The sequence below is a fragment of the Epinephelus lanceolatus genome, chromosome 17 (assembly GCF_041903045.1).
Source record: "Epinephelus lanceolatus isolate andai-2023 chromosome 17, ASM4190304v1, whole genome shotgun sequence".
NCBI lineage: Eukaryota > Metazoa > Chordata > Actinopteri > Perciformes > Serranidae > Epinephelus > Epinephelus lanceolatus.
In genome coordinates, this window is record NC_135750.1 from 40,346,938 (window position 1) to 40,419,026 (window position 72,089).

The following is a 72,089-nucleotide window of genomic DNA, read 5'->3' on the forward strand; positions in this document are numbered from 1 at the left end:
AAACGACACAGCACTTTCTACTCCGGCTCTGTGACCCCTCTCTGTCTAACCCCGCGCACAGTGCACACGTACTAAAACTGCTGGACGTTGCTACGGTTACTGGCGCCCCCCCCCCCCCCCCCCCCCCCCCCGCCTTGCCGTGCGCATCCAGACACACATGACAGGCACACACACACACACACACACACACACAGACACTCGCTTCTGCTCCTCCATGAAATGCAATTATAAAAAAAAAAGAAAGAAAAAGGGGGAGAGGGGTGGATTTGTAAGTCGCGCTGGTGCTCCTAGTTAAAAAACTATGTCGCACGGCCTCCAAAAAAGGTCGCAAAATGCGACCAGTTAGGCGCAGTCTGGAGCCCTGTAGTGACCAGACAGGGTTTATAAAGTCTAGACTGGCTACTGATAATGTTAGAAGACTACTACACGTTATAGATGGTGCTCAGAGCTTAAGTTCCCCTGCTGCTGTCCTTTCATTAGACGCAATGAAGGCCTTTGACCGCATGGAGTGGCCCTTTCTGTGGTCAATGCTTGAGTTTATGGGGTTCGGCATGCCATTCATTAATATGATTAAGGTGCTGTATAATCACCCAACAGCTATAGTGCTTACAGGCAAAACTAGCTCTCCTCCCTTTGCTATCTAGAGAGGATCAAGACAAGGCTGTCCTCTCAGCCCTCTGTTATTCGTCCTTTCTCTTGAACCACTGGCACAAGCCATCCGCAGCTCACACACAATCTCTCCAATTTCCATTAGAGGAACACACCATCACATCTCACCGTATGCTGATGACGTTTTATTGTATATAAACAACCCAGTGCAACGTATCCCACATGTTTTGTCAACCTTTGAACATTACGGCAAGCTTTCCGGTTTCAGAATAAATTGGCAGAAATCAGCTTTGCTACCTTTAAATCAGGCCATGTGTAATACTCCCATCCCTGCATCTATTCCAGTCACTAAAAACTTTATCTGCGGATAGATATCTCTTCAACCATACAGACAATAATTAAAAACAATTTTTGTAACACACTTAACAAAGTCATGGTGGATCTGGACAGGTGGTCTAACCTGCCAAATTCACGTCGTGGTGGGTAGCCATAATTAAATGAATATTCTGCCCAGAATCAATTTTGTTAGCTCGATGCTCCCCCTTCCCCCGCCCACTCAATATTGGAGCAAATTACAGTCAGCAATAACTAAATTTCTTTGGCATGGCAAATGACCTCGCATTAAGCTCACCACAATGCAGCGAGAAAGGCAGGCTGGCGGCCTGTCTCTCCCGAACTTCAAGTTTTATAAGTGGGCCTTCACACTTAGACCTCTCCTAACGTCAATCTGATGCTCAAGTGTCATGGTGAGTTTTGGAGGAGCGGATGATAGCTCCATACTCTTTTACTAACATTCTGCATTCTAATATCTCACTCCATCACTGCCGTTTGAGATTTGGTCCTATGATTTCCCATTTAGGGCCCGAGCGACAACGAAGTCGTCCGTGAGGACCCTATTGTAATCGCGCTGTTTATTATTATTAGGGCCCGAGCGACGACGAAGTCGTCTGAGGACCCTATTGAAATCATACTGTTTATTAGGGCCCGAGTGACGACGAAGTCGTCCGAGGACCCTATTAAAATCGGGCTGTTTATTATTATTATTATTATTATTATTATTATTATTCTTGCGACATTTCATGCCCCAATTTCCCCTCTTTCCCAAATTTCAAAATGCTTCTAAGTTTCCACATTCGTCCGGCCGCATCCGAAATTCGATATTTTTGGGCGGTTGCACATAGTCGACGTGAAATGCCGAAATAGCGCCCCATACAAATATTCAAAAACCCCTCCCCATTGGGGTTAGTTTGTTGCAGGCCAACGAAATTTGGTACACACATGTATCATACTGAGACGCACAAAAAAGTCTCTTGACGTCATGGTAAAATCCCAACAGGAAGTCAGCCATTTTGTTTTGAATTTTTTCATTACGGCGATTTCCACAACTTACATTTGAACGAACTCCTCCTAGGGATTTCGTCCGATCAACTTCAAATTGGCTACAGATCATCCTGAGAACATGCTGATCAAAAGTTATTAAAAGCTTTTCTCTATGTCAAAGGGCGTGGCCGCTAGGGCGTGACAAATTTTGGCGACTTTTCGTTTTCTTGCCATCGAATTTCGAACGGCTCTCCCACCCACATACTTGATCTCAGCAGCTTCAAACTTGCTGGACATAATGATGGCTCTGCCCCGAACGCCCCGATATGTTAATATCCCACCTTACTCATAGCGCCCCCTGGTGGTAATAGGAAGTTACCAGTTTTTACTTTAACATGTACTAATGCCACAAACTTGACCACATCAACTTCATTCCACTTCTAATGCATGCAGAACAAGTTGGTGAAGCTACCTTATGAACACTGTGAAGCTTTGTCTAATGGTGTCCATGTGGCGGCGTGGTGACTATCGATGCCTCGCCACTAAATACGTTTGGCTTTTTGATGGCTTCAACAACCTTGTTTCCTCATGAAAATTGATACACAGGTCAAGAATGGCGAGCTCTTGCATCTGATAGGGGCGTTGCCCATGAGGGGGACAAAATGCCTCCATAGCGCCCCCTCGAAATTTTCAAAAAACCCTCCCCATAGGTTTTTTTTTTTTTTTTTGGAGTAGGAACATGAAAATTGGTACACATGTATGTTGTCCAGACGCACATAAAAGTCTCTGGCACCAATGGTCTACTCCAAACAGGAAGTCGGCCATTTTGATTTTGACTTGTCATTTTGGCATGATTTCCAAATCATAACGAACTAGTCCTAGGGATTTCATCCAATCAACTTCAAATTTTTTACAGGTCATCCAGAGACCATGCTGATCAAAAGTTGTGCTCTGCATGTCTGTAGGTCAAAGGGCGTGGCTGCTATGATGCTGCCATTTTTGATCCATCGCCATGCATATTCAAGTAGCTCTCTCTCCCACATAATTCATCCAAACTGCTTCAAAATTTCTGTACATGATAAGAGCCCCGCCCTCAACGCCTCTATATGCTCGAAGGCAATCTTGCTCATGGCGCCCCCTTGTAGAAACAGGAAATGCCATCTTTTACACTGACAAATGCCAACCTCAAGCTCCTGACCTGATCAACTCTATTTTGTGGCCACATGACGATCAAGTTGATCAATCTCCACAGTGACACACGTGTCCTGTCATGTTGCAGGCCGCGGCAGTGGCAACTTTTCATCCTTCGCCACGGAACATCAACTTGATATAAATCCTTCATGTGTTGTTCGAAATTTCACATGTGTGATGAGGGTCCACCCCTGAATGCACCTGCCCACATCTGGTTACGCTCATGCCGCCCCCTTGTGGAAACAGGAAATGCCCTATTATACATTGACATTGTCAGATTTGCTCGAAACATCACATGCGTGATGACGGTCCACCCCTGAACGCACCTGCCCACATCTGGTTACGCTCGTAGCGCCACCTGGTGGATGAACGTAACATTGCGTTTTTTTGCTCCTGCCAGGTTTTTTCTCCCTTCTCGCTTCGCGCCACAGCCCCCACGTGCCTCAGGCCCCCGCGGTTACATGGGGGAGCGAGGGCCCGATCACAGCTGCTTGCAGCTTTAATTAGGGCCTGAGCACCTAGCGGTGCGAGGACCCTACTGAAATGCAAGGATTTTTTATTATTAGGGCCCGAGCACCTAGCGGTGCGAGGACCCTATTGAAATGCAAGGATTTATTATTATTATTATTATTATTATTGTTCCTCCAAATGAATTGCCTTTTTGGGAGGCTTAACATACCCAAAAACTCATGAAACTTTGCACACATCTCAGAACTGGTAAAACATTTGATATTTTAAGGGTCTCGTGTGCGGGTTCCAAAAAATGGCTCAGTAGCGCCCCCTACAAAAGTTTGAGGAAACAGCCCCTGAAGCTAGTTTAACCTACATGTATGTAACTCGGTAGGCTTATGTAACACTCCAGGACCTACAAAAAAGCCTCTTGGAGACATGCTGTAAACCCAACAGGAAGTCGGCCATTTTGAATTTACTGTGCAATTTTGGTGCATTTTTGGCCATTTCCAGAGGTCATAAATGAATGAACTAGTCCTAGAGATTTCATCCGATTGACTTCAAACCTTGGTCTGTCCCATCCCAAGACCTTGAAGATGAAAAGTTATCAAAAGCTTGAGTTTTCGTCAATGCATGTGACCGTGGGATGGCGTCAAATTTAGGGGTCTCACCACTAAACAGGAAGTAGTTTATAACTCCAGCATACATGGTCCAATTTTGGCCAAACTTCACAGGATTGATGACAGTCCCACCCTGAACACATCTACATGTCAATAATTAGAGATAAACATAGCGCCCCCTACTGGCAACAGGAAAGGTCATGTTTTAGACTTCAATGTACATCTCCTACAGAATTGACCAGATCCATCTCAAACTTGGTGAAAAAAGTCATACGACGTTGATGACGCTTTATTGTGGAAACTGTGAGTTTTCATTGAAGGGCGTGGCCACGGCCTGGCGGCGAACTTTGATGTTTCGCCGTGACGATAAACGTTGCTGTAACTTGACTCCACGTGGGAATATCTTGCCAAAACTTCACACATATGATGACAGTCCAGCCCTGAACACATCTACAGAGGAATTTTGAATCACCGCCATAGCACCACCTACTGGCAACAGAAAGTTACGTTATACATTCTTTGATGTCCCTCTTCTAGCAGGTTAATCAGACCCACCTCAAATTTGCTGGTCTAAGTCCTTAGACCTTGATGATGCTTAAAAATGAAGCTTTTGAGTTTTCATCAAACGCTGTCACCGTGGCGCTGCCTTCTTCGCCATCAAACATGATGTTGTTTTGAAGGGACAAGGGATGCTTGAAAACTCACCAAACGTGGCATACACATCACAGGTCACAAGTCCTGTTGTCTGATGTGATTTTTGTGCTTTGATGCATCAAGATGGCTCAACAGCGCCCCCTAAAATATTTCAATTAAGCAGCCCCCAAAAGCTGGTTTGACCTGCATGTATGAAACTTGGTAGTCACCTGTAACACTCTATTACGTACAAAAAAAGCCTCTTGGAGCCATGCTCCAAACCCAACAGGAAGTCCGCCATTTTGAATTTACTTGTGCCACTTTTGTGCATTTTTGCCCATTTCCAAGGCTTGTGAATTAAAGAACTTGTCCTACAGATTTAATCTGATTGGCTCCAAACTTGGTGTATGTAAGCGTGACTATATTGTGACCAAAAGTTATCACAGGATTTGCCCAATGTTGAATGGCGCGCCCGCTGCTGAGCGTTGAATCTTGAGGTCTCGCCACGAAAAACGAAATTGCTGTAGCTTTGGCATAAATGGTCCAATCTCCACCAAACTTCACATGATTCATATTAGTTCTGCCCTCAACACATTTTCATTACCATATTTCCTGATAATAATAGCGCCACCTAGTGTCGAAAGGAAGTACTTCTTATCAGACACTTATCTTTGGATTAACCTGAAATTTCAATGCTGTGGTCTATATTTGATGTTCACAAACATGACACATCATTAGTGTCTACATGTGCTGCAGAGGGTTTAATTTTGATGTCTCGCCATGAAACAGGAAATTGCTATAAATTTGGAGTAAATGGTCCGTTGTCCACCAAACTTGACATGATTCATATTTGTCCCACTCTGAACACATTTATATGACAATATTCCGTGATAGTCATAGCGCCACCTAATGGTGAAAGGAAGTACTTCTTTCCTGACACTTATCTTTGGATTAACCTGAAATTTCAGTGCTGTGGTGTGTATTTGATGTACACGAACGTGACATATCATTAGTGTGTACGCGCGCTGCAGAGGGTTTACTTTTGATGTCTCGCCATGAAACAGGAAATTGCTATAGATTTGGAGTAAATGGTCCGTTGTCCACCAAACTTGACATGATTCATATTTGTCCCACTCTGAACACATTTATATGACAATATTCCATGATAGTCATAGCGCCACCTAGTGGTGAAAGGAAGTATTTCTTACCAGACACTTATCTTTGGATTCAGTTGAAATTTCAGTGCTGTGGTCTATATTTGATGTACACAAATGTGACATATCATTAGTGTCTACGCGCGCTGCAGAGGGTTTACTTTTGATGTCTCGCCATGAAACAGGAAATTGCTATAAATTTGGAGTAAATGGTCCGTTGTCCACCAAACTTGACATGATTCATATTTGTCCCACCCTGAACACATTTATATGACAATATTCCGTGATAGTCATAGTGCCACCTAGTGGTTAAAGGAAGTACTTCTTACCAGACACTTACCTTTGGATTAACCTGAAATTTCAGTGCTGTGGTGTGTATTTGATGTACACAAACATGACATATCATTAGTGTCAATATGTGCTGCAGAGGGTTTAATTTTGAGGTCTCGCCATGAAACAGGAAATTGCTATATTGTTGCCGTAAATGTTCTGATCTCCATCAAACTTCAGATGATTCATATTAGTTCTGCCCTGAAAACATTTACATGACCATATTTCCTGATATTCATAGTGTTAGTTAGTGGTGACAGGAAGTAGGTCTCAAACACTTATCTTTTGATTTATCTTAAAGTTAAATGCTGTGGTGTATATTTGATGTACAAAAACATGATGTATAATTACTGCGCTCTCCAACTCCCTCTAGTGGAAAGAGGAAGTGATACAAAATGTGAAATATGTCATTCCAGCACTGTATCAAAGATATGCAAAGTCACTCCTGCATGCGATGTCTAACTTTGACAGAAATGAACTGACACGTCAGAAGACGTCCTGCCAGGCCCCCCAAGTTGCGTGAAGGTGCGAGGGCCCGTTCATCGCTGCTTGCAGCTTTAATTATTATTATTATTATTCTTGCGACATTTCGTGCCCCAATTTCGCCCCTTTCCCAAATTTCAAAATGCTTCTAACTTTCCACATTCGTCCGGCCACATCCGAAATTCGACATTTTTGGGCGGTTGCACATGGTCGACGCGAAATGCCGAAATAGCGCCCCCTACAAATATTCAAAACCCCCTCCCCATTGGGGTTAGTTTGACGTAGGCAAATGAAATTTAGTACACACATGTATCATACCGAGACGCACAAAAAAGTCTCTTACATGTGATAGGGGCGTTGCCCATGGGGGGACAAAACGCCTCTAAAGTGCCCCCTTGAAATTTTCAAAAACCCTTCCCCATAGGGTTTTTTTTGGAGTAGGAACATGAAAATTGGTACACATGTGTAAGTTGTCCAGATGTACATAAAAGTCTCTGGCACCAATGGTCTACTCCAAACAGGAAGTCGGCCATTTTGATTTTGACTTGTCATCTTGGCGTGATTTCCACATGTTGTATTTTAAAGAACTAGTCCTAGGGATTTCATCCAATCGACTTCAAGTTTTTTTACAGCTCATCCAGAGACCATGCTAATTAAAAGTTGTGCTCTGCTCATCTGTAGGTCAAAGGGTGTGGCTGCTATGGCGCTGCCAATGTTGATGCATCGCCATGCATATTCAAGCAGCTCTCTCTTCCACATACTTCATCCAAACTGCTTCAAAATTTTTGTACATGATGAGAGCCCCGCCCTCAACGCCTCCATATGCTCATAGGCAATCTTGCTCATGCCGCCCTCTTGTGGAAACAGGAAATGCCCTATTATACATTGACATTGTCCGATTTGCTCGAAACTTCACGTGTGTGATGAGGGTCCACCCCTGAATGCACCTGCCCACACCTAGTTACATTCATAGCGCCACCTGGTGGATGAACAAAACATTGCGTTTTTTCGCTCCTGCGAGATTTTTTCCCCCTTCTTGCTTCACGCCACAGCCCCCGCATGCCTCAGGCCCCCGCGGTTGCATGGGGGAGCGAGGGCCCGATCACAGCTGCTTGCAGCTTTAATTTAGGGCCTGAGCAGGTGACCTGCGAGGTCCCTATTGTTTTTCTCCCGATTATTTATTTATTTATTTATTTTTTGTCTTCCGCCCATATGATCGCATTTTTCACTGCCTGAACATACCCCAAAACTCACCAAACTTGGAATATAAGTCACACCTGGCGAAAAATTTTATAATCTATTGTCGTCCTCAATTTCCACCACTAGGATGCACTATTATTAAGGAAAGTGCCTTTTGGCTCATAACTCCCATATACTTTGTCGCACATTCAAAAACCATATATCCACACGTTCAGTGAATTGAGCTGAATCTTGTGGTATAGGCCACGCCCATTTCTGCCTACCGTTTTTTTAAAGCAAATTCGCAAAATGTCGCAAACCTACTTTTTCAAACTCCACCCAGGCAATTTCAAATTGGCACGAAAGTAACAACTTCCTGCAGATTTCGTTCTAAATAGGAAGTGCTGCATTTCTCCATATTGGTGTATCCGAATGACATGAAACTCAGGTTACCACTTCCCCATGAGCCCCTGAGGCTCTGTGCAAAGTTTCGGGTTATGACCACAAGATGGCGCTCTTTAAATTGAAGTATTTTATATCTCAACATCGGTTGGGCGGATTAACACGAAACTTGATATAATTATTGTCAATGACCTCCTGAGGATATCTGACGAAGGACTTACCGATCCACCAATAGGTGGCGCTCTGGTGGCCGTCTAATTTAATATTTGGCACTGTGCCAACACCATAACACTCATGGAAATAAAATTGATAGGGGTGGTATAGACTGGCCCCTGTAACTCACACACCAAAAATGACCAGCAGGTAGCGCTATTTTCAATGCAAAAGTGGCTTATAACTCCCACATAATATGTCGCACATTGTTAAACCTTCTATTTACGTGTTCTCTGAATTCAGCTGAATTGTTTGGTGTAAGCCACGCCCACTTTCGCAGTAACTTTCCATTCGCTAAATCACCACAAATGAAAAACGTACTTTTTCAAACTCCTCCTAGGCGATTTGACTGATTTGCACCAAACTTTGCATGAAGCCTTTGTGGACCCTCCTGACAAAAAGTCATCAAAAGAATTTTGATCGTCCATAAAACGCCCAAAATATAAAACAACAAATTCCCCCACATGGTGTTGAAAACAGACAGTCTTTCATATCTTGACTAAATACAGTCTGATTACTACAACACTTTTGCTGATTGTGTTCCATGGCCCGATGAGGGATTGTGCAAAATTCAGTGCAAATCGGCCAATAGGTGGCGCTCTGGTGGCTGTCTAATTAGTCTGAATGGAAGTAAATTGGAAAATCTTCAAATCCTCTTCAAAACTCATCGACTTTCAACCTCTTCTTGTCCCTCATACTTTGAGCTAGAGACACCATGTCAACTTTTAAAGAGTCAGAAGACCTTGAACTATTGGGCATGTATTCTGCTTCTACTTTTTGGAAAAATACATACGTGGGTGGGGTGCCTACCTGTATACTGGAAATGTAAGTAAGAGATAACGTTTATTTTTTTATTTATTACAGCTGACAAGACATCTAGGTGCAGGTCCCCCGACGGCAGCATGCCCCGACACGCGTGGACTGCGAGGGCCCGTTCATCGTTGCTTGCAGCTTTAATTAATATTATTAATCTGCGCATATAATCCTCAATTTGGCCCCTTTCCCAAATTCAAAAACTCACCAAGTATGGCACACACGTTAGGTCTGGCGAAAAATTTTATAATCTATTGTCGCCCTGAATTTCCACCACTAGGTGGCGCTATAATCAAGGACAGTGCATTTTGGATCATAACTCCCATATGCTTCGTCGCATATTCAAAAACCTTATATCCACGTGTTCAGTGAATTGTGCTGAATCTTGTGATAGAGGCCACGCCCATTTCAGCCTACATTTTTTTATAGCAAATTCGCAAAATGTTGCAAACCTACTTTTTCGAACTCCTCCCAGGCAATTTCACCGATTGGCATGAAACTTTGCACACAGCATCTGTGGACCCTCCCGACAAAAAGTTATTAAAAGAATTTTGATAGTACAAACAATACTTAAGTTATTAAATAACAACTTCCTGCAGATTTCGTTGTAAACAGAAAGTGCTGCATTTCTCCACATTGGTGTATCCAAATGACATGAAACTCAGTTTACTACTTCCCCATGAGCCCCTGAGGCTCTGTGCAAAATGTCAGGTGATGACCACCAGGTGGCGCTCTTTAAATTGAAGTATTTTATATCTCAACATTGGTTGGGCGGATTATCACGAAACTTGGTATAATTATTGTCCATGCCCTCCTGAGGATATCTGACGAAGGACTAACCGATCCGCCACTAAGTGGCGCTCTGGTGGCCGTCTAATTTAATATTTGGCACTGTGCCAACACCATAACACTCATGGAAATAAAATTGATAGGGGTGGTATAGACTGGCCTCTGTAACTCACACACCAAAAATGACCAGCAGGTGGCGCTATTTTCAATGCAAAATCGTTTTTGGCTAATAACTCCCACATAATATGTCGCACATTGTTAAACCTTCTATTTACGTGTTCTCTGAATTCAGCTGAATTGTGTGGTGTAAGCCACGCCCACTTTCGCGGTAACTTTCCATTCACTAAATCGCAACAAATGAAAAACGTACTTTTTCAAACTCCTCCTAGGCGATTTGACTGATTTGCACCAAACTTTGCATGAAGCATCTGTGGACCCTCCTGACAAAAAGTTATTAAAAGTATTCTGTTTGTCCAAAAAACGCCCAAAATATAAAACAACAAATTCCTGCACATTGTTTTCAAAACAGACAGTCTTTCATATCTTGACCAATACAGTCTGATTACCACAATACTTTTACTGATTGTGTTCCATGGCCCGATGAGAGTTTGTGCAAAATTCGGTGCAAATCGGCCAATAGGTGGCGCTCTGGTGGCTGTCTAATTAGTGTGAATGGAAGTAAATTGGAAAATCTTCAAATCCTCTTCAAAACTCATCAACTTTTAACCTCTTCTTGTCCCTCATACTTTGATAGAGACACCATGTCAACTTTTAAAGAGTCAGAAGACCTTGAACGCATTAACTGTACATAATTATCTATCTTTATCTTTATTTTGACCATGACCAATATTCTTTTGTTTATGAACACTGGTAGATAATTATCTTGACACCAGATGGTCTTTGGCTGCTCTGACGCTACCGTCATAAAAACAAGAGACCGCACATGCGCAGTTACGCACTCTCAGCTGATTGTAAACAGATAAGATGGCGACAAGATGCAACTTCAGTGTTCATTTGAAGCTAGAAGTTTTGAAATATTCCGAACAAATGTCGGGGAATACGCCGCGGAGCATATGACGCCTGGTATGCAGAGGACGGCAACAAGACCTTCACAAAAGGAGGGAACATGAGAGCAGCTGACAAACGCAAGATAACGGCTTACTGTCTCCAGGTCCAGTAATTTCGTCTTTGGTTGGTGTCATGACTGCCCAGTACCTGGACAACCGAGCCGTGGCGGAACACAGGTATGTGGCGTGTCAGAGGAGAAACGAGCCGTTAACATTTCTCTTTGTGTTAGGTAACGTTAATGGCGTTAGGCTGACCAAACGTCCTCTTTTGCCCACTTTTCCCGTCCCGTCCGGGTTTTTTTTATAATGATGTTTTTGATAATGTCCGGTTTTCCGTGTGTTTGTTTGTGTGTGTGTGTGTGTGTGTGTGTGTGTATGTGTGTGTGTTAGAGTGCGGCACGGCCGCATATTTCTGTTCGAACCGAACCGAGCCCGACATTATTTATAACCAAAGCACTGACTTTGTGCCACACAGTTGTTACAGTTACAGGCTCTTTAACCCTATGGGCCCGAACGACGCATAGTCCGTCCAAATTCACACCTGTTCTCTGTGGATTTTCTCCGCGACCGCGCGTCATAGCGAGAAGCCACGCATATCACATGAAACAGGGATATCATAGCTTTCCGACAAGACCATTTGTCGGTAGTCCAATGTTTTCGCAGCGAAAAAAATGATAAATTTACACTAAAATTATATATAACGGAGCTTTCATACAGCTCTGCACACACATTACTGTTGGATGGATTACTCGCGAATGCAGCATCGCACAGAAATGCCACACATATCACATGAAAGCGCAGGAACAGAGCTTTCCAATGATACCACACACATCATTGTGCTGTCATCCCATCATACTATAAATACAGATTAATTGTCTGCAAAATAACAACCTGACGAATTTCTTTACAGTCCATTATACAGATCTTGTTATCAGTCATTTCATATAGTGAGGAATATCATATCTTACCACGTCTTAGGCTTGTGTGTGTTTCTCCCTGTCTATCCACATTTGTAGTCCAGTTTTCAAGATGCAGATATCTCCATATTGTCCAGTTGACACTCCATCAAACTTTGTATGACAAGACCAGCCACTTCACCTTTGTGCACCCAGACAACAGTAGCCTAATTATGCATGCATGACAGGGCCGTAGTCACCATATACATTGAGGGGCACACGTGCCCCCTTTTCCAACTTGCTATGCTGAGATACATGTAAAAATGTAAGAATTTAGTGACACGGATTTGTTTTTTTCATTGATATAAAAATTTATGTAAAATACAGGCACATAGAAGGACATGAAATGATGGCAAATCTGGATAGCCCACATTGTCCTGAAAAAAACCCCAAGATATAGCATGTGTATATAGCCTTTATAATGACTGTGATATGAGCTTAAAAGTAAAGGCAGTAAAAATACCCCAAAAACTCCTAGGGCCCATAGGGTTAATCACTTATTGATGCTGTTTTTGAAGTATGAATAAGTCAATAAGTAATTTATTCCATTGAAATATCATTGATGTATTATAGAAAAGTGATTTATCTTTTTATAAATGACAAAAGGCACATCTGCCTAATTCTTACCATGGTTTTATGATACTACTCATAACCGTGATATGTTCATTGGTATCGTACCGTGGGGGGTGGGGAGAGGTGGGGCATTGGGGAGTTGGGGGGGGGCGCCGAGAGATGGTTTGCCCAGGGCGTAAAACTAGCCAGGACCGCCTCTGGCACTGATATTTTTACCGTAACCATCTTTTTATCTATGGAAGCCCATTTTCGCCAGTAATGGAAAAAAATCGCCTTCAAAAATGTGAGATAAAAAGTCATAATTATGAATGTAGCCTAGTTTTCAAATTAATTTGTGGCATGTTGTCTTGTAAGGTGTGTGGCATCATGGTGGCTGCAGATGGGACAGAGGATGAGATGATTCACTGACTCAAGGCAGGACAACTAGTACACTGTGCTGTAGTAAATAGTAAATAGTGGTGATTTACAAAAACACCAAAAACTATTTTTACTGTTAAAGTAAAGTTTGTTACTGTAAATAATACAGTACTTTATTTGTAATACTAGAAAAAAATATTTTTTACTGTAAAGACAAGTTTACATAAATATTTCTGCTGTTTCAATTTAAAAAAAATACAGTATTTGTATTTTCAAATTTGGCTGTGATTTTTTTTTTCTTTTATTAAAAGCCTCCTTCAAACAGTAGCCTGCCCCTGTTTGTAGCCTGGTCCCAAATTATTTTTTTGTTAATAGTGGCCCCGGCTACTATTTGAGGAAATACAGTATGTATGTAACATACAGTCACTGGCCACTTTGTGTACACCTGTGTAATTTAATGCAATCCAGTAGAACGGTTATACCATGATTTTTTTCCCCGAAGCTTATACATTTTCGGTTATTGTTGACATCATCTAGAAAATGGTGATTCTACTTTGTTTATTATTGAGGTCATAGTGAATGGTGGTGGTGTACTGGGGTGGCCTCCTAATTTTGTCTAATTGAGCGGGACAAATATTAGGAACACTTTTAAGTTTATTGCATTCCAGTACACCAACACCACCCACTACGACCTTGATAATAAAGTAGAATAATCACCTTTCTGACAAAAGCTGAAAAAGTAAAAGCTTTGTACACGTACAATGTGTGGCAGAGCTGTTGTATTGGATTGTATTAGATTGCACAAGTGTACCTAATAAAGTGGCCAGTAAGCCCCACATTTACACCACCGATCCATGCCTGCTCTGGATCTCCCCGCAGCCCCTGGTTGCTTGGCAGCCTCAGCCCCTGAGACCATGCTGATCAAAAGTTATTAAAAGCTTTTCTCTATGTCAAGGAGTGTGGCAGCTATGACGCCGCCCTCGCCACCAAATCAGTTGGCTTTTTGATGGCTTCAGAGACCTCATATCCTCACGAAATTGATACACAGGTCAAGAATGGCGAGCTCTTACATCTGATAGGGCCATTGCCCATGGGGGGGGGACAAAATGCCTCTATAGTCCCCCTTGAAATTTTCAAAAAACCCTCCCCATAGGGATTTTCTTGGAGTACGAAGATGAAACGTCACACCACGTCAGGGTTAAGTTACTCTGAGTTTTCACATAACCGCTTCAGTGATGCGTGCTGCTGGCCCCCCCGCGATAGCGCGGGAGAGCGAGGGCCCGGTCACAGCTGCTTGCAGCTTTAATTGCTTTTGATATTAGATTAGATTAGATTAGATAGAACTTTATTAATCCCTTGGGAAGACTCCCTCAGGGAAATTAAGATTCCAGCAGCATTGGATAACAGCACACAGGGTAAAGAGCACACAGGGTATCAAAACGTAAAAAGTAAAAACAATTTGCAAAATATAAATATCAATATCAATTTCAATTTCAATTTTATTTATAAAGCCCAATATCACAAATCACAGTTTTCCTCACAGGGCTTTATAGCATACGACATCCCTCTGTCCTTAGGACCCTCACAGTGGATAAGGAAAAACTCCCCCCAAAAAAAACCCTTTAACGGGGGAAAAAAAACGGTAGAAACCTCAGGAAGAGCAACTGAGGAGGGATCCCTCTTCCAGGACGGACAGACGTGCAATAGATGTCGTACAGAACAGATCAACATGATAAATTAACAGTAATCCGTATGACACAATGAGACAGAGAGAGAGAGAGAGAGAGAGAGAGAGAGAGATGCAGGACAGACGGTGATGACAGTAGCTTACAACAACATTAATGAAAGTAATAATATTATAATTATAGTTCTGGTTACTGTGGTACAATACGTTGAACGTATATATTAATATCTGATAGTATACATATGTGACAATAATCATATGTGTATAATAACAGTAAAAGTATGACTAATGATAACAGCAGCAGCAGGAGGCATCTGGCAGGGCCATGGCAGCAGCACAACCACACACGTCACACTATCCAGGCACCGCAGCAATACGAGTTAACCTGAGAGACAGTGGAGCACCAAGGCTCCAGAGAAGAAGGGTTAGGGTAAGTGACATCCAGAATGGCCGAGTTAGCAAGATGCAGTAATAGGACACGAGAGAGAGAAAGAGAGAGAGAGAAGGAGAGAAGGTGCCCGGTGTATTATAGGCGGTCCTCCAGCAGACTAGGCCTAAGTCAGCCTAACTAGGGGCTGGTACAGGGCAAGCCTGAGCCAGCCCTAACTATAAGCTTTATCAAAGAGGAAAGTCTTAAGTCTAGTCTTAAATGTGGAGACGGTGTCTGCCTCCCGGGCCGCAACAGGAAGATGATTCCACAGGAGAGGAGCCTGATGGCTGAAGGCTCTGGCTCCTGATCGACTTTTGGAGACTTTAGGGACCACGAGTAACCCTGCATTCTCAGAGCGCAGAGTTCTGGTGGGATAATATGGCACTATGAGCTCTCTAAGATATGATGGAGCTTGACCATTTAGAGCTTTATAAGTTACAGTTTTTCTCAATTGTTTATATGCAATTTTGAAAACAGGGCTCCTTTTTTCAAAATATTCACACAATTATCCAAACACCACACTCAATTTGCATAACTCCTAGATTGTTTGCAAAATGACACACTTCAGTCAAAACATATACATTTCTGTCAAAACATATAAACTTCAGTCAAAACATATACACATATTTATAAAAATGCTGTTTTGTTTTCATCTCACTAACAGTCGTCAAATGATCACACACTATTGCAGTCAGTTACACACTACAGTGATCAATACAATATACATTTGTAAAAACCCCAATTTTAGGAAATAGCTGGTCTAGTGCTAGACTTTTTTGCCAGACATTTTTATGTAAGGGATAATTTTAGATGACAAAAAGATATTGTCAAACCCACAACATTCTTCATGATTACTTTGAGGTATACAGAGACATAACACTGATTGCAGACTGCTGCAGACTGAAAATATTTATTTCTTACCATACTCAGTTACAGTAACAGATCAACAATGAAAATCAGAACAAAATAGTAGTTTTTCTTACTACTGTAAAGTGCAGACAAATAAAAATTGCTTCTTGAGTGTAAAGAGCTGTTAATTGTGTGAAAATTTTCATTTTAGTGCGTACACAACTGTAAAAAACTGTAACAGTAGGATTTTAAATTCAATTCTGGACTGTACAGGGAGCCAGTGCAGAGAAGCTAAAACAGGAGAAATATGATCTTGTTTCTTAGTTCTCATGCTCATGCTTATGCTCATGCTGCTGCATTCTGAATTAGCTGGAGAGTTTTTAAGGACTTACTAGAGCTACCTGATAATAGAGAGTTACAGTAATCCAGCCTTGAGGTAACAAATCTGTGAGGTTTGTTTCTCACGGTAGTGCTAGAGGCCAGAGCAATGTCATTTAGAGAAACTATGTCATCAGATAAAGAGTCTCTGAGTTGTTTGGGGCCAAGAACAATAACTTCAGTTTTGTCTGAATTTAACATCAGGAAATTGGTGCTCATCCAGGTTTTTATGTCTTTAAGGCAATTATGAAGTTTAGTTAATTGATTACTTTCTTCTGGCTTCATGGATAAATACAACTGTGTATCATCCGCATAACAATGGAAATTTACAGAGTGATTTCTAATGATGTTACCTAAAGGAAGCATATATAGAGTGAAAAGGATTGGTCCGAGCACAGAACCTTGCGGAACTCCAAAACAAACTTTAGCATGTAAGGATGACTCATTATGAACATGAACAAACTGAAAACGATCAGATAAATAAGATTTAAACCAGCTTAGTGCAGAACCTTTTAGGCCAATTAATTCTGTAGCAGAATTTGATGGTCAATTGTGTCAAACGCCGCACTATGATCTAATAAAACAAGTACAGAGATGAGTCCTTTGTCTGAAGCAATCAGAAGGTCATTTGTAATTTTAACTAGTGCTGTCTCAGTGCTATGATGCACTCTAAATCCTGACTGAAATTCCTCAAATAAATTATTATCATGGAGAAAATCACACAGCTGGTCTGCGACTACTTTCTCAAGGATCTTTGAAAGAAAGGGAAGATTAGATATTGGTCTATAGTTGGCTAACACCTCTGGATTCAGGGTGGGCTTTTTTAGGAGAGGTTTAATTACAGCTGCAGGGCTCAACAATAAGGATTGCCTGATTGCCCGGGGCAAGTAAAACTCATGGTCGGGCATGTAAACTAACAACTCACTTGCCCGATCGGGCAAGTTGCTAAAAATAGTAAAAGTTAATAACTAATTGATAAAATAAATGTATTTTAAAATGTGCTCTTCTGCTCTGATGCAGCGGTCTCTCTGTCTGAAGTCACAGGCACAGCTGTGTAACAATGTCCTGCCCACAGCCCCCACTGATATTATTTTGCGCAATGGACGCTTCATATAATAACATAACAATATAGTATTTATGGTGTTATGCCATTGTGTCATTTCTGTCTCTACATGGTCACGCTTTAACAATTCTCCTCTGCTCTCTGTATCGCACACGGCAGAGTTCCGCCACACACACAGGTTAGCACGCTAAAGCGTCTCGGGCCGCATTTTCCTGACCAAACCTGACCCCGAGCCCGGTGCAGTTTGTCAGCTGACAAAGTTATTGAAATGGACAGTGTGTAAATAACCAACAGACTGCTGTTATGCACAGACAGACACGCTGCTCGCACAGCAGCTCAGCACGGCACTCATGCTGAACTTGTGTTGCGTTCAGGTGTTGTCATGTAAATAACAACTTCCAACACTTAAATAGGTCACAGCACAAAACAGCAGCATGTCAAGTGACTTTTTACTTTTATTATATTCAATACAATTGTATGTTCCTAAATCTTGAGACACCTCATATGTAAGCTAGACAGACATTTCACCTGCTAATTACTGTGCACACATGTAGAGCCCTTCTAGTGCCAGTAGATACATAGAAACATCCCAGCAGGCTGTGCTTAGCAAGCATACAAAAAAGTTTCACGCATGTGAAAATTATTTTTCATGCGTGTGCTTCACCTCCGCTGCTACAACTCCATCCTAGGGGAAACACTGCTGTGTGCGTTTTGTGCAACAGGTGGATGTGGTAGTCTACTGGTAGAGTAGAGAGAGAGCTAAGTAGCGTTGAAGTAGAGTAGAGCAGGGCAGAGAGATGGAAGTGAAATATATTAAACCCGGTGTTAATACAGCAGAACTGGAGAGAGGGGTGAAAAATAAATAGAGGTGGGCATGGCTCAAGTAGGGTGCAAAATTATAGACGGAGAACGATTGACAAATTTTTCACTTTAAGCCCTGACACTGTCATTTTTGTGTAGGAATTAAGCTACAATACATGACATATGTTGTTTTAATCAATAAATACAGTGTGAATAAAGATTACATAACATAAAAATAACTGCAGTCTTTGTTATTTGATAGCCACTTCAATTAAACAATTTTTATAGGGCAAGTAAAAACTGACTTCGGGCAAGTAGATCTCTGACCAACTTGCCCGACCGGGCAAGTGAAAAAAAACCTTAGCGTTGAACCCTGAGTTACCTTAAAAGACTGTGGTACATAGCCTGTTAATAAGGAGATATTGATCATATCTAATATATGAGTGTTAACTAAAGGTAAGACCTCCTTAAGTAGCCTAGTTGGGATGGGGTCTAAGAGACACGTTGATGATTTAGATGATATATATGATACAGGTATGATATATACATAGAATAAATAAGTAATTCCTTATTATATTCCTTATTGTAGTCGCTACTGGCTTCTAGTTACTGCTCCTTCCTGTCCTCTGTCTTCTTGCTACTCCTCCTACCCCCGAGTGAGGAGTTGTACAGTCTGATGGCCTGAGGGACAAAGGAGTTTTTCAGTCTGTTAGTCCTGCACTTGGGAACGAGCAGTCTGGTTGCTGATGATGGTGTGTAGAGGGTGACTGGCATTGTCCATAATGTCCAGCAGTTTGTCCAGTGTTCTTTTCTCTGCCATCGTCACCAGAGAGTCCAGTATTTAACAATGAGAGTTTGTTGATTGGCGGTCTTCCTGTTCGTTTTCCTGACTGGGAAAAAAAAACATTTGCACACTTGGTGATATTTATGGGGAGGGAGGGTTACTTACTTTTCAGAACATATGTATTAAGCATGGTATACCATGTACCTCCCTTTTCTTTTATTTGCAGCTGAGATCGACTTTAAAAGACAATGGTGTCCCTTTACAGGGCCCTCTCACACCACATCCACTTCGTAAATTGTTCCACTCTGCTAGGAGCACAAGTGGTTTTGCATCGAGACTCTACTGGTTCTTATTGCAGCACTCTAACAGACCTCTGGTGTTAGACATGATGTGGAGGAGAGATGTTCCAGATTTGGAACCTACTTTTGACTGGTATAAAGTGTGGATTAGTGTGGGCTTAGCATCCAGAAACCCTGATCATCAGCAAATAAATTATAATTATATACATACATACATATATATTTAACTCCTAGGAAGCTTTATTTGATGAAAGTTATTGATGATCCTAGGTGTATTTTCTGTTCTTCCAAAGTGATTGGCAGTTATTTTCACATGTTTTGAGAGTGTACCCCAGTGACCGAATTTTGGAAGATGGTTGCCTTTAATCTCTCTAAGTTGTTTAAGATCAGATTGCCCTTTTCGCTACACTCATTTTGAAGGATTTGTTTAGGCTGGGTTTGACACTGGACAAGAGAAGAGCATTGTTAGGTGGACTTACGGCTGCAAAAAAACTAGTTGCCACACATTGGAAACCTCCACATTCACTCTCTTTTCGAGCATGTGTTTTAACATATTTGGATATTGTTTATTTGTATTTGTATACAGCTAGAGTCCACGGAGCAAAAGATTCAGTGATAGAGGCTTGGCAATCACTTTTAACTATCCTCCGTAGGTTTCAGGTGTAATAGGTGACTGACGTATGGAGTTCTGGAGGGTGGGTGGGTTATATTTGGGGTTGTGACTTTGTGACATTTTTTTATTTATTATTATTATTTATTATTATTTATTTTATTGTATGTATGCGCATATGTATGTTTATATATATATATATATATGTGTGTGTGTGTGTGTGTGTGTGTGTATGTGTATATATATATATATATATATATATACGGTACAGGCCAAAAGTTTGGACACACCTTCTCATTCAATGCGTTTTCTTTATTTTCATGACTACTTACATTGTAGATTCTCACTGAAGGCATCAAAACTATGAATGAACACGTGGAGTTATGTACTTAACAAAAAAAGGTGAAATAACTGAAAACATGTTTTATATTCTAGTTTCTTCAAAATAGCCACCCTTTGCTCTGATTACTGCTTTGCACACTCTTGGCATTCTCTCCATGAGCTTCAAGAGGTAGTCACCTGAAATGGTTTCCACTTCACAGGTGTGCCTTATCAGGGTTAATTAGTGGAATTTCTTGCTTTATCAATGGGGTTGGGACCATCAGTTGTGTTGTGCAGAAGTCAGGTTAATACACAGCCGACAGCCCTATTGGACAACTGTTAAAATTCATATTATGGCAAGAACCAATCAGCTAACTAAAGAAAAACCAGTGGCCATCATTACTTTAAGAAATGAAGGTCAGTCAGTCCGGAAAATTGCAAAAACTTTAAATGTGTCCCCAAGTGGAGTCGCAAAAACCATCAAGCGCTACAACGAAACTGGCACACATGAGGACCGACCCAGGAAAGGAAGACCAAGAGTCACCTCTGCTTCTGAGGATAAGTTCATCTGAGTCACCAGCCTCAGAAATCGCAAGTTAACAGCAGCTCAGATCAGAGACCAGATGAATGCCACACAGAGATCTAGCAGCAGACCCATCTCTAGAACAACTGTTAAGAGGAGACTGCGCGAATCAGGCCTTCATGGTCAAATAGCTGCTAGGAAACCACTGCTAAGGAGAGGCAACAAGCAGAAGAGATTTGTTTGGGCCAAGAAACACAAGGAATGGACATTAGACCAGTGGAAATCTGTGCTTTGGTCTGATGAGTCCAAATTTGAGATCTTTGGTTCCAAGCGCCGTGTCTTTGTGAGACGCAGAAAAGGTGAACGGATGGATTCCACATGCCTGGTTCCCACTGTGAAGCATGGAGGAGGAGGTGTGATGGTGTGGGGGTGTTTTGCTGGTGACACTGTTGGGGAATTATTCAAAATTGAAGGCACACTGAACCAGCATGGCTACCACAGCATCCTGCAGCGACATGCCATCCCATCCAGTTTGCGTTTAGTTGGACGATCATTTATTTTTCAACAGGACAATGACCCCAAACACACCTCCAGGCTGTGTAAGGGCTATTTGACCAAGAAGGAGAGTGATGGAGTGCTGCGGCAGATGACCTGGCCTCCACAGTCACCGGACCTGAACCCAATCGAGATGGTTTGGGGTGAGCTGGACCACAGAGTGAAGGCAAAGGGGCCAACAAGTGCTAAACACCTCTGGGAACTCCTTCAAGACTGTTGGAAAACCATTTCAGGTGACTACCTCTTGAAGCTCATCGAGAGAATGCCAAGAGTGTGCAAAGCAGTAATCAGAGCAAAGGGTGGCTGTAGGATGATGTATTTTCAAATTCAGCTTTTTTTTCTTGCCTTCTCCATCTTTCTGCGGACCCCAGCTTTGAGACATAACATTACAAGGTAGCAGTATGTCAATGTTGCAATTACCGCATTTACAGCTGCTCACAAGTGGTAAAAAAAAAAAAAGAGAAATCTAGTAATTTAGTTTTAAAGGAAAAGTGCCAACACAATCAGAAAAAGCCAGCATACCAGAGATGATTAGTTTTATGTGTGTGTTAGTTACAGAGAAAGAGATAGCCTACGTTTAGCCTTTCTTAGCAAGACTGCATGCAACAGAGAAATGCAAGAGTAGCTTTATCCAAAGTAAAAAAGAAATACATTATCCAACAACTCTAAAGCTGTTGCACTGAGTGAACATGGATTAACCTTTTATATTTGAGTATCCTGTTAATGTGTTTGAGCATGTAAATAATGTATCCTGTTTTCAGAAATCTGGGTCTATGCAGGGGCAAGAGGGGGCAATGCCCCCTTAAACAAATGTCTTGCCCCCTCAAATCAAATCCGCCGAAAAAGGCACAAAACATAAAAGTTTTCTCATCTATCTCCACTCCACGCTGTGTGCCGGCTGTGTGTGATCTACTGTCTGCAGTCGGCAGAGACCCTCCCCCCAGTAAACACCCAATCACTGTTTAGTATGCAAATGAGCCAAGATGCATCGGCGTCAGGTTTCTCGTCTCAGTGACGCAGAATGCAGCAGTAATGTGAAGCTCCGTTAAACTCGTCGTAGCGTCTCGTGTCGTGAGATACTTAATATATAGTTAACAACAAAAAACAAGTAAATATAGTAGTGTGAGCATAGAGTGTGAGCCTGTCAGTGCGAATGTTTCTTCAATCACACAAGCACAGCGAGAGATGAGTGCCAGCTGCATGTCCCATACTGAGGACAAATGCCCTGTTTGTGCCAGACCCATACATAAAGCCCCGCCCAGCCTCTAGTTCTGCACAGCGATTTTTATAAAGCTTTTATTATCGTTTCACTCCTGCAGCTTTCATCAGCTTCTAAGGAGAGTGGAGTGAAGAGAAATCTGTTAAAGAGCTAACAAAAAAAAAACAAAAAACAACAAAAAAATGACAAAACAAAACAAAAAAATATAAAATGTTCTGCTCTGGCCTATATCTGTTGTGTTTGTTAGTTCTGTTAGTTTGAGAAGTTTTTTTTTCATAAGACTAGCCTTGGTAAATATTGGCTATAGTGAGGTTATTGTAATTAGCCTATTAGGTTCAAATTTATTTCATATGTCTAGATGCCTAATGGCCATCCAATAAGATAAATGTTAAGATGTTGGTTGTGCCTGGATGAAGCATATTTTTATTGTATTTTTTCTTAATTTTTATTTCATTTTTTGTTTATTTTATTTTTCAGTTTTCCTCCCTGAGGGATTGCCACCTTATTGTGGTCAGGGGGTCTTAGGGTAGAGGTCTGACAAAGTGCAATCCATTTCTTTAGGTTGGGGGTTGGACACACAGTTAACAACAACCCAATTCCATGTAGAAAACACTGTTATCAACAACAACAACAAAACAAGCGGCGAGCACATTTGAGACAATGGTGCTTTGACACCCTCTATAGGGCACTCAGACAGCGTCCCCACATCCTGCGAGTGAGTGAGTGAGTGAGTGAGTGAGTGACCTTTATTTGTCAGCTCTACCTATGGCAAAAATGTGCTTGAGCATGATGCCCCCTTCACATTTATGACTGCCCCCTCATATATGCCTGCCTAGAAACGGGCCTGATAAGACCTTAACCCGTTTATAAGAAACCTGCTAGGTGGAGCACTCTGAAAAAAACAGGGAAACTGTTGCTTGGCCGATATGATGAGATAATCATTCAAAACAATATTGGTCAGCTACTATAATGGTCATCATGTGTCCAAGATGGTTGTACTACTACCGTGGTCCTGCCTGATGCCTCCTACTACCTGGTATTATTAGACATACAGTACAGGCCAAAAGTTTGGACACACCTTCTCATTCAATGCGTTTTCTTTATTTTCATGACTATTTACATTGTAGATTCTCACTGAAGGCATCAAAACTATGAATGAACACATGTGGAGTTATGTACTTAACAAAAAAAGGTGAAATAACTGAAAACATGTTTTATATTCTAGTTTCTTCAAAATAGCCACCCTTTGCTCTGATTACTGCTTTGCACACTCTTGGCATTCTCTCGATGAGCTTCAAGAGGTAGTCACCTGAAATGGTTTTCCAACAGTCTTGAAGGAGTTCCCAGAGGTGTTTAGCACTTGTTGGCCCCTTTGCCTTCACTCTGCGGTCCAGCTCACCCCAAATCATCTCGATTGGGTTCAGGTCCGGTGACTGTGGAGGCCAGGTCATCTGCCGCAGCACTCCATCACTCTCCTTCTTGGTCAAATAGCCCTTACACAGCCTGGAGGTGTGTTTGGGGTCATTGTCCTGTTGAAAAATAAATGATCGTCCAACTAAACGCAAACCGGATGGGATGGCATGTCGCTGCAGGATGCTGTGGTAGCCATGCTGGTTCAGTGTGCCTTCAATTTTGAATAAATCCCCAACAGTGTCACCAGCAAAACACCCCCACACCATCACACCTCCTCCTCCATGCTTCACAGTGGGAACCAGGCATGTGGAATCCATCCGTTCACCTTTTCTGCGTCTCACAAAGACACGGCGCTTGGAACCAAAGATCTCAGATTTGGACTCATCAGACCAAAGCACAGATTTCCACTGGTCTAATGTCCATTCCTTGTGTTTCTTGGCCCAAACAAATCTCTTCTGCTTGTTGCCTCTCCTTAGCAGTGGTTTCCTAGCAGCTATTTGACCATGAAGGCCTGATTCGCGCAGTCTCCTCTTAACAGTTGTTCTAGAGATGGGTCTGCTGCTAGAACTCTGTGTGGCATTCATCTGGTCTCTGATCTGAACTGCTGTTAACTTGCGATTTCTGAGGCTGGTGACTCGGATGAACTTATCCTCAGAAGCAGAGGTGACTCTTGGTCTTCCTTTCCTGGGTCGGTCCTCATGTGTGCCAGTTTCGTTGTAGCGCTTGATGGTTTTTGCGACTCCACTTGGGGACACGTTTAAAGTTTTTGCAATTTTCCGGACTGACTGACCTTCATTTCTTACAGTAATGATGGCCACTCGTTTTTCTTTAGTTAGCTGATTGGTTCTTGCCATAATATGAATTTTAACAGTTGTCCAATAGGGCTGTCGGCTGTGTATTAACCTGATTTCTGCACAACACAACTGATGGTCCCAACCCCATTGATAAAGCAAGAAATTCCACTAATTAACCCTGATAAGGCACACCTGTGAAGTGGAAACCATTTCAGGTGACTACCTCTTGAAGCTCATGGAGAGAATGCCAAGAGTGTGCAAAGCAGTAATCAGAGCAAAGGGTGGCTATTTTGAAGAAACTAGAATATAAAACATGTTTTCAGTTATTTCACCTTTTTTTGTTAAGTACATAACTCCACATGTGTTCATTCATAGTTTTGATGCCTTCAGTGAGAATCTACAATGTAAATAGTCATGAAAATAAAGAAAACGCATTGAATGAGAAGGTGTGTCCAAACTTTTGGCCTGTACTGTACTTCTACTGTTATTATACACATATGGTTATTATTATCACATACATATTCTATCATATATTCATATATACTTGCAACATATGTTACCACAATTAATGTTATTATTATTGTTATATTATTACTAAAACTAATGTTATTAACTGTCTGCCCTGCATCTCTCTCTGGCTCTGTAAAGCCCTCTAGGGCAAATTGTGATTTGTTATATTGGGCTTTATAAATGAAACTGGACTGAATTGAAAGATGATATTCAATTATGCAACCCCTGCAGGCTCCCAGGAATGCTCAGTCCTGCAGCCAATTTTTCCTGGTGGACACCAACGGTATTGCAACGAAATAATCCACTGCAGCCCAGAAAGTATTTTCCCCATAGACCACCAATGTAAAAGAGATATCTGTAAAACTGTTGGCAGGACACCTCAAACTGCAAACAAGGCTGATTATGACACTTTTTATTACGAATTTTTGATCCATGGAGATTTTACATTTTCCTGGAACCAAGAAAAGCGACTTAAAAATCTATAATGTCACCATAATGTAAAGTCATAGGCGGGGCCAGCAAGAGAGACACCACAGCGCAAATTCAGTGGGCCACATACCATGGAAATAAACCCTGAAGCTAGAAACTTTTTTAGCGTATGCCACGTGAGCAACTCCGCAGGAATGAGAATGCGTCATCTTGGCATCTTAGTGTCTAGATTTTATTGCAAATCATGTTTGTTTTCTCTATTCTTCAGCCATACAAACAGAATAAGAAGAAAGGACACTGAACTAGTTCAAAAGAAAATAGCAGTTGTTGTTAGTTGTTATGGTGACAACACACATCAGTGAGGCCATAAGGTGTGTCACATTCACTAGTTTGAAAGTTGGTCAGGTTTGTCCTATTCTTACGCCTGTTTCCCTTATCAAACAGATAAATACAATCATACACCAATCCAAGTTGTAAAACACACTTAATTTAACAGAAAAACAAAAAAAACTTAATCAAACCTGTCTTAGTTTGACTTGTTGGTCATCTAGTTAGTTACTCCACTGTTCTAACACTCACCAACTCTTGTTTGGCCAAACAAACCCTTAATTCACTAAGTTAGATGTGCAAACATGGTGACCTGAACAGGGTCGCTCTGCGTCTCAGATGTCTGCTGAGCAGCGGCATGTCTGTGCAGGAGACCACAGAGAAAGACATTTTTAAAAGTATCTGTGTGTTCAGCTCTCAGTAGCTTCTAACGGAATCTCTGTGGTGTGGAGTTTAGTTTCTCTCCTGCGTCCTTGTTTGTACGTTAAGATATCTGCTTTATTTTACTGTTTCATGTTCGCTCTCAGCTGTGTAGGAGTTATGTTAAGTTACTGCTGATGAAAACTCAGTATTTCCTTATTTTGCTGCTTCACAATATAAGCTTTTACATAACAAAACAATGGTGACTTTTATTGTGAAGAATTTAGAGATAATTAATTTGCAGAACTTTGTTAGTCGCTTTTCTTTGATAAAAACAAGTCTACTAATACCACAGAGAGGAATAGTAAAAGCAGAAACAGCCACAGCGAGATATTAGTGCATGTGTCCACATAGTGTGTTTTCTTCAGCAGAAAAGCAGTGGCAGGGTGCTGGGGAGCACTTCATCCTAGTGCTTCATAAAAAAGCACTCCCAGCGTTTCCGTAAATAATGTATGGAAGCCCATTTCCGCCACTTGATGGAAAAAAATAATGACTTACTAAGTCAAAATAATGAGATACTAAGTCAAAATAATGACGTACTAAGTCAAAATAATGACTTACTGAGTCAAAATAATGAGATACTAAGTCAAAATAATGACTTACTAAGTCAAAATAATGAGATACTAAGTCAAAATTATGACTTACTAAGTCAAAATAATGAGATACTAAGTCAAAATTATGAGATACTAAGTCGAAATAATGACTTGCTAAGTCAAAATAATGAGATACTAAGTCAAAATAATGACTCGCTAAGTCAAAATAATGACTTGCTAAGTCAAAATAATGAGATACCAAGTCCAATAATGAGGTGAATGAGTACAGTTTCAGCCTTCGACAATCCATACTGTTCATCTCTCAGTCACGATGGATAACATCATTGAGGGATACTAACTCAAAACAATGAGGTAATCACTCATGTACATCGGATATGCCACACACTACACTTTGATGTGACATATGGGGTATGTTTGGCTACTTAAGTAGTCTACAAATTACAAAATGTAGTAAAATAGTGTTGATTTTAAGTGTTCTGTTTGGCTAAGACATAAAGTTAATTATACAACAGTTAGTTCCGACCGAGTAATTTGACGGGACAAGAAGCATTCCGTGAGTGCTGATATAGAGTATAACATCACTGGGACTTGTAACAGTAAAATCACTCTGCTCACAGGTGTTAAAAATATAAACACAACCGTTAATTAGCTAACCAACTGTCACACTTGCTACACTGACACAAACTGACACTAGCGTTACACCAAGGAGATGGATATTTTCCCCAAAATTACATTTGAATTAAATTATGAGTGGTCGTCAGGAGAGCCAGAAGTCTTCTGTGCAGACCTCCAGGCAGGGGCGTCGTTTCAGCAAAAGCTAAGGTATGACAATATGACATGACGTCACAGAGCTACAGATGATGGAGTTTCAAAAATATGAACGTATATAAAACTTCACTTTGGTCTTTGACCTGTCGGAAGTACATACTATGCCATTGAAAACTGTTTCAAAGGACATGAAGCTGTTTCTCACATTCATAATTCCTCATGTCTGCATGTAATGCACGACCTATTTTGGCGCATATTTCAGCACCACGGACAGCGAGCGGATGTTTAATTATCATTATATAACTTCACAGAAAATAAAGAAACTAAATTAATTACAAGCTCATTTCTAGAAGATAACCAAGGGGTCCGGTGTATGAAACACAGTAAAACAAAGGCCAATTTGGTACAATACTGTATAGGCGAATTTATTGGAGTGTCTCCAGAGACCGAAAATACAAGCTTAACATGCCGACATGAAGAAAAACCCCCACATACAATCAGACAGGCTTCAAGACATCATTTAGACGGGCTGTCTACAGCAGCAGAGCAAAATGCTTTTATAACACATAGATATCGTATTTTTCCAAATAGTAGCCCGGGCATTTATTTCACAAAATCGATTTTGACCCCAGGCATTTAAAAGAACCAGACGGCTATTTGCTCAAGGCTCTTTTTTTTTGTTTTTTTTTTGCACCAACCTGCACCAGGCCGTTATTTAGTTACAGTTCCTGTCCAGTATGTTTTTTAGTGCAAAAATACTGTATAATGTAGGGGTGAGTTCATGTACAAAAATCTCTAAACATTTAGAGTGGGTCATTTTTTTCGTGTACACGGGTTTAACCGCTGGGTGGTGCTATTGCATTATACCAGTAAAGCCCCAGTTATCTGAATACCAACCGAACGGGCCATTTAACCAACAGTTACAGGCCGCCACACCAAAATATCGCCATCCCGACGGTCCGCCATCCCGAATTCTGGTCCCTGAGTCTTGACAGCAAGCTATGGCGAGCCTGTAGAAGCTGTAGCCTATTCCCCCATGCATGTCAGCGATTTTCACCGGGGACACACGTGAGTAATTCAGGCTGACATTACCTGTTTTTCAGAGAACTCTTCTGGTAATTTTGTTAAAAGGCATGGCATATAGGTCCACAGTAACTTATTATTATTATTATTATTATTATTGGGTCTTATAAGAGTGAGCTACAATGAGTACCGGGCCATCAAATCACAGCATCGCGGTGAGAGGACACACAATTGTGTGCGCTTTTAGGCACGCGGGTCAAGACGATCATGGATATTTGATGTGGGAAAGATGTAGCCAGACGTATTACCTGTTTTAGATATGTGGCTGTCTGTCCGTCCGTCCGTCCGTAGCACGAGTCATGTGCACCACTTCACCACCGACCTGTGCATAAAAGCGCAAACAGCCCTTCAAGGAGGGACAGCCATGAGGCAATGAATGAGAAAATAATCGCCCAGGCGCTGAATCTGACCGGCGTTTAATACGCAAAATGGGGTCAAACCCCCAGCGGCTATTAGGTGCCCGGTGGCTATTTGTCACTGGGCGACTATTTGGAAATATATGGTAACATATATGGTAACTCACATAACTCATAACTCGCGGAGGAGTGGCGAACAATTTGATTCAATAACACTCGTATTCACTAACACTCGTATTCACTGATGAGCATATTATTGACCTATTTAAGTGCAACTTAAACTAACTGTTCTTAAACTAACACTTAAAATCAACACTATTTTACTACATTTTGTAATTTGTAGACTACTTAAGTAGCCAAACATACCCCATACGTCACATCAAAGTGTAGTGTGTGGCATATCCGTTGTACATGAGTTATGACCTCATTGTTTTGAGTTAGTATCCCTCAATGATGTTATCCATCGTGACTGAGAGATGAACAGTATGGATTGTCGAAGGCTGAAACTGTACTCATTCACCTCATTATTGGACTTGGTATCTCATTATTTTGACTTAGCAAGTCATTATTTTGACTTAGTATCTCATTATTTTGACTTAGTAAGTCATTATTTTGACTTAGTATCTCATTATTTTTGACTTAGTCATTATTTTGACTTAGTATCTCATAATTTTGACTTACCAAGTCATTATTTTGACTTAGTAAGTCATAATTTTGACTTAGTATCTCATTATTTTGACTCAGTAAGTCATTATTTTGACTTAGTATCTCATAATTCTGACTTTGTATCTCATTATTTTGACTTAGTAAGTCATTATTTTGACTTAGTATCTCATTATTTTGACTTAATAGATCTTATTTTTTTCCATCAAGTGGCGGAAATGGGCTTCCATACATAGCACAGGGAGCAGCCACACAAAAAAGCAGGAGCACTCTGAAAAAAAGACCCTGGGCAGGGTGCCTTTTCTCCCAGTGGCCGCATACACTCTCTTCTTTCTGAGAACAACTTAAAAAAGATGCTGGCACCCAGAGAAAAACGCTCTGTGGACACAGGCCTTTAGATCACGAGCTGCAGCAACAGGCTCTTACTGCACCTTTGCAAACAGCTCACCTCCAACAGTTAAATGTCTTTTACCTGCTGTGCTGTGTGATGGGTAAACACTCGCAAAACGTGTGCCATGCAACTCTCTCTTTAGCTTTTTCTTATGATAATAAATATGTAGTTGTTATTTTTATTTATATTGTCAAAAGGGAAATTAAAATTTCAATATCTATTTCTGATAGCTAGTCCTAATACTGCTGCATGTTTCAGGGGTTAAAGCAAGAAAAAATTTTGTGCCTGAAATGTGGAGCACGGAAGATTTGTGTACCTGAAATCTGAAATCTTTTCCGGAGCGGGGGCCTTGGTGTTGTGGTCACAAAATGAAGAAATAAAAATGTATGTGTTGCAAAGGAACGTGTTTATTATCAAAACGACCAAAAAGATTATAGCTTTAGTAGTTACTTTTCAGATTAAACTTTTATAGCATAATGAATTTATAAATAAAGATTAAACTTTCAGTGGTTACCAGACTTTTTGACTTATAGCTCCTACATCTCTTTTTTGCCTTGGTGCTATTTATTTTTAGAAGCTAAATCATTTAGGCTGTTTGCAAAACTGTATCGCGCTTGATGTGAATTAAACAGGCAGTTTGGGCAAGCATGTCATCATTGAAATCATCATATAATGTTGTGGTGGTGACTTCAAAACTTAAGCATAGAGGATTTTTATTGCAACTTTCGTTTCTGTTAGCTTACCTTCAAAATTACCGCTGGCTTACCGGAGCCTCTCCCGCTCCGTCTGTGCTCTGTGTTAGAGCCCTGCGCGGGACTGTTTTCTTCATCCCACTCCTGCCCGCTCCCGCTGAATTTCTGACCATTATCGCCTGCAACCGCAACGTGTGTGTTACACTCCCACCCGCTCCCGCAAAACTCTGAGAATTTATGCCTGCACAATAATAGAGATGCACTGACTTTGTGTCTTCTCCCGTCCTGCAGGAGAAAACACAGAAACTGCAGAGCTTCATCCACAAGTCCCCTACCCATACGCTGCAGCAGTGACAGTGACAGTCTGACCCTGGTGTAGACAGTGTCATTAGAAGAAAGCAGCTGTTTTCAGGAATAATGTTACGCTAGCTCCTTATGAAGTGTGTGTGTGTGATTGAGACAGAAAGAGACAATGGATGGGTTTAGAGTAGACAGCTGTTGGCAATCGAAGTAAAACAAATGAACAATTTAGTTATGAAGTGGAAGTTGATGTACAGTAGGTTGGTTTATTTTTGTTAATATCACAGCACCGGCACAAATAGACTGCAGTAATCAGTAACTGGGTTGTATTTATCATGAACACGGGGGGGATTGTATCCTTGTTCCATTCCTGTCATCATCTACTGCCACACATAGATTTTAATTCTGTGGGAAACACTGGTTTTTGATTCACCTTCAAGCTAACAAGATGCACCTGAGCATGTCCAAAAGGACATTACCACACATTTAAATGACTGGCCTACAGCCTTTACTAACTGGTGCTAAAAACCTAGCTTAATTACTATATTTACATAATATTTTACTTATCTCTAGTCCACACTTCGGTCTACAATTCATCTGATGTAAACAGCCAATTTAGAAAATTATACCAGTTATAAAAAACAATTCTATCAAGCAAGCAAGCAATTTCATGCTAGTGAGTGCCTCACTAGATTTATAGTATATTGGTTTATAGTATTGTCAACAGCACCACTTAGGGGAACATCACTGCCAGGAATTCATTAGTAAATAACCCACTTTAAGACTCGAAAGGTCAGACAAAAACACTAAATAGAGATGTGATTTCCAAAATAAATAATTCATTTAATTATGCTTCTGGGGGGAAACAGAGGAAAATCCAACAATAAACAAGAAAAACAACCAAAAATAATAGTAGTAGAAATAAAACACAAACAAGCAGCTACCACTGGGGCTGAAAAATGAAGCCAACACAGAAGTCTCAAAAACTGTAGTTCTTTGAACGCCCGGAATCCTAGGACAGCGAAGGAACAGCCTACTTTACTGTGCCTGTAATTGGCTTACCCTGACATCCTTACACCAACCCTAACCCATCCCACTCCTTGTGCCTAAATCTAACCATTCCAACTAGCGAGGACACTGAGCACTACACAATAAAAGGGAGCATTGTAGGGGTGGGTGGAAAAAATGATACAGCATAGTATCACGATATTTTGCCTGGAAATATTGTATCAATACACAGACGCCAAGCAATGATCCTTGAGCCGGGCTGTGAAATTATATACATTATTAATTTTTTCATATACAACTTTTGGTACTAGAAGAATAAAGTCAATTGCTTTTTCAGTCTAGATGGTGCTGATGGTTTTTTTGCATTTAGCAGGAATTTCATCAAAACAAAGATGGTGGCACTGGAGAAAGACATCAGAAATGTGCAGTCAGCATTTAAATCAAACATTTGGACTTGTTTTGCATTTTTCTAACATGGCAGAAAGGAGGACTTGGATATGACACGTGATTTGCAAGCAGTGTCATATGAGAATAAAATACTCTGGGAATACTATAAACATGAGGGCTCACCTCACACTCCACCATCCAGAGATAGCGTTAGCGGTCAAGCTAATGCTAAATCTGCTTTGCTGAAAATTCAACCAGCACTCAACTAAACTACCATCAAACTCTGAGAGAGCTAGTAGAATAACACAGTCCATCACCTACTTCAAAAATTTGTCTCCATACAGCGTTGTTGAAAACCACGTCTTTTGTTACATGCTAAAAACACTGGAACCCGGGTATGTGACTCCGTCCCAACATTTTTTTACTGACACAGTCGTACCCAAGCTCTACAGAGAAGTGAAGCATAAACTTGAGGAATCTTTGAATACAGCAGAAGGGTGGCATTAACTTATGATGCCTGGACTTGAATTCATATGTGACTATAAGGGCACATTATCTCACAGAGAACTGGCGACTGCTGTCTCACGTTCTCCAAACTAGAGCAGTACACATAAGTCACACTGGAGCAAACATTGCAGACCTACTGCAAAATGCAGCACAAAAATGGGAGATTGTGGTTGTAACAGACAATGCTTCCCACATGGGTGTTGCCATTCAGTTAGTTCAGTGTAGTAAATCCCAATATATTGTAATGTATGTTACCACAATACTCAGCATATAGCAACATCACAATAATATCTTATTATGGCCCAAGTATCGTGATGATATTGTATTGTGTGTCCTCTGGCAATTCCCACCCCTACTAATTACAGTGCCACGATGTGGCAGATTAGGGTCATATTTCTTGGGAAGCATTTGCACATAATTTCCAGTTTCATGTTTCCAGCTCATTCCAGCTCATTGCAATTTAAGCTGTGGTATAAGATGCCAAATAATAAGGAAAAAAATAAACCGGCACAACTCAGTAGGATCGTGTGGCTGCCCCTTCAGGGCTTGAACACTAATGACATGCCAAAATCAAACCTGCACTTAGATCTTTCTCACTGAAAACAATTGCCTGCTCCTGCTGAAAGCTCAGGAAACTGCAGGGTTACACAATAATTCTCATGATTTTATGCAGAGTAGAGTGGGTCATGTCTTTGCCATCCTATAAAACTAGAATTACCGCCTCACAGTTAGTGAAACAGTAAAGTTGCAGTTACAGTTTACATCCATGTCTGTCCAGACTCATATGTAGCTATGATAGTTGACAGTGCTTCAAATATGGATGTGGCTCCAGAGGAGCTACAAATTCTAAAACATAAATGCTTTATACACATCTTCACCACGGCAACACAGAAGATCTATACAATTGGCAGAGTTTCAAGGTGGACACCCAAGATTAGTGTCACCAATTCAATATCTGACCAAATCTCTTCCCTTCTGTTCCTGAGTAATGATGCTAAATAATGGTCATAAAAGTGTTTTTGCAGAACATTAAAATGTCACTATAGAGTGCCCCAGGGATGATGGTTTTCTGTAGGCCGATGTGGCGCCCTGGTTCCTTCGTCAAAAAGTCTATGGGATTTTTCCACTGGATTTTGGATTACTGACGAAAAAAAAAGCACTGTGGCAAACCATTATTTATGGTTCGTACACATTTTGCTCAGCAAGATGATGTTTATAAATGAACACCACTTTTATGATTTTCAAAGTCTAAATGCAATCACCAGAAGTCAAAAGCTAATGTTAGGGTTTAAACAAACTACATCACGGTTGCACGACCTCCACCATGTCACCACCTAACAAGTCTGTAAAGCCATGCTCAGCTTGGTGTGATGACATTCTGTAGTCACATTTAGCCACTTGTTAACAACAGCCTTTTTTAAGACACATAAAAACTTCAAAATTCACAGTGGAGTACTTAGTGCCGTATTTTATGTTGTAGAAAAAAACGCGAACGTCTCTGAAGCTTGTGATAATCACAGACCTTCAGATGTTTAACCAAAAACATTTGCAGAAAAACCCCACTGACTTCTAGACAAGAGAACCGTGAGTGCTAAAATGCAAACTTATTTCTGGGTTTTAGGACGCAAGGACTCTAGGGCTGTTGGACTTTAGGACTCATTCCTGGGGCACTCTGTTAGACATTTGGATGAAATTTTGTCATAATTAGCATATGAATTCTTAAGTTATGGCCAAAAATATGTTTTGTGAGGTTACAGTGACCTTTGACCATCAAAATCTAATCAGTTCATCCTTGAGCCCAGGAGGACATTAGTGCCATATTTGAAGAAATTCCCTCAAGGACTTAATTGAGATAGATTCCCGAGAATGAGACGCATGGACAGAGGGAGCAACAGACGGACAGTTTCGATGTACTACACACCCTTCCACCATTTCAATCTCCTACCCCTACTTTCAGCTCTGCACATTATGTAGATATACTGCACATTGTGCTCTGTGAAATCACTCATTAATAATAGCAGGGTTCCTAGAGGTACCCTGCAAGACTGAACTTAACATACAGTTTATACATCAGGACACTGAATGAGCTCTTTAACAACAGCACGCATGCAAAATGAATGCATGAACATTTGCATATCTATTATTTGCCTAGATGGGTGGATCTAAGGAGTTTGAGGGAAATCAAATCCCTTTGAACTCATCATAAAAGACTCTGATAATACTGATATTGAAAACTGATATTTCAAAAATGAGGGCACTGCTCCTGTAGGCAGAAGCCCTTCACTTGCATTAATTTGCTATTTTTTGCATGCGGCCTGAAACATTTGGATGAGCTCTCTAGGGGTTGCCGTCAGCCTCACATGGCAGTGCTTACCACTTCAATGTAGTGCTTTTCTGCCATCAGAGAGCTGCGCATGTCTCTGTGATGTGTGACTGCCAGTGTGTTGGTTGTGCAGGGGGCATGGTTCAAAATAATTTTCAAACAGTCGCTTACAAGCTATTGTGCAGAACATGCTGCGTCAAATGAAAATGGATCAGAGCTTCAAAAATGAGAAACAGCAAACTAAGAGTTTTTAAGGGGAAAATGTGTGCAATCATGTCATTTTACCTGCCACTCAACAGTGTACTCACCAAGACATTGTGTTTGTGAATGTGTGTGTGTGTGTGTGTGTGTGTGCGTGTGTGTGTGTGTGTGTGAGAGAAGGGGGGAGAGAGAGAGAGAGAGAGAGAGAGAGAGAGAGAGCACATCAATATTAAATACAGCAGAGGTATCCAGTATTTTAAGATACAAATCACAAAGCATTTCAGTTAGATATGAAATGCCTTATCAAGAATGTAAATAGTGTAAATTCTCAAATAGTAACTGGGCCTTTGTTTATCCCTACTGCAAAGAGAACCACACATTTATTAGTTGTTTAGAACCTGTTTCCCATTCAAGTATATTCAATTCAATACAATTCAATTTTATTTATAAAGCCCAATATCACAAATCACATTTTGCCTCACAGGGCTTGACAGCATATGACATCCTTAGGACCCTCGCAGCGGATAAGGAAAAACTCCCTGCAAAAAAAATGTTAACGGGGGAAAAAAAAGGTAGAAACCTCAGGAAGAGCAACTGAGGAGGAGGAGGATGTGCAATAGATGTCGTACAGAACAGATCAACATGATAAATTAACAGTAATCCCTATGACACAATGAGACAGAAAGAGAGACAGAGAGAGAGAGGGATGCAGGACAGACAGTAATGGCCTATTTCCACCAGATGCGTGTTGGTTGCATCTCTGCTCTGGCATGGCAGCGGAGCTGGATTCAATTCTAGTCAATGTGTGTGTTTCCACCGTCTGCAGCTGAGCTGTGTTCCGGCTCCGTCTCAGCTCCAGCACTCCGGAGCCCTCCGGAACAGATACGCAGGACTTCCATTTTTGTCGGACGCCGTAGCACAACACAGCAGTTTAGCACAGAGCAGATCGTGCGGGGCAGGAAGTCGTGCACAGAAACAAAATAAAACATCCGGTTAATTTTCAAAATAAAATACACAGTGTTCACGGCGGATCATATTTTCCTGCACTACACCTTGAAACCTACATAATGGGCAGAGGCAGGCCTGAAGTCAACAGGTCAGAGGTTTTCAGACGTCATTTCACCCCGTTGACACCATGGATGAGGAGATATTAATCATGGCAGTGCACCGAGATGTCTTCCGGCGGAGCTGCACCGCTCCGCACAGCAAATGCAGCTGGTGGGTATTGACGGATGGCGGAGCACACAGTGGATAACCAGCGCTGCTGTTCCGCAACAGACACGCATCCAGTGGAAATCCGGCGTAATGACAGTAGCTTACAACAACATTAATAAGTAATAATATAATAATTGTAACTGAGGCTATTGTGGTACAATATGTTGAAAGTATATATTAATATCTGTTAGTATACATACAGTACAGGCCAAAAGTTTGGACACACCTTCTCATTCAATGCGTTTTCTTTATTTTCATGACTATTTACATTGTAGATTCTCACTGAAGGCATCAAAACTATGAATGAACACATGTGGAGTTATGTACTTAACAAAAAAAGGTGAAATAACTGAAAACATGTTTTATATTCTAGTTTCTTCAAAATAGCCACCCTTTGCTCTGATTACTGCTTTGCACACTCTTGGCATTCTCTCCATGAGCTTCAAGAGGTAGTCACCTGAAATGGTTTTCCAACAGTCTTGAAGGAGTTCCCAGAGGTGTTTAGCACTTGTTGGCCCCTTTGCCTTCACTCTGCGGTCCAGCTCACCCCAAACCATCTCGATTGGGTTCAGGTCCGGTGACTGTGGAGGCCAGGTCATCTGCCGCAGCACTCCATCACTCTCCTTCTTGGTCAAATAGCCCTTACACAGCCTGGAGGTGTGTTTGGGGTCATTGTCCTGTTGAAAAATAAATGATCATCCAACTAAACGCAAACCGGATGGGATGGCATGTCACTGCAGGATGCTGTGGTAGCCATGCTGGTTCAGTGTGCCTTCAATTTTGAATAAATCCCCAACAGTGTCACCAGCAAAACACCCCCACACCATCACACCTCCTCCTCCATGCTTCACAGTGGGAACCAGGCATGTGGAATCCATCCGTTCACCTTTTCTGCGTCTCACAAAGACACGGCGCTTGGAACCAAAGATCTCAAATTTGGACTCATCAGACCAAAGCACAGATTTCCACTGGTCTAATGTCCATTCCTTGTGTTTCTTGGCCAAAACAAATCTCTTCTGCTTGTTGCCTCTCCTTAGCAGTGATTTCCTAGCAGCTATTTGACCATGAAGGCCTGATTCACGCAGTCTCCTCTTAACAGTTGTTCTAGAGATGGGTCTGCTGCTAGAACTCTGTGTGGCATTCATCTGGTCTCTGATCTGAGCTGCTGTTAACTTGCGATTTCTGAGGCTGGTGACTCGGATGAACTTATCCTCAGAAGCAGAGGTGACTCTTGGTCTTCCTTTCCTGGGTCGGTCCTCATGTGTGCCAGTTTCGTTGTAGCGCTTGATGGTTTTTGCGACTCCACTTGGGGACACATTTAAAGTTTTTGCAATTTTCCGGACTGACTGACCTTCATTTCTTAAAGTAATGATGGCCACTGGTTTTTCTTTAGTTAGCTGATTGGTTCTTGCCATAATATGAATTTTAACAGTTGTCCAATAGGGCTGTCGGCTGTGTATTAACCTGACTTCTGCACAACACAACTGATGGTCCCAACCCCATTGATAAAGCAAGAAATTCCACTAATTAACCCTGATAAGGCACACCTGTGAAGTGGAAACCATTTCAGGTGACTACCTCTTGAAGCTCATGGAGAGAATGCCAAGAGTGTGCAAAGCAGTAATCAGAGCAAAGGGTGGCTATTTTGAAGAAACTAGAATATAAAACATGTTTTCAGTTATTTCACCTTTTTTTGTTAAGTACATAACTCCACATGTGTTCATTCATAGTTTTGATGCCTTCAGTGAGAATCTACAATGTAAATAGTCATGAAAATAAAGAAAACGCATTGAATGAGAAGGTGTGTCCAAACTTTTGGCCTGTACTGTATGTGTATAATAACAGTAGAAGTATGACTAATGATAACAGCAGCAGGAGGCATCAGGCAGGACCACGGCAGCAGCACGTCGTACTATCCAGGCACCGCTGCGATATAAGTTAACCTGCAAGACAGTAGAGCACAAAGGCTCCAGAGAATAAGCCGAGTTAGTGACATGCAGTACAGCCGAGTTAGCGAGATGCAGTAACAGGACATGAGTGTTAGCAAAGGGGAGAGAGCGAGCGAGAGCGAGAGCGAGAGCGAGCGAGAGCGAGAGCGAGAGAGAGAGAGAAGGAGAGAAGGTGCTCGGTGTATTATAGGAGGTCCCCCGGTAGACTAGGCCTATGTCAGCCTAACTAGGGGCTGGTCCAAAACAAGCCTGAGCCAGCCCTAACTATAAGCTTTATCAAAAAGGAAAGTCTTTAGTCTTAAATGTGGAGACGGTGTCTGCCTCCTGGACCGCAACAAGAAGATGATTCCACAGGAGAGGAGCCTGATAGCTGAAGGCTCTGGCTCCTAATCTACTTTTGGTGACTTGAGGGACCTAATTTTTTCAATATTACACAGATGAAAAAGTCTGTGAGGTTTGTTTTAAATGGGAATTAAAAGACGAATCTTGGTCAAATATTACTCCGAGGTTTCTCACGGTAGTGCTAGAGGCCAGAGCAATGCCATCCAGAGAAACTATATCATCAGGTAAAGAGTCTCTGAATTGTTTGGGGCCAAGAACGATAACTTCAGTTTTGTCTGAATTTAACATAGGAAATTGGTGCTCATACAGGTTTTTATGTCTTTAAGGCATTTTTGAAGTTTAGTTAATTGATCAGTTTCTTCTGGTTTTATCGATTAATACAATTGTGTATCATCCACATAAAAATGGAAATTTAAAGAGTGATTTCTAATGATGTTACCTAAGGGAAGCATATATAGAGTGAATAGGATTGGTCCCAGCACAGAACCTTCTGGAACTCCAAAACAAACTTTAGTACGTAGAGATGATTTATCATTAACATGAACAAACTGAAAACGATCAGATAAATAAGTTTTAAACCAGCTTAGTGCAGAACCTTTTAGGCCAATTAAATGTTCCAGTCTCTGTAGCAGGATTTTATGGTCAATTGTGTCAAATGCCGCACTAAGATCTAATAAAACAAGTACAGAGACGAGTCCTTCATCTGAAGCAATCAGAAGATCATTTGTAATTTTAACTAGTGCTGTCTCTGTGCTATGATGCACTCTAAATCCTGACTGAAATTCCTCAAATAAATAATTATCATGGAGAAAATCACACAGCTGGTCTGCGACTACTTTCTCAAGGATCTTTGACATAAAGGGAAGATTAGATACTGGTCTATAGTTGGCTAACACCTCTGTATTCAGGGTGGGCTTTTTTAGAAGAGGTTTAATTACAGCTACCTTAAAAAACTGTGGTACATAGCCTGTTAATAAAGATATACTGATCATGTCTAATAAGTGAGTATTACCTAAAGGTAAGACTTCCTTAAGTAGCCTAGTTGGGATGGGGTCACATTGATGATTTAGATGAAAAAATCATTGCGGTCAACTGTTGAAGAGAAATCAGGAAGAAGCTATCTAAATATATATTAGGTGTTACAGCTGTGTTTGAGGGCAGATTGGTTCTGTTTGAGGGCAGGTCATGAATTTTGCCTCTGATGGTTAGAATTTTGCCATTAAAAAAGCTCATAAAATCATTTCTGCTCGGGGCTAAAGGAATACAAGGCTCAATAGAGCTGTGACTCTCAGTCAGCTGAAAAGAAACCTGGGGTTGTTCTTATTTTCTTCAATTAATGCTGAGTAATAGTTTACTCTGACATTGCGTAGGCCCCTCTTACATTTTACTACTAAAGGAGATTCTTCCAGTTTGGTTAATTGCCAATTCCTTTCAAATTTTCGTGATATTGGTTTTAATTTTCAGGTTTGAGAGTTATACCAAGGAGCGAACTTTCTTTGCTTTGTTAACTTCTTTTTAAGAGGTGCTACAGAGTCGAGTGTTGTTCGCAGTGAGCCTGCATCGCTATTGACAAGATGATCAATTCGGAGAGTTTAAAGTCGGTACGGGAAACCTCTGTTACAGAAGGACATGGTATTAAATTCAATGTCGATGAAATCTTTGCCTTAAATTTTGCAACAGCACTATCTGATAAACATCTAGTATAGTAGCTGTTGTTGAATGGCGTGTAATCGAGTAAAAAGAAAACAAAAGTTGTTAAATAATGATCTGATAGAGAGGGATTCTGTGAAAAGACTGTTAGGTTATCAGTTTCAATTCCATATGTCAGAACTAGATCGAGGGTATAGTTAAAACAGTGAGTGGGTTTATGTACACTAGAGGGTAACAGAGAGTGGATTTTCAGTCCCGTCCCATCCCACTCCAACAAAAATAATCCCATCCCAATCCCATGAAAAAGGAAAAAAAAAATCCCGTCCCAATCCCACAAGAATGACTCCCATCCCATCCTGCTCCCGTGTTGTGTTTCAGTTACAGTAAAAATCCATGTACTATATATACAGTACAGGCCAAAAGTTTGGACACACCTTCTCATTCAATGCGTTTTCTTTATTTTCATGACTATTTACATTGTAGATTCTCACTGAAGGCATCAAAACTATGAATGAACACATGTGGAGTTATGTACTTAACAAAAAAAGGTGAAATAACTGAAAACATGTTTTATATTCTAGTTTCTTCAAAATAGCCACCCTTTGCTCTGATTACTGCTTTGCACACTCTTGGCATTCTCTCCATGAGCTTCAAGAGGTAGTCACCTGAAATGGTTTCCACTTCACAGGTGTGCCTTATCAGGGTTAATTAGTGGAATTTCTTGCTTTATCAATGGGGTTGGGACCATCAGTTGTGTTGTGCAGAAGTCAGGTTAATACACAGCCGACAGCCCTATTGGACAACTGTTAAAATTCATATTATGGCAAGAACCAATCAGCTAACTAAAGAAAAACAAGTGGCCATCATTACTTTAAGAAATGAAGGTCAGTCAGTCCGGAAAATTGCAAAAACTTTAAATGTGTCCCCAAGTGGAGTCGCAAAAACCATCAAGCGCTACAACGAAACTGGCACACATGAGGACCGACCCAGGAAAGGAAGACCAGAGTCACCTCTGCTTCTGAGGATAAGTTCATCCGAGTCACCAGCCTCAGAAATCGCAAGTTAACAGCAGCTCAGATCAGAGACCAGATGAATGCCACACAGAGTTCTAGCAGCAGACCCATCTCTAGAACAACTGTTAAGAGGAGACTACGCGAATCAGGCCTTCATGGTCAAATAGCTGCTAGGAAACCACTGCTAAGGAGAGGCAACAAGCAGAAGGGATTTGTTTGGGCCAAGAAACACAATGAATGGACATTAGACCAGTGGAAATCTGTGCTTTGGTCTGATGAATCCAAATTTGAGATCTTTGGTTCCAACCGCCGTGTCTTTGTGAGACGCAGAAAAGGTGAACGGATGGATTCCACATGCCTGGTTCCCACTGTGAAGCATGGAGGAGGAGGTGTGATGGTGTGGGGGTGTTTTGCTGGTGACACTGTTGGGGATTTATTCAAAATTGAAGGCACACTGAACCAGCATGGCTACCACAGCATCCTGCAGCGACATGCCATCCCATCCGGTTTGCGTTTAGTTGGACGATCATTTATTTTTCAACAGGACAATGACCCCAAACACACCTCCAGGCTGTGTAAGGGCTATTTGACCAAGAAGGAGAGTGATGGAGTGCTGCGGCAGATGACCTGGCCTCCACAGTCACCGGACCTGAACCCAATCCAGATGGTTTGGGGTGAGCTGGACCGCAGAGTGAAGGCAAAGTGCTAAACACCTCTGGGAACTCCTTCAAGACTGTTGGAAAACCATTTCAGGTGACTACCTCTTGAAGCTCATGGAGAGAATGCCAAGAGTGTGCAAAGCAGTAATCAGAGCAAAGGGTGGCTATTTTGAAGAAACTAGAATATAAAACATGTTTTCAGTTATTTCACCTTTTTTTGTTAAGTACATAACTCCACATGTGTTCATTCATAGTTTTGATGCCTTCAGTGAGAATCTACAATGTAAATAGTCATGAAAATAAAGAAAACGCATTGAATGAGAAGGTGTGTCCAAACTTTTGGCCTGTACTGTATATATATATATATATATATATATATATATATATTTATGTATTTATATATATACACATAGAGTACATGGATAGTACATGGATCACACAATACTTACCTTAGTTGAATATAAACCCAAATATGACATCTAATGTTGTGTTTTGATGTTTATTGCCTAATTATTTTAACATTCACTCCACCTTGAAGCTGTTCAGAATGATAAACACATTTGATTTCTGATGTGGTCAGACAACACGTCATAAGAACCGGTTCTGAGAGAGAAAAATGTAGTTACAGTATTGCAGTAGAAGTAGTGTTTGGTTCCTCTGACTGATATTATTATATATGGCATCATTAGATTATTAATACTGAAGCATCAGTGTTAGAGCAGCCTGTTACTGTTGGAGCAGGTGTGCAGTTAAGTTGGTCGTATTCACTCTTTTTGTTGAGATGGTTTTAGAACAAACCTGGCACACCGGCTCGTCCAAATTGCTGGGCTGCCCTCTATCATTTGGTTTGAATCCAAAACACTCCCACACAGGGGCTGTGGCATTTGGTTTAAATCCAAAACACTCCCACACAGGGGCTGTGGCATTTGGTTTAGGAACAAGTTCCCTGTCTTTCTCTTACGCTCAACTCTCTGTTTTCTTCTCCGCCTCGTCTCCCCCTCACGAAGATCACACTGTGTGTGCGTGTGTGTGTGTAGCCCATAGCCCCGCCTCCCCCACAGAGACAAAGACACTCGATGACAAGAGCTTTCCCTCCGTTCATTACACTAATGAACCAACTCACCTGGCTGCCAGACGATGCACGGAAGTGAACGCTCTTGTCGTCCAGTCTCTTTGGTGGAGAGAGACGAGGAAAACAAACACGCATGAATATGGCAATTAATCCCTTTTAATTTACTGTGCAAGTAACCGACTCGCATATTGCGACAGGCCTAATTATGATTCCCAGTCCCGCCCACTCCCGTTGACTTTTTTTCCCATCCCGTCCCGATCACGTGAAGAATAGTGAAACTGATTCCCATCCCGTGGGAATCCCACAGGAATCACATGACCCGTGGGACTCCCAAAAAAATGTCAGCCTCTAATGCACACCCTGACTGAAGCCTATCGAGTCTAATAATGAGATAAACGCAGTAGCCAGGGAGTCATTATTGATGTCAACATGAATGTTAAAATCCCTACAATAATAACTTTATCTGATTTAAAGCTATAGTGCGTAACTTCTACAGGTCTGTAAATGTCCGTTTCACCCTAGCCACTACTAGAGGAGATGACACAATGCTAATTAAGCCAATTGGCTCCTAACATCTCGCAGTATTTTTCAATATATATAATTTTTAGTTTGCGTGTCGACCAGCGACATTCCTGCACTGGCGCACAGGAAATGCTTCCTCACAACAAGAAGGGAGGGGGAGGAAGAGCGGAGAGTGTCGCAGCAAGAGGTAGAGAGCAGGCAGAAAGTTAAAATAACATGGTGGAGAAGCGGCCGAGACACGGTTCAGAAGTGGATACCACCACAAAGAAAAAGCCTGGGCATTCGGCTGAAAGTCTATTAGCAAAGAAGGAAAGTGATCGACGGAGAAGGCAAACAAGGATTTGTATTGGCGTCGCTTTTCCTCAGTGGAGAGCCCTGAAGGAAAAAATTGGGCTGAGGGCAGACATGGATGTTGCCTTGCTGCTGTTGGATAAGTAAGTGACTTGGTTTATAATTATATTATGAGTAGTATGAGTTGCTGTTACATGTACTGGACCTAGTACTTTTATATTTTCTTGGAAATGGTGCTATGAACGTAATGTAATGTTAGTAGCCTGGGGCCGGTTGCACCAACTGGTCTTTACTACGCCTGGTCATAACTCCTAAGACGGTCTTTGTTAAGACCAGTCTTAAGGAGTAGACTTATGCCGGTTGCACCAACAGGGCTTACGCCTGGTCATAGCTACGCTGCTTTTAGCTGTGCACGTTCATGTGAATGCCCCCGGAATGCCCCATGCGGCCTGCCTAGAGGAGCGTGGTGGCATTAAATGATGCGCCGCTGAATCACCCCGCGTGCTTGACAGATGACAATTGACAGTTGACAGCCCCTCTCATCTGTGTTGACAGTTTATTTACAGTTTAAGATTTAAAGAAAACAAAATGATGGATCAACGAAAAACTTTACGGACACTGAAATTAGAAAATGAATCAAGCTGTACAGCAAGCACAGAGACGTATCACAAATAAGATAAAACAGTCGGTATGGGCAGAGATAACGGGGCACATCAATACGTGTTCAGACTCTGGCTGCCTTCATACAGAGGCTGACATGAGGAAGAAGTGGAAAGATCTTCTCAGCAAGGCAAAAAAATACATCTCCTCCAAAAAAAAATCATCCAACTGGCGGAGGTCCTCCCCGAAAACCTCAATTTACAGTGACATCATTGTTGACGTATTTGGAGAGGATTCCCCTGCCTGGTGGGAAGGCTGGTGGTAGTGCTGCGTTGCAGCCCAACACAAACTGTAAATCCGGTGACAGCTCTTCAATAAGTTCAAACAGATCTCTCCTACCGAATTGAAACCTCTCAATCAGCTCCTCGTCATTATATAGGCTATGTCCAATTGCTTCTGTCCCTAATTACCCTCTCCCGTCTAAATGCCCGCTCGTATACAGACGGTGGATGAGACGTGCCATAATCACGTTGCGCTCTCTGCGCTCTAAAGCGCATGAGTGCAGCTTGATAATGACCTTACACCTGCTCTTGACTAGGCGTAAGATTTACGCCCGGTCTTAGTGAGAAGAAGGCTTAAGCCCTGTTGGTGCAACCGGCGTAACTATTAGGTCGGACGTAGAACGCCAAGTTACGACCGACTTAGCTTAAGACCAGGCTTAAGACCAGTTGGTGCAACCGGCCCCTGGTGTTCGCCACGTTGTGTAGCATTGTGTACACGGTGTGAAGCGAGTGTTACTCTGTGTACACGATCTGTGGCGACTGGTGAGTGTTACTCTGTGTACACGGTGTGAAGCGAGTGTTACGCTGTGTACACGGTGTGTGGTGACTGGCCAGTGTTACTCTACACGGTGTGCAGCGAGTGTTGCTCTGTTTACACTGTGTGTGGCGACTGGCCAGTGTTACTGTGTACACGGTGTGTGGCGACTGGCCAGTGTTACTCTGTGTACGGTACACTATATTAAATAAAAGTGGCTGTGAGGTTTTCCAGGTCGGATGTAAAAGACTAAGAACAAGGCTTTCAAAGGAATTATAATCTAGTTTAGATTTAGGGCTGATTAACAGACTAGAGTTAAAAATTGCTGCAACTCCCCCTCCTCGGCCGCTGCCTCGAGGAATGTGGGTATTATTATGACTGGGAGGAGTGGATTCATTTAGACTGGCATATTAATCAATATGATTATCTGATATTAATTCATTTACTAACAATATTCTGTCCTGTTTTAGTGAGAAGCCTCCTTGTTTTCTCCCATTTTAGTATGCTGTTGATGCTGCTTGCAGTTAATTCATATTTGTTCTGTGTTTAGCTGTTGTCACGATAAATTGAACATCATGTACATTTTTACACCATTATTTCCATAAGAACAGCAACAAAGTTATTACATACCTAATCTGCTGTTCCTCTTTAAACTGAGACATTGTTCTAACTAGGGATGCACAATAGTATCAGCACGTCATCAGTATTGGACGATATCAGCTTTAAAGCCTCAGTGTGTAAAAATGGTGAGTAACAGTGACATCAGTGGTCAAATTCTAGATTGCAGCACTCACTTGTGCTCACTCACTCACCCCTCCCATCAGGTAAGTGACGGTGGCCTCATAGGACAAAAAGCCTTGCGCAGACAGCAGAGTTTTTCGAGTTTTTCAGGAGTATCTAGCGACGAGGTGAATATTTATTTAGGAATCTAAACCATGTTACGATATGTTATAGCTTACCAGTGAGATATAGGTCATCTGTGAGATATATGTTAGGAGTGTTTTATTTCTAATTGTTTTGGTAACACGAGCATTAGCACAGTAATGCTAAAATAACATGTTTTATGTGATAGTCACGGCACAGTGCGGCAAATATAGGTTGGTACGATTATAATATATGCGTTTCCAGAGTGTTCTTCCACAGGACACAAGGAGATGAGGAAGAGGGAGAGGGAGAGGAGGAAGACCAGGGAGAAGAAGGGGGCGAGGGGATAGAGGCGGTGCAGGAATGGCCAGGCGAAGAGGTGTGTCTCGGCTACCCACAGGGAAGAGGAGGAGGAGACGGTGGCAGCCTTCGCAGCAGCGCGAGAGGAATCAACAGATTAGGCTGTAGGCTAGGCTAACCATTTAGCTGTAGCTCTGGGATAACGTTAGCCAAGGCTAGGATAATGTTAGCACGTAATCATAGCCGTCACTCGAACTTAGACGAGAGGGAAAAGTAGTTGCAAACATGAAGCCAAAATGATTTTAAAATATCAGATTGAATTACCTGTCTAGCAGAAAGCAGGCAACCTCCGCATCCCTTGTGAAATCCTCCTCCTTCAGGAGTTCTTTCCACCTGGAATAAGCAATGCCAATATTCACTCGCTTTTTGTCCCGTCCTCGCTTATCTGATCTTTTTCTTTTATTTGGTGCCGTGGTCTCCCTCTTACGGGGCAAAACATATGTTTGGTCCTCCATATCAAGTGCGACAGAATCATAAAAGTACAAAGCAGGTTCACGCAGAAGCGCCCCGGATTGATCTTCCCCTTAACCGTCTCCAGTGACGGCCAATGGCGGTTTTAGGGGGGTGCCAGCAGGGGCCAGTGCCTCCATAACTCTGAGTCCAGCCCCCCCTGTGGCCCCCCCGCCGAAGAGTCAGAACTAAATCGTCTCAACAGGTTGCTGGTTGGACCACTTAAAGAGGCGCACCCACTGGATCATGCAAAATACACCACACTAGGAGGAAAAGGGCACAAGTTTTACAGTGTTTAAATACAGTGCTTTCCATACATTGACTAATTTGCCCCACCATAGTCTCCAAAAATCGGTCAGATATAAAATGCCTCTGGTAAAATGAACGTCACTCTGTAGCGCAGCGGCTGAGACGCCTACCGAGAATTCTTTGGCTCCCCCCTCCCTCCCCCCAGTGGCGCCACCAGGGGGGGGCCAGGGGTGGCCGTGGCCCCCCCTATAAATTTGCTGGCCACCCCACTCGCCAGTGGGGACCAGGCATTAGTGCGACCTCCCATAACTCCGACTACCCGCTAATCCGACCATGCAGGTCTATGGTGAGTTTTATCGTTTTAGTCCCATAATGTCGACTGCCCATTAATCCGACCATTTTAATGCCATTATTCCGACCGTCGGATTTCATACCCAGTAGTCCGACCCCACAGCACTTCCAACATGAAGCAGTCTGTGCAATTCTCCCTCACAGCGCCAGCACGGACTGTGAGGACAGTTGCGTTTATTGCATCAACGGGAAATCACATCCATCTGCTATATGTGACGTACATGCCCTTATTTGGATAACACATCCTGGTATTCCCCACACATAAAGCCTATCGACAGCCTAATACGCTCTGGCTGCAGATGTATATTAAGTATTAATCCGTTCTTGCAGCACGTCTACAGAAAGTATTTTGTTAGAGACAAACCATCCATCTGTCTGTCATCTCACCTGTACTAACGTTTTGCCTAGCCTTAACCAGCGAATTCATCAGCTTGTAACAATTTGCCAACAACAGAAACTGAGGCTTATGTAACAACGCTACTTTTACAGGTCACAGGAGGCACAGGTTCACGGTGCCATGCTGAAACCCCTGATATAACATGAAACCCCAAAAAAACGTAACTCTTTTTGCTTTCAAAATACAGCAATAAATTGTATAAAAATGAAAAGGACTCGTATGGTTAGTTTAACTCAACAACTTTAGTGTAATTAAATTAAATCAAACTCAAATTAACATGCGTCTGGCTCGGACGATTCACTCAATTAACACAGCGCGTCACGCCAATACAGAAAACAAATAACCCCCACTGTGCATTTACTGCTTGTTTATGTTTTATGTGTGTGAGGTCCAGCTTATGTGTGCGCACACCTTGAATATCATTTGGGACGCTATTTCATGACTAAAATGGTGGTGAAAATATTTAACTTTGCTAGACGACATTTCTCTGAGCCATTCGTTAAAAGGAAATCATTTATTTGCTGTGGAAAGAAGGCAACATAATGCGGAATTATAGGTTAAACAATCTTTGCCTCCTTACAGTAATAGCCTAATAGTAGCTGCAGCAGCAACAGCGTTAGTTGCCAACAGCTGTCTTGTTTTTATTTCTGTATTACCTCCGCCAAGGTGGTTATGTTTTCGCCGGCGTTGGTCTGTTTGTTTGTTTGTCTGCAAAATAACTCAAAAAGTTCTAAACGGATTTTGATGAAATTTGAGGAAAAGGTTGATAATGGGACAAGGAACAGATGATAAAATGTTGGTGGTGATCAGTTGAAGCGAAGTGGATAAAATAATAAAATGGCGGGAAATCCGAGCTGCGACGTTATTTGGCCATGGTGATCGCGTTTGCTGTTGGTTTGCAGGACTTCTGTTTTTCTGCTGATGTTTTTTTTTTAATCTATGTACACTGTCTTGGTTCGTCATGTCAGAGGTAGTGAGTTTTGGAGTATAGACATTTGTTTGTTTTTGCATCTTCAGCACCAAGGACAGCACTTAAAGTGATTTTGTTATAACCGCTGCCTGTAACAGGCTCAGGGACATCTTCAGCACCATGGACAGCGCTCGAACTATGGTAGTTCTTGCCTGCTTTTGTCATGTGTTGGCCTCCTTATGGAAAAAATGTAATAAAATTTGCATTTGTTAGAAATTCTTAATGTTTTATTTGTGTGTAGCTTATGGCAGCCAGTCAGCAGCCTAGTGAGTGGCGATGTGCGATGCAGGAAAAAAAATACAATGATGCCACTCATTCATTCATTCAGTTGGCAGCCCCCCCTACTTAAAACATTTTCCCGTGTGTGGGGAATACCAGGATGTGTTATCCAAATAAGGGCATGTACGTCACATACAGCAGATGATGTGATTTCCCATTGACTGTCCTCACAGTCTGCGCATAGAGACATTGCAGCAGTTTAGTGGTACCGCTGCCAGAGGGTAGCATGTAAAAGACTCCATCCCAAACTCTGACTCTTCTAGGGTAACACACACACTTCATACACACATACTCCCTTACAGTACCCAGCGGGGCAGCCCTCCCCTCTCTGCTCCACCAATCTCCAGCCCGCACACTGACTGACAGCGTAGCCTGTAAACAAAGCTGTTTATTTAGCCAAGCAGTATCTCCGGACTATAGTATCTGGAATGGACGACTTTGAATGCGATTTTGAAGAGTTTCTTGTAGCGGACACAGATCCAGAGCCATACCTGTTTGAGCTGGAGCATACAGATGAGGAACTCCATGTGTTAGATGCTGAGCGGGCGAGAAGAGAGGCTGAATCCTCTGCTCCCATTTTGCTGCACAGAATGGGATTTGGTGCTACCATCGTTGGGGAGATATATCATCAGGAGGAGTGCATCACAAGGAGTGAAGTTGCGTTTTCTTTTCCTCACAGATGACGGTTCCGGTTCATTCTCTCCTGTTGCGTGGTAAGTGTGGTCCATTCGCAAACTTTATAACTAAAAAAACTTTTCACTACTCTCTAGCGACAAACTACTAACACTCTCTGCTGTTTCCTCCTCCTTCTTCCTTCCTTCCGCTGTCTTCGTTGGTTTATTTATACACGTGAAATGCGTTCTCTGGCTGGCTGGATTGTCCGCTCGGGCTGCCGTACATGGCGGCGCAAGATGGCAACCTCTCTAAAGCAAGGCCCTTGCTATATATATATATTATAAGGCTACGAAAACCAAACGAATTTTATTGTATAGCGATTATACACTTATATAAACGTATTAATGGGTAGAATATTCAGATTCAGATTTGACAATAAACCATGCCAAATATTACACACTGGCCCTTTAAGCAATGATATAAGTGTTTGCTAAACATACTGTATAGCCTGGTAATCAGAATCAGAAAGACTATTGATTCCTGGTGGGAAATTCTTGTTACATAAAGCAAAGATATGAGTATTACTGTACTTGCTTCTGTTTGTATCTGCCAGTACCTACTTTTTCCCAGTAATTGTTTTTATTACAATAAATGTACACCTTTAAATTAAGCTGTATATGTGTCTTTCTAACACATATACATAACACAATAAAACAAGATTATTGTGGAACTCAAAATGTTAACTGTACTGTTATTAGTCTATGCACATTAGATCATTAGTAATGCAACACAATAAACCAAAGTATATCAGTAGGCGTCTCCTTAAGTCTTTCTGATAATTTTTTACTAGCCTATACTACAACAGTATAATAAAATCCTGAAATTATGGCTTTTAGTTTTGGTGTGCCACCCCAAGATTTTAAGTTGCCCCATCTGGCCACCCCTATGAAGAATTTCTGGAGGCGCCCCTGCCTATGAAAAATTTCTGGAGGCACCCCTGGTGAAATACGATCTGGAGTTTTCATGGGTGTTTTATTGTGAAAATTGACCGGATACTCTTGTCTTTTCTGTGAGGGAGGGAGGGAAGGAGGAAAGCAGTAATTTGTGTCTGTTTGTATGTAATTAATTTGAGTCTTACTTTTTATTTTATTTTGGTATTGCGTATTTTGTATTGTTTTGCGTATCTGTAACTGTGCTTGTGAGTGAGAGAGTTTTAAAAGAATATTTTGTCTGTACATGATTTTACATAATAAAATAGCCCTCCATCAGTACGTCAGTCATTTTTCTTTTGATTAAAGAAATTTTTAACCACTCGTCCATAGCTGTATTTTAAGTGTAAAGCCCTTTTCACACAGAGCGCGCAAAGCGCAGACCTCTGCCGACGAACCCATTCATTGTGTATGTGCTACTGTGGCGCAAGAGCACACCGCTCTGCTGCCGAGCAGAGCGGCGCGCGAGAGGGCGCATGCCGCGGCATCTGCGCGCCGCCAGCCTGCGCTCAAATTGAAATTTTTCACCGCAATGCGCTGTGACAACACCTCAGCGCGTCCAATAGCAGAGAAGAGCCTGAAGTAGACCTGGAAGCGGTCACCATGGAGCTGTAGCTCCTGAACGAGTCTGTATTCCCCCAAATCCTGTCTTGCGCGCCTTGCTCTCCGCTTGCTCTGCGCCCTACCCCGTGGTGGGCGCCGCGAAAATCGCGCTCTGTATGAAAGAGGCTTAACCCTTCACCATAACATAACACTAGTTTTTTTATCAGTAAAAATAGAACATTTTTCACACATAAAAAGCACAAAGATGTTGAGATCTAGGCATATTCTCCCATCATAAGCTCTCAGAATTCACCAGATTGATGCCTTTAAATCAAATATATACAAAATGTTCTCCTGGGGAAGCTTGCCCCCAGACCCCCCCCCCTACAGGGTTTGGAACAATATATATATATATATATATATATATATATATATATATATATATATATATGTATATACAGTGGTGGAAAAAGTTTTTGGACACCCCATGCATTTGTGAAATATTGCATTAAGAATCACTCTTAGGTCTTCAAGTGCAATTTCTTTTAGTATAGTCACAGCCAAAATACTAAATAAATCCTAAAAAAGCCATTAAAAACTTAAAATTGATTGGTTCCATAAAAATACATAAGAAATTTTGAGTACTGGGTCATTTTGGTACCAGTGATGAAGGTTGTTCTTTTTATTAAAAGACACAATTTTTGTTGCCAAGCTTCGTGTCTACATAAAGCCAGCACATTTAAAAGTTCTTCAGACACAAAAATGGCTAAAACAAGGAACCTAACGCAGGAAACATGCCTGAAGATAAAGATTCTCAGCCAGGAAGGGTACAGCTGCCGCTAGATAGCCAGGAAGTGCAGATGCAGTCCTTCAGCAGTTGGATACACTCTGCAGAAATACAGACGAACCAACAGCTTGGAAGACAAACCAAGATCTGGGCGTCCAAGGGTTTCTTCAGCAAGAAAGACCGCATCCTGATCCGCATGTGCAGGCAAAACTGCCGAATGACATCACAGGAGCTTCAGCAGCAGTGGTCAAACCAAACTGGTGTCCAGTGTTTCACCCACACTGTACGTGGCCGACTTTTAGATCATGGCTTAAGGTCCTACAAGGCTATCAAGAAGCCCCTGATCAATGAGAGACAGAGGTTAGCCCGGCGTTGCTGGGCCCAGGCACACAAGAACTGGACAGCCAGGAATTGGAAGAAGATTTTGTGGTCAGATGAGTCCAGTTTCCAGCTTTATCTTCCTCCTATTAATGTGAGGGTACGCAGAAGGCCAGGCGAAGCATTATCTCCAGCATGTACAGTACCTACTGTCAAGCATGGTGGAGGCAGTATCATGGTTTGGGGATGCATGAGTGCTGCTGGTGTTGGTCATCTCACTGTCTGTGATGGCACATTGAACTCTACCAAGTATTGTACCATTCTCGAAACCTTCATGCTCCCTTCTGCGCGTGCACTGTTCCGTCGAGGTAAAAACTGGATGTTTCAACAAGATAATGCCCCTTGCCCATTGAAAATCTGTGGTGGATTATCAAAAGGTCTGTTTCAAAGCATAAACCAAAGAATTTAGAAGAATTAAAAGCAGTAATTCAAGAAGAATGGGACAAGATTACCCCTCAACAGTGTGAAAGGCTCCTGGAGAACATGCTAGCCAGGATTAGAGCTCTACTACGTGCCAATGGCAGGACTACTAAATATTAATTTGATGATGTGATGGTTTATTTATTTTTTGTTCAGTTTTGAACACATTCTCTGTTATTTGTTGACTTTGATACCGACAATGTTGAGAACTGACATATTGAAACTGTCACGAATTTAGTTTTGTTAGTTTTTCTTGTAAACAATAAACAAAACAATATAATTTGGATTTGTTTGTATCTGTCTAATGCAGCCACACCTTTTGAAACACAAAAAAGATTTTTCCACAAATATTTCATGATAATATTTGAGATTGTGTGAAATTTTAAGGGTGTCCGAAAACTTTTTTCCACCACTGTATGTATGTATGTATGTATGTATATATATATATATATATATATTTATATATATATACAGTACAGGCCAAAAGTTTGGACACACCTTCTCATTCAATGCGTTTTCTTTATTTTCATGACTATTTACATTGTAGATTCTCACTGAAGGCATCAAAACTATGAATGAACACATGTGGAGTTATGTACTTAACAAAAAAAGGTGAAATAACTGAAAACATGTTTTATATTCTAGTTTCTTCAAAATAGCCACCCTTTGCTCTGATTACTGCTTTGCACACTCTTGGCATTCTCTCCATGAGCTTCAAGAGGTAGTCACCTGAAATGGTTTTCCAACAGTCTTGAAGGAGTTCCCAGAGGTGTTTAGCACTTGTTGGCCCCTTTGCCTTCACTCTGCGGTCCAGCTCACCCCAAACCATCTCGATTGGGTTCAGGTCCGGTGACTGTGGAGGCCAGGTCATCTGCCGCAGCAATTGAATTGAATTGAATATATATATATATATATATATATATATATATATATATATATATATTCAATTCAATTATTATATAATAATAATTATTATATTATATTGAATATATATATATATATATATATATATATATATATATATATATATATATATATATACAATTCAATTCAATTTTATTTATAAAGCCCAATATCACAAATCACAATTTGCCTCACAGGGCTTTACAGCATACGACATCCCTCTGTCCTTAAGACCCTCACAGCGGATAAGGAAAAACTCCCCAAAAAAAACCCCTTTAACGGGGAAAAAAAAAACGGTAGAAACCTCAGGAAGAGCAACTGAGGAGGGATCCCTCTTCCAGGACGGACAGACGTGCAATAGATGTCGTACAGAACAGATCAGCATAATAAATTAACAGTAATCCATATGACACAATGAGACAGAGAGAGAGAGAGAGAGAGAGAGAGAGAGAGAGAGAGAGAGAGAGAGATGCAGGTAATGACAGTAGCTTACAACAACATTAATGAAAGTAATAATATTATAGTTATAGTTCTGGCTACTGTGGTACAATATGTTGAAAGTATGTATTAGTATCAGACAGTATACTTGTGTGACAATAGTCAAATGTCTATAATAACAGTAGAAGTATGACTAATGACTAATGATGGCAGCAGCAGTCGCTGCAGGATGCTGTGGTAGCCATGCTGGTTCAGTGTGCCTTCAATTTTGAATAAATCCCCAACAGTGTCACCAGCAAAACACCCCCACACCATCACACCTCCTCCTCCATGCTTCACAGTGGGAACCAGGCATGTGGAATCCATCCGTTCACCTTTTCTGCGTCTCACAAAGACACGGCGGTTGGAACCAAAGATCTCAAATTTGGACTCATCAGACCAAAGCACAGATTTCCACTGGTCTAATGTCCATTCCTTGTGTTTCTTGGCCCAAACAAATCTCTTCTGCTTGTTGCCTCTCCTTAGCAGTGGTTTCCTAGCAGCTATTTGACCATGAAGGCCTGATTGGCGCAGTCTCCTCTTAACAGTTGTTCTAGAGATGGGTCTGCTGCTAGAACTCTGTGTGGCATTCATCTGGTCTCTGATCTGAGCTGCTGTTAACTTGCGATTTCTGAGGCTGGTGGCTCGGATGAACTTATCCTCAGAAGCAGAGGTGACTCTTGGTCTTCCTTTCCTGGGTCGGTCCTCATGTGTGCCAGTTTCGTTGTAGCACTTGATGGTTTTTGCGACTCCACTTGGGGACACATTTAAAGTTTTTGCAATTTTCCGGACTGACTGACCTTCATTTCTTAAAGTAATGATGGCCACTGGTTTTTCTTTAGTTAGCTGATTGGTTCTTGCCATAATATGAATTTTAACAGTTGTCCAATAGGGCTGTCGGCTGTGTATTAACCTGACTTCTGCACAACACAACTTATGGTCCCAACCCCATTGATAATGCAAGAAATTCCACTAATTAACCCTGATAAGGCACACCTGTGAAGTGGAAACCATTTCAGGTGACTACCTCTTGAAGCTCATGGAGAGAATGCCAAGAGTGTGCAAAGCAGTAATCAGAGCAAAGGGTGGCTATTTTGAAGAAACTAGAATATAAAACATGTTTTCAGTTATTTCACCTTTTTTTGTTAAGTACATAACTCCACATGTATTCATTCATAGTTTTGATGCCTTCAGTGAGAATCTACAATGTAAATAGTCATGAAAATAAAGAAAACGCATTGAATGAGAAGGTGTGTCCAAACTTTTGGCCTGTACTGTATATATATATATATATGTATATACATACATATGTATATGTGTGTATCTTATTGTTTAGACTTAGATATTTGACCCTACTTGTATGTGCCCTTCTATCAAAAGGACTGGCCCTAGCTTGGCCCCCCATTGAAACTGGCCTAGAACCGCCACTGGTGACGGCAAGTTCTAGGTAAACGCGAAAGGCGAAGCGCGTATATATATAAGTTGTTACATATCGGATATCAGCAAAAAATCCAAAATCGTGCATCCCTAGTTCTGACTAATTATTTCTAGTAAGATCTGTTTTTTCTGTCTCTGTACTAAGTCACCGTCAGTAAAACTCAACAATTAATGCATATATTTCCACATTAAAAACCTTCCAGAGCAAATGTGGAGCAACTGGATGGGGAGTTTGGACTGACTGTGTGGCATTAATGGCGTAAAAATTTGGAATTTCTCATGACAGCCATTAGGCCTACACAAGGTTTTGCACTAATAATACTTACTTTGACAGTGTGTGGAAACATATAGTTTCAGGTTTTAGAATATCAAGTGCTTGTATTATATATCTTCCTATTTACTTTTTCTTCCAGCAACAACAGGCAATTTGTCATTAACATAAACTGTGTGTAATCATGGATGTAGCTGTTGTGACGTCACCCATTGGTTTGTGGACTGCCATTTTGAAGACTCAAGTTTGGCATTATGGCTGTCGCCATCTTGGTTTTATTGTAGCCAGAAGTGACAGCCCGTTCTCATTCTTAAGTTGTTAAATACCACCACTTTTTCTGTGATTTCATCTTTGGAAAACCGATGCCAAAAGCCACTTTTAAGGTGGTATGATACACCGCTGGGCAGCGTCAGTTTGTAACGCAGCCGGACTGAACCTTTTGCAGTGTTTGTTATACCACCATTCAGCTGGATGAATGGTGTTATGTTATACCACCATTCAGCTGGATGGCACCTGTCTCAGCAGTATGATTGCAGAGGAATGACACACCACTAGAAGGGTTGAAACACTGCAGGTAGCAACATGATGTTAGGAGCTGGAAAGTCCCTATGGGGCGAAAGTCCCTATTTAGGCAAGAGGGTGGTGGATGGGTCCAACAAACCCTGAACATTTACCTGGGAGCCCAGTGTTCGCTTCATGTATGAAATCATATAGTTTATATCTGAACCTAATCACTTGCTTTTGCTAAATGTAACCATATGCTTTTGTTAATGCCCTTGAGTTGGTAATGGCATCCTGAAACATAAACAGCAGACGCAAGAGGGTACTGTGTACGTTATATGTAGAAATTAAAGGCCCTTGGCAAAGTGGTAATATGTAACAACTTGGGATGAGGAAATGTTGTATGCAGGCCCGGAGCGGGTGATCAGGAAGACCAGGACAATTCTCAGTAGGCCGGTGTCCAGTCATAGCACTGTATGGTATCACGTATGCTGCTACCACTGTCCCTGGGCCGCCTCCACTGGCAGCTCTTTTCTTTTTTTTTTGCAGACGCACCCTGACGTGTGTGTGCATGGGGGACGTTCAGATGTAGCGTCTTTTGCACACACAAACCCATTACTTTCAGTGTAGACGCGTGTCATGCGTGCTCACAACCCAAAGCAGCCCCGTAGCACATTTTCTTCCTCCGGTGTTGTGTCAGATCCCAGTTCCCGGTGTCTCTCCTACTGTTTCCCACAGAGCTCTACCCCGTTTGAAAGGCGAAGGAAGCCCATATGTAGAAAGACGTCGCCTCAGAGATGTAGAATGTGTATTATATAAGAGAAACACACATTTCAGGCCCACTGACTTGTATCATCAGATACTGTATCGGGGGGACTGTATCTAAAAGTACAGTTGTCAAGATGCCTCCCGCCACAGGCCTTTGCCACCTTGGTCTCGAAAAACCCTAGGGAAAACCCTGAGAGATAGCGTTATTAGAGAGTGCAGCATTTTTTTATTTTATTTTTTATTTTTTCACATTTAATATTCAATATTATTATTTATTATTTTATTTCATTTTTAAGGTTTGGATATCTGTGAACACTTGTTTGAAAAGAATATAGATTCTGATATTGTTGAAAAAGATGTTGTGTTGTAAAGAATAATGTTGGAGATGTGCACTCATGTTGAAATAAATCTACATTGTGAAGCAACCCTTACTTGCACTAAATTAGAAATATTTTAGAAAAATACACTGAATTACAAGGCTTTAGAGAACAGTGCGCCATTGTAGACTTAACATGTAAGGTTATAATAGGTTGTGATCTAAAGTGGGCCGGTCTGAGGCATGAAACTCAATGAAAGTGAGTCCCATTCCGGGCCTGGTTGTACGTAACCATATTTGGACAAGAGGGTAGAGCTGTGGAGGAAAGAGGGGTGGATCTGACTCACAGAGTGTAGCGATGCCTTGCAGGCAGCCTGTCACTCAGGCAGCCCCACCCTCAATTATGTGTAACCTTAAGCCTTAATAAAATGTAAAGTTGTGAGTTGTAAATAAATTCACCCCAGTACAGTTGTCATGAATGATGATATTAACTACAGAGACGAGAAAACCAAGCTGTAAACATGTTTATTTCTGCTGTAAAGTTGGGTATTTTAACATGGGGGACTATGGGGATTAACTGTGCTTCCGAGCCAGCCTCAGGTGTTCATTTAAAGAACTGCAGTTTTTGGCACTTCCATATTAGTTTCATTTGTCAGCCTCGGAGGTTGCCCCTTGGTCATTCATTACAACAAAAACACACTGTCATGTGAGTGGACTAAACAGTGACTAATTTACATCTACATGTGCGGTGTTTAGGTTATCACAGAATGTATTATTGAAGCATGAGCAAGCGGCAACGTCTGAGGCTGTAAAATGAGGAAGTGTCGATGATTGCAGTTCCTCTAATGGCCACTTGAGGCTGGCTCCTAAACAGAGTAAATCCCTATAGACCCCCATGTTAAAATGCCCAACTTTAAGGCAGGAAAAAAACAAAACAAAAACATGTTCACAGCCTGGTACAAAAAAATGGTTTCTTTATAGCTAATTCAAACATTCATGACAACTGTACGGCAGGATGATTTTTATATATATATACCTATATATAACTCACCCATTTACATTTTATTTAGGCCCAAAGTACTGCAAACTTAAGGGCTGGGCCACTTGAGTAACAGGCTGTCTGTGAAGAGTTGCTGCATTCTGTAAGTCAGATCCACTTCTCACTTCTCCACAGCTCCACCTTCTCATCCAAATATGGTCACTTCTGGCTCCTTCTGGCTCACGGTGACTACGTCCATTATTTTTACAGTCTATGAATAGGAGGTTGTCACTTGAGTTCCTGATCTGTCAACCTGTGCTAATAAAACAGCTCAGGTTTTATCAGCAACTTTGTTCATGCTCATTCATTAGGCAGAAACTTGAACATGGTGTCAGAATTGATGCCACTTGGATGTGTATAATGGTAAAGTTTAATCCTCAAAAAAAGTGGCGGCAATGGTTTCAGAATTACCGTTCAGCAACTAAGCTAACCTGGAGACTGTAGATGTATTGTGTGCTAGGCAAGGAAGCCAAAGGTGTTTTTAACACTTTTGTGTTTGGGGAAGAGGAAGATAATGACTATGAGACTGTGTTGGAAAAGTAAAATTACTACTTTGTATCAAAAGTAAAAATCCATGAAAGGGCTTGTTTTTAATGGGTTATATTGTTAATGTGGGATGAGAAGGAAAGCGTGCTATCGAGGATGACACCCAGACTCTTGACCTGAGGGAAGGAGAGGATGGAAGAATTGTCAGTCGATATGGTGAAACTGTGGGCTTTGGCTAGAGTGGATTTAGTGCTGATTAGTAACATTTCTGTTTATCACTGTTTAATTTGAGGAAATTGCATGTGAACCAGGACTTTATTTCATGAAGGCAATCAGTAAGGAATGAGGGAGGGAGGGTGGAATCAGGTTTGGAGGAGATGTAGAGCTGGGTGTCATCCGCATAGCAATGGAAATTAATGTGGTTTTTATGGAAAATGTGACAAGGGGGAATAAGTATATGATAAATAGTAGGGGCCCCAGGACAGAGCCCTGGAGACTGGGGGTGCGAGGTAAATGATTTAAGCTGAATGAACTGAGTGCGGCCAGAGAGGTAAGATTTAAACCAGTCAAGGGGTGTATGTGCGATGCCAATATTATGAAGTCTGTCCAGGAGGATGGTGTGTGAGTTGGTGTCGTAGACCGCACTCAGATCAAGTAGAATGAGGATGGATAATAGACCAGAATCAGCTGCCAGGAGGAGATCATTGGTGATTTTAAGCAATGCAGTTTCAGTAGACTGGAAAGGGCGGAAACCAGACTGGAATTGTTCATAAAGATTATTGCAAGAGAGATGGGCATGGAGCTGAGAGGCAACAGTTTTTTCCAAGAATTTTTGAGAGAAATGGAGATCCTCTTGGAGATTATTGAGGTTATTGGGATCTGCACCAGGCTTCTTCAGTATAGGAGTAACAGCAGCTGATTTGAGAGGTGAGGGAACAATTCCAGTGTTGAGAGAAGAGTGGATTATGTGTGTGATGAGAGGGGCCAAGGAGGAAACAGTGGCTTTGACTAGAACAGTTGGAAGAGGGTCTAATTGGCAGGTTGATGTTTTGGCTTTCTTAATTAGACCAGAAACTTCAGCAACAGGTGGTAGAGTGAATGCTGAAAGTGACTGAGAAGGGGGCAAAGAGGGAACAAAGGAAGATGGATAGCAGTTGGGAACAAGCTGTTGATGGATATTTGTGATTTTAGTAGAAAAAAAAAGGAAATGAGGATGTTATAGAAGGCAGTGGAATACATATGGGGAGGAAGTGAATCAGGAGGTTGTGTGATATTTCTGAGCACAGAAAAAAGAGTTTTAGAATCAGCTTCATTAGAATTAGTTAAACCAGAGTAGTAGGTGGATTTGGCTTGCTTGATACAATCTTTATAATGAGAGATATGATTATAATACATTTCCTTATGGATAGTGAGACCAGACTTTCTATAGAGACGTTCAAGTTGGCGACCTTTAGCTTTAAGAAGCCTGAGAGTGGGTGTAAACCAGGGTGAAGAGCGAGTAAAAGTTACAGATCTAGTTTTGAGTGGATCCAGGTTATTTAGGAGATCATGAAGATTGTTGTTATAGTGAGAGTGATTATAGTGATTGCGAAAAGACATAGTACGTGGGGGATTGGTTTTGCAAAGTGGTATGTTGACACTGAAGGATAACATCATATGGTCAGAGAAGGGAACCGTGTCTGCCTTGCAGCCAACAGGAACAAAACCAGAGCAACAGATTAAATCCAGAGTGTGTCCTTTTGAATGTGATGGGAAGTTAGTATATTGCTGCAGACCGAAACTGTCCAGACAAGATGTAAAATCTCTGGTAAGAGGGTTACTGACATTGTCCATATGGATATTAAAGAGTAACAGAAGTATTAAATTGGGAGAGAGTGAAGACAAATGAGTCAGAAATGCAGCAAAGTCATTTAAAAACTCCTTGTTGGGTTTGGTAGGGCGATACACTGAGGCGATAATCGTGGGAGTGGGTCCAGAGAGCTGTGAGACCATCGATTCAAATGACTGAGAAGCAAGATTAGACACTGGCGAGACTCTCCACTTCTCATGATAGAGTATTGTGAGACCTCCTCCCCGGCCAGAGTCACGTGGTTGACAGCTGTAAACAAACCTGGGGTAGTAGAGTCATTCAATGAAGTAAAGTCGTTGGGCTGTTGCCAGGTTTCACTCAAACATAAAAAGTCAAAACTTACGGTCGATGAGGAGATCCTGGATGAGATGCCCCTTGTTTGTAAGTGCCTGGATGTTTAATAGACTGAAGTTGACGTTGGTGGTGCCATGGTTGAGTGGTGTTAGCCGACCTAGCTAGGCAGGCTAGCACACTGTGGTCAGCAACACATCCGGTGTTTCGAGGAGGGCGTCGAGACGTGGACCATATGGACTTGATAGTTTTGGAGCTGTAGAAGTGGTATATCCGATGAGACCCTCGGTGGATGTGTCTCCGGCAGGGTAGGATGGCCGGCGGAGGTTCTGTCAGGCGGAAGCGGAGCCGAAGCAGCTCAGCAGCTGAAAACTGGATGATGCCAGTTACAGGTTGACGGAGGAGTGACAGGAACAACCAGATGAATACAGACCAAGGGTAGGTCTTGCCAGCCAGCATGGTTAGTGAGAGTTCAGACAGCAGAACGAGAAGGTGATCAGGGCAGGGAGGCTAAAAGCCAAAGTCCGTTCCCAAACACACAGTGGGACTGAGCGGCCAAAACTGTGTGTAGATGCAGGACAAACTTCTCATTTGAGCTTAGATGCACAACCTATCAGTTGCACAGCCCATTAGTCGCAGTTAACAGTCCATATGTTCGTGTTTTTTTATTTTAAAATGCAAAAGCAAAGCGAATCAGTGGAGGAATAAATTCCCATGCTCTATGAGTTAGCTGAGACCTGCTAGTTCAGTTTGGTGAAAAAATAGAGAACATTAGAGAACTAGACATCAGGGTTCTAGACAAGGGATTGTCAGAAAAGCTATGGTTGACAGAAAAACTTGGAAAGAGCAATGGAGATGTGAGACAGTCAAAGAAGTTTAAGGGGCAAGTAGGCCTACAGGCTAAGGCCAGCATGGCTAGTGTTAGCTACCTCAGCCAAGTGGCATGTGCCAAGTGCTTTAGGTGTGAAAAAGACCACCCCAAGCATACACACTGTGCAACCAGAAACACACAGTGTAGGAAATGCCAATAGATCAGGCACTTTGCCATTTTGTGCTGTTGAGAGAGTGATAAGTTAACCGCATCTAAGCAGGAGGCCAGTCAGTGGCAAATACTTTATTGGCAAAATCAAAACAACAGAGGCTACATCAAAGATTCTAATATGCCATGGCGTGTAAAGCTAAATCTTAGTGACGCTCCTCAAGCCTTCAAGAATGACACAGATGCAGACACCACTAATATCAGATGAAACCCAAGGGAGCATGACTGAAGCTTCACAGGATAAAACTCACAACATTGGAGGCACTTTCTTGTTTGAAGGTTAAAGCACATTTGTACCACCAAACAAACAGAATCCCTCTATTGACACTTTTTGCAGACTTGTTTATTCGGAGTTCAAATGGGAGTTCTACTCTTAAAAGGTAAACTTCTTGGATTTAAGATAACAGACTCATCACAGATCCCTTTCAAAAAGGCACAGTTTGCAATAGTATCCTCAGAATGGACAGCTATTGTCCACAGACTGAAATGAATCTGTAGTACACCAGAATCTTTGGAACAGCAGGTTGACATCATGAAGGAAAGATTCAAAGAGAGAGTATATGCTAATGAACAATTAGACATGGCACTTAATAAAACATTGGGAGATTCAAGAAAAGAAAAAGTCCCCTCCAAATTGTCTTTGGTTTGTGTTTTGGGATATTCTAAAAGGGCACAACAAATTAAACATTCAGTCAAAAAGTATTGGCATATTCCAACCAGTGACCCACAGATTGATGAACTACATAAAGAACTTCCAAAGTGTTACTTTTTGTAGAGGAAAAAAATCTCAAAGATAAATTGGGACACTCGGATTGCCTTTACACGAAACCAACCCAGCTGTTGTCATCTTTACCAGAGGGAAATTTCAGATGTGGATGGTGTACACAATGCAAACACACATTTAAGTGTGCCCCATCTAAGGGGCATTATTTCCTGTACTACCACTGGGGGTCGTCCACCTCATCAAGTGTCCTTGTGGTAAAGTATACATTGGCATGACAACCAGATTCTTAAAAAAACAGAAGAGTGGATTACTGTTGAGCCAGTCAAACTGTGACTAAAGACAGTCCTGTTGCCCTCCACTTTGCATGATTAAACATCCTGTTACCTCATAATATTGCACGTTATTGAGAGGGTGCAAATTTCCACAAGGAGGTAACTTGAAGGAAGCTTCCTTAAAGTGTTAAACTGACTGGGTCACTGAACTAAAGACTCTCTCACCTTTGTTAATGAATGAGGACCTGGATCTCAGGGTCTTCATACAAAATGTCCTGTCAAACAATGCTAACTAAACCTGTTTCTAAAGTTTCTAAAATGAGACTCAATTTTTGAGTGATGTTAGAGATTACTTTTCTACTGTGTGTGGGGTTATTAAGAGTTGGTCTTTCAAATATGTGTATATACATTTTTTCATTGTCAAAAATGTGTGCCACTTAAATTTGTTTTATTTGAATACTCTATTTAAAGATTGTTTTGAACACAATTTGTATCTTTTTGATTACTACAAGTAATTGTCCCACTACACCTACCTGCTAGCCTCTCGCCTGTCCACACATCACCGCCCCCCCCCCCCCCCCCCCCCCCCAGTCAGGTAATGCCTCTGGCCTGTCGATCATTACCTCAACTATAAAGACTTCCACGTCACAGACTCTCCTTACCAGATTTTCTTTGCCTTAATTTAAGATTTTCCAGCATTTGTTATTTGTTTCAGGACTGCTTCCATGTTACCGACCCTGCCTGTCCCTGATTCTCCTGTTTTGTCTGCTCCACGGTAAACCACTCTGCCTTCTGTTCTCGACCAAGAGCTCTGCTCTGGCTATCCTGGTTCTTGTTCGCCTGTTTTCTGTGACTATCTGGAGAGGCTGTCACCCAGCTCTCCAAAGTGAGTTTATCGGTTCAGTTGGAATTCGGGAAGGTCACGTGACTACGGACAGGCGAACATGCTGTTTTAGTGTGGTTTGCTCACCAGACTGGAGAAATCTATTTCAAAACAACTCAAAATCGGGTAGCAATTTGACAAGAACGGATTGGAAAGTACTTGTCAAACGGATGTCTTAAGATCGGGCAACAAGACGGAGACGCAAGGCAAATAAATTAAAGAACGCAGACATGAGTGCAACGAGGACGCGCCTGTCTGATACAGACACTGACGAGGAGGCTCCTGCATGGGCGAAATGTTTGACAAACACTTTCAAAAGCCATCAAGCTTCCATGAATACTAAACTTGAAGAGATCAACTCTGCAATCAAAACCCTCTCCAAAGACTTTAATGCAGTAAAGCACAGGGTCACCAATGCAACAACGCATAAGCGATTTGGAGGATGATTTTGGAAAAGAGAACACGCTGGTTAAAGAATTATTCAAAAAAAGTTTCATCACTGTGCCAGCAGGTTGACATCCTTGAGTGACGAAGCAGGAGGAACAACATCAATCAATCAATCAATCAATCAATCAATCAATCAGTCAATCAATTTTATTTATAAAGCCCAATATCACAAATCTCAGTTTGCTTTACAGGGCTTTACAGCATATGACATCCCTCTGTCCTTAGGACCCTCACAGCGGATAAGGAAAAACTCCCCCCAAAAAAAACCCTTTAACGGGGAGAAAAAAACAGTAGAACCCTCAGGAAGAGCAACTGAGGAGGGATCCCTCTTCCAGGACAGACAGACGTGCAATAGATGTCGTACAGAACAGATCAACATGATAAAATAACAGTAATCTGTATGTCACAATGAGACAGAAAGAGAGACAGAGAGAGACAGAGACAGAGACAGAGAGAGATGCAGGACAGACGGTAATGACAGTAGCTTACAACAACATTAATGAAAGTAATAATATTATAATTATAATTCTAGCTGTTGTGGTACAATATGTTGAAAGTATGTATTAATATCTGATAGTGTACATATGTGACAATAATCATATGTGTATAATAACAGTAGAAGTATGACTAATGACTAATGATAACAGCAGCAGCAGGATGCATCTGGCAGGACCACGGCAGCAGCACAACCACACACGCCACACCATCCAGGCACCGCTGCAATATAAGTTAACCTGAGAATTAAAGTAATCTCTTGGAATATAAATGGAATCCAAAATCCTGTGAAACGATTCAAAGTTTTATCTCACTTAAAATCTCTTGATTGTGATATAGCATTGTTACAAGAAACACATCTTTCCAAAGAAAAGTCTTTAAAGTTCAAATAAAGCTTGGTGGGACAAATTTTCTTTTCTCCAGGTACAAGTGCCTCCAAAGGGGTTTGCAATCTCATTTCTAAGAAAGTATTGTTTACAGTCCTGGATGTGATCACAGATAAAGAAGGATGATGGGTGATGGTCACAGGAGAACTGGAGAACAGTAAAATCATTTTGATGAATTTATATGCTCCAAATCTGGCACAGGCCAGTTTTCTGTCCTCAATTAATATTTTCCTAACTCAGTTTAAAAATATAACACTATTAGGGATTTTAACTTGGTAAGCAGTGTATCAGTGGACTGCTCAAGAGCTCCCCTACCAGCTGATAAATCTCTCTCTCAACCCTTTAAAGAGCTACTAGAGACACAGTCAATAATTGATGTGTGGCGCTTATTTAATACAAAATGAAAAGAAGATACATTTTATTCAAAGACTCATCATACCTATTCCCGGATTGACTATCTCCTTTTGTCAAACTCTTTAATGGAAAATGTTTCAGACTCTACAGTTCATAGCTTCCTCATCTTTGATCATGCCCAAATCTCAATAACGTTTTGTCCCATCAGTGAAAAGAAATCCAAGCCTGAACAATGGAGTTTTAACAACTCATTGTTAAAACACGATGCTTTTGTTACATTAATTACAAAGAATATCAAAGAATTTATTGAAATAAATATGAACTCAGTAACTCCTATTTCAACAGTCTGGAAGGCATTTAAAGCAATCTGTAGGGGCTGGATTATCAGTTATGCATCATGTAAAAATAAAGACAAACTGAGGAGGGAAACTGAAATGTTATCTAAGCTTAAAGATCTTGAGTTGAAACATATGAGAGACACAGTGAACACTTCTTTAAAACAGGAATTACTTCTCACAAGGGCTGAAGCACAAGCAACGTTACATGAGGAGTCTGCTTTTTCATTATATAAATTGAGAAGGGCACATTATGAAGATGGCGAAAAGGCAGGCAATTGAAAAAACTTGAACAAAAACACTCCATTACTTCTTTAAGGGATAGTAGTGGCATGATCATTAGGGATCAGGGGGCTATTAATGATACCATTAGAAGTTATTTTACATCCTTGATTTAAATAATTTTTCAGGAAAGGAAGAAAAACTTTAGGCACCTCTTTCAGAGGAAGAAATTCACAACATAATTAAATCTCTATCAAACAGTAAAGCACCTGGTAATGATGGTAACACTGCAGAATTTTATAAATGTTTTTCAAGAGAAGTCATGCCTATGCTTTTTTGCTTCTACGATAATGCTATTGAGGAACAGATTTTGCCACCAACAATGCGGACAGCTAATATATCATTGCTGCCAAAACCTGGAAAAGACCACTTAGATGTTAAAAATGACAGGCCGATAAGTTTGCTTAATAACGATTATGAAATTATTAGCAAAACGGTTAGAAGAAGTTGTTACAAATTTAATTCATGTGGATCAAGTTGGCTTTATCTGGTGACGGCTTCTATCTGATAATATGTCAAGGCTCCTGCAAATCATGCAGATGACTAGCTCTCTTCGGCATCCAGTGGTAGCAGTATCACTGGATGCTGAGAAAGCTTTCAAATTGAATGGGTGTATCTGTTTTTTACTCTCTCCAGATATGGTTTTGGTCCAAAGTGCTTACAGTGGATCAGAGCACTATATCAAGAACCTGTCTCAGCAACAAAGAGCAATGGCATGATTTCAGCTCCCTTACAACTTTGGTGTTCCACTAGACAGGGTTGTCCCCTATCCCCCTTACTTTTTATTTTAACCACTGGCACGTGCAATCCGACAAGATAAAAAAATTAGAGGCATTTTAATTAGTGGTCATGATTTCAAGCTAAATATGTATATGGATGACATTTTGTTGACTTTGTCCAAACCCTCACACTCTATACTAAGAGTTTTAGAAATTATTAACTTATTTGGCAGCCTTTCAGGTTACAAAATAAATTGGACTAAAAGTGAAGCCATACCTTTGAACATGCTAACACATGTTACTGATCTTGGGCCTGCTCCCTTTGTCTGCAGATCAGAAGGCATGAAATATTTGGGAATAAAAATTAGATCACCTATCAATGAAATATTTGACTTAAACAAAGCAACAGACAGCATTTTTGCCTATATATATCATTATGAAAATAATGTGGGTTGCACAGGGTAGTGTTGGGAATCAACATATATTTACCTCACACGGTGGCACCAAATATGTTGGGGTCAACACACTAGGCTTCACACGGAGGTACCAAATATGTTGGGGTTTAATTGGCTATCGGAAATAATTAATAATTATTATTAATAATTAATAATTATGTTAAATAATGTGACTTAATTAACATTAAATCACCTCGTGGGGCACCATTCCCGTAAAGGGAAAAATGATAGCCAGTTAAAGATATCAGTCTCATAAAATACGCTAAACTATTAATTTGGAGTTTGATTAATAATTAAATTAATGAAAACAACCAAAATTAACAGTAACGCCTGAAGGATTTCGGAATTCTTGACGCAGCAGAGGTTGACTATTCACCCTTGTGCAACATTAAACAGACAGCAGGCATGATTCCAAAGAATTATATTTATTCACAAATTAGCAAAGCAAACCAAAACACACAAATTCTAACTAACTATATACAAGCTTGGTGTGTATATGTATGTGTGTGTGTGTGTATGTGTGTGTGTGAGAGAGAGAGAAAGAAGAGAAAGACAAAGGCGGGTGTGGTGATCAAGGAGCTGTTTGGCCTACAAAGCAAAATGGCTGACAACAGAGAACTACCAAAATGGCCGAATCAAGGCTGCTTCAGTTTCGGGGGAGGTGTTTGTCTGACCGTGTGGTCAGGACAAAGACAAAGGAAAAGAAGCGGGAACTTTGAAATGCCTGTTTGGGTGTAGCTCTGTTGAAAGCCTGTTTGTTAATGAGTCTATGTCAATGTGACGTGTGTTGCAAACGGTCTGGATTAGTGCAGAGATTGTTTAGTTGTGTGCAGGAATCTGTTTGTGAACAGTATTAGCAAACTAAACACTTAGCTTTGGCGAAGCCAACTAATCAATGACCTAACTGCCAACAATCACAACAATAACTCAATGAACAGCATCAAATCACATACAACAAGTTAAACAGTCTTGCTTAGCCTGTAAAGCTGTGATAAGCTATGCCCAGTTGTTACATTACCGATCCTTGAATGGATGGGGGAAAGAGTCACTTGGTGGTCGCTCAGGGTTTAACAGAGTTAGACGCTGGGTGCTAACTCACTTAGTTCCTTGTTGCTGGAAAGCTAGTTGCAAAACCTTGTGTTCGCAACAGAGTCTGTGATCAGTTGCCCTCCCTTTTGTGGTTTGGGCTATGGAGCAGGGGTTTGGGCCTCTGCTGTTCCAGACCCAGCCAGAAAGAGATGGGAGCTGCTGAAGCAGCTGGAGCAAGAAGAGGATTCTGTGGAAGGGAGCAGATCTTGTACAGATGCCTGTGACATCACAGAGTCACATGTCACTGTAAAAGGTCTTGTCCAATCAAGTTTTGGGACTTGAGTCTCACTGAGGTGTGAGGTGAGATCTCCTGTGAAGATGGGTGTCGCATAGCCCTCTTTGTTTGAAGACAAAGAGCATGCAGAGGAAAAAGCCTTTAAATTGTCCTGTGATGATTTTACCAAATGATAAATCATCTGTGGTCCTGTGAATCCCAACAGTAGTATACACAGTAAAATCAGACTATCAGCGTTTACATAGGTTACTTAATGGCTGTGCAATCTTTGCAATAAGCTTCTGCCACCGGGGACGAATGTTCGTGGAAAAAATCTGCTTTACGGCAGGAAATGCGTCATGTATTGCCAAACTGGTTGGTCAGCCAATCAGGGACTGGAGCTGGTCCTTATGAGGAACTGGCCGGGGCATGAGATAGTTGAGTCAGAAGCACAATGGCAGACGGACAAAGTTTGGAGATAAGTGAAAAACAGCGTCCCAAAAGAAAATGAGCTAATCTGTCTGAAGAGGCAAGGATGCACAAAAAGGAGAGTGATAAAAGAAGAGGAAAAACAAGAGTAAACCTCAGTCAGGTGAGAGATGGAGGGAGCTCCGTGACCAAAGAGGCTTCATTCCCTGTCGGGAGTTACTTTTTCATATTTTTTTATGTGTCTACTATTGTTTGTACTGATACTGTGCATATTGGTATAATTTACTGTGAGTTGTTTGTACTGGTACTGTGCATTCTGGTATAATTATTTGCATTACTAATTGTTTTTTTCTTCAGATAAATCTGATAATTGTTGCTCGGTCTCTTTACTCATTTATTTAGTACAGTGTCCACACACCTTCTCATTCTACATATATAGAGGTATACTGGTGGCTTTACAGCCTACATTTTATTGATTATCTCTGATCCCCACGGTCAATTTGGTCTTTGCGACAGTGCGAGCAACACTGCTGACGCTAGGTGGCGCCAAGCTAAAAAAACCCAAATCCTATCTGTTGCCTCTTTAAATGCAAAACCTCCAATAACATAAAGGAAGACTTTAAAAGATACTCTGCTCTGCCTCTGTCCTTACGGGGTAGGGCGAAAGTGCTAAAGATGAATGTCCTTCCAAGATTGACTTTTTTTTAATTTTCTCTATTCCTTTGTTTATTCAGAAATCTTGGTTTGATAATGGCCGCGTTTCCCAGTTAAGAGCGATCTTAAGACTTAAGAGCGCAGTTAAGAACATCTTTGGTAATAAGGGTCGCTAAGATACGAGTGTTTCCCAGATGCGTCCTTAATGCCCTTCTTAGGGTTGGTCTTAAAGGAATACTCCAATGATTTGGGAGTTATGCCCTTTCTTATTGAGACAACATGTTCGATATCTTTTTTGTGTCTGTACGTCCAGTGGCTGGGTCTCAGCGGTTAGCATTGCGGCTTAACTTAGCAAATACAATTGATGTCTATAGGGGGTCAGTAGCCTACTGTAAAAGTGAACAAATAAACATTACAGAAACCCTGAAGCTGGTATTTCTACACGTGCATTTAAAATAAACATGTTTAACAAGAGTCCTTTTTAGTTGTTTTAGAAGAAGTTTGATACACAGAACTATAGTGTGTTTACGCCCTGCGCGGAGGGATACACCGGTGAGCAACAGCTGCAGCTGGCCAGCTGGCTCTGGGATGCTAGGTCACTCCATAAAAGCAAACAAAGAGACGACACGGACGATCATGCCTCGAAAATGTATTATTGCAACTTGCAAAAACATTCAAGGCAAACCTACAGACTAGGTGAAAAGGCACTGTAAATGTGCATTATAAAGTGATATTACTCACTCAACTGAAAGCTGTCCTTCAGCTCCTGCAGGCCTGGGGCGTTTTTTCCGGTTTATCTTAGGAACATGAAAAAAAATTTCAATCACGCCAGGATTAGTGATTGCTGCAAAGTTTTCACTCCTTGTGATGCACTCTCTGCGGCGGTTTTCCTCCTGATGATGATGATGATATATCTCTAGCCTCCCAACGATGGTAGCACCGAATCCCATTCTGTGCAGCAAAATGATTCCACCTCCGTAGGCATAGGTTGGCAAGCCCCACAACTACACCACCAATCCTCCCCTGACCTCCGTCTCCCCTCGGCCCCTTGCTGTTCCACTGCCTCGGACGATTCAACCTCTCTTCTCGCCCGCTCAGCATCCAACACCTGAAGTTCCTCATCTGTATGCTCCGGCTCAAACAGATATGGCTCTGGATCTGTGTCCGCTACAAGAAACTCTTCAAAATCACGTTCAAAGTCGTCCATTGCAGCTACTATAGTCCGGAGATATTGTTAGGCTAAACAGTCTACGTCTGTGCCTGTGCCTGCTCACCGGTGTATCCCTCCGTGGATCACAGCTCAGGATGTAAACACATTACACTTCCGTGTATCAAACTTCTTCTAAAATGACTAAAGAGGGCTCTCATTTTTCTAAATAATGTTTAAACATGTTTATTTTAAATGCACGTGC